Source organism: Poecile atricapillus, chromosome 3 (assembly GCF_030490865.1).
Source record: "Poecile atricapillus isolate bPoeAtr1 chromosome 3, bPoeAtr1.hap1, whole genome shotgun sequence".
Lineage (NCBI taxonomy): Eukaryota > Metazoa > Chordata > Aves > Passeriformes > Paridae > Poecile > Poecile atricapillus.
This window is the reverse complement of record NC_081251.1, coordinates 43826891-43894974: the sequence shown is the minus strand read 5'-3', so window position 1 is coordinate 43894974 and position 68084 is coordinate 43826891. Positions and strand designations below refer to the sequence as shown.

Genomic DNA, 68084 nt, shown 5'->3' with positions numbered 1-68084 from the left:
ATTTTTAATCTCTTCTGTGCTAATTCATTGACTCTTTTTCAGACTGTTATGCTCCCTTCCTCTTGTTGATCCTCTTCCTTCCTTCCTTCCTTCCTTCCTTCCTTCCTTCCTTCCTTCCTTCCTTCCTTCCTTCCTTCCTTCCTTCCTTCCTTCCTTCCTTCCTTCCTTCCCTCCTTCCCTCCTTCCCTCCTTCCCTCCTTCCCTCCTTCCCTCCCTCCCTCCCTCCCTCCCTCCCTCCCTCCCTCCCTCCCTCCCTCCCTCCCTCCCTCCCTCCCTCCCTTCCTTCCTTCCTTCCTTCCTTCCTTCCTTCCTTCCTTCCTTCCTTCCTTCCTTCCTTCCTTCCTTCCTTCCTTCCTTCCTTCCTTCCTTCCTTCCTTCCTTCCTTCCTTCCTTCCTTCCTTCCTTCCTTCCTTCCTTCCATCCATCCATCCATCCATCCATCCTTGCTTTTCCTTAGATTGCATACCGATAAGAAGCATGAATAGTTTTCATGGCACTATCTGTCATAGCCCAGAGCTTTTGCTGTTGAGGGAAGCAGTCAACCCATATTTTTATATATGAAAACAGGATTGGTTTTCCCCCACCTTCATATTTGTCTACATCAAATTTCATCTGTCATTTTATTGCCCACTCAATCTAGCAGGCTCCTTCTGCAAGTCTACATAATCATCTTTGCTGTCCAGAATAAATTATTAGCTTCATATTCTCAGCAAATCCCGCTCCTCACCCTGCTTCCATGTGTGATGGTGTTGAAAAGCACAAGTGCCAGTAAGAACTTCTTGCAGGACTCCCCTTACAATCTCACTTCACCATAAAGAATGACCATTTTCTCCCACCCTTTGGTTTCTTTCTTCTAATAAATTATTTATCTGCACATGAACTTTCCCTTTTGCCCCACAGCTCCTTTGCTTCCTTAAAAGCTTCTGGTAAAGGACCTTGCTGAAAGCCTTTTGGAAATTATAGGAGACAACATAGCCAGCTTTTTCTTATTCACTTGTTGTTGGCATTTTCAAAGAACTGAAGGTCTGAGAAGGTGATGTTCGTCTATAAAAACTATAACAATTATTCTCTAGCAAAAGGGATTGCTGTTATTCCAGCCAAGAAAATTTCCTTGGTGAAATGACAATGCAGGGAATTTGTCACTGAGGAAGCAGATATTTTCCATATGACTTATTATCCAGAACTCATTTCCAGAGGAAATCACCCACATCAAGAAGTCAGCAAGATTCCAAAGAAGGTTTGGCAGCCACAACTGAAGTTCTTCTGCTTGTTTTCTACTAGTATAGGAAGGGATATCGAAAGTCATGAGTGAGGCATTAAATTATTATCTCTGTATGAAAGATCAGGATGAAATCTAATGTCGCAGGGCATCCCGTTATTTCTGGATCCTCCTTCATTTCAGCCTCGTCTGCCAAAGAGGAGCACAGAGCTTACAGGGTGTGTTAGCAGGAGAATCGGCAGCTCCCCAGGCACGGAGCTGCAGGCTATGGAGCCAAACAGAGGAATTGCTTCCTGCTAATCACCAGGCTGCTGCACTGCTTGCTTGGCCTGCACATGAGGGTAAAGACTGAGACTAGATTATCTGCAAATGTTTTCTACTGCTTATTGATCTTCATTTTAATGCTGATGCTTGGGTTATAATGTAAGCTAGCTAAGATCTCAAAATCTTCATTTAAATGACAAAATATCCAGTTTATAATGCTCATAAAATAACTTGCAGCTCTCTAAATCCAGCCTAATGTTTGTGCTTTGCATGTTTTTCACATTAGTTTGCTCTTCCCTTTTATTCTCTTCCCTTCCAAGCAATTTGCAGCAGGATGAGATTCTCACACTGTTCAAGTTGAATCTTGTGTTATTCAGTGTATTACTGTTAGTGCCACAGCACACTGATCAGCACACTGGGAAATAATTTGGAGCTCTGCAGCCATATCAGTCTCTCGAGTTTGTTTTTTGGTTTGTTGTTGCTTTACTCCAGACCATTTGGTAAAATGTAGTATAGTAAATTGTGTTTCCACTTCTTATTTTTCCTTGTGTAATGCTTTATAACCTGTGCAAATAGTAACAAAAAAAGAGTAAAATATTAACCCCCTAGGTTCCATCTTGCTTCCTGGAAACTTCTGGACGTGATTTGTAGTGCATCTATATGTGCTTGCAGGACTAAGCAAGCACAGACAGCTCTGAGTTAGCTTTGCACTAAACCAGGTACATCGACTTCTCAGCTGGTGGACAGAAATACCATAGCACAGTAAATTAGCATGCTCAGAGGGCTATGATTTGAAAATTAACTTGGATAAATCTCTGATATGTATCTGTCCACACATGTTTACTTCAGAAAGTAAAGCTCTGAAGCAGGAAAGAAAAAGAATAGCATGGTATTTTTTCCTTATTCCCCTTTGATTTCCATATGCAGCCAATCACTATAGTATTTGAGCATGTCATCCATGCCCAGATACTCTTACAGATATAATTTTCTGGGCATGTAATAACCACAAAAGCAGTGCAGGGTTTAGTAGCATTTATTAATTTTATGTGTGCAGTAATATACAGCCTATTGGCATTATGGCAGACAGTCCACATTAATAAGCAAAATGATCTTCCCAAATTTCCAACCTTCAGGAATACAATTTAGTTGCTGCTTTCATAAATACATATGAACAGCTTCATTTTTGAGAGCAATCCCAATGAAGCTACATTTTAGCCTTTATGTCTGCAATTAGATCTGTCTGTGTTACTGGCTGAATGTGTTTAGCCAAAGCATACACTGCAAATTGTAAAGACAACACAGAAAAGACTAAAGAAAAACATTTCTCAGCTGCTATAAATAAGTGCGGGCAAACATGTCTGACAACAGATCATGAAAAGAGTAATTGAGATCATCTTTTAAAGTAATTAAGCAACAAGGAGAGTTAACTCAATTGAAAGACAACATCCCTATTAAGGGAGAACAAGATAAAGGAATATGTTGAAGTGGATGACACTTTCCAGAAAAAATAAGCCATGAAGTCCCTAAATTGAATTTCAGTTGTTATCCATTTTCTTATCTAAGCCTGTGTATGTGTGCCTGGTATGAGTATATATATTCTGAACTCCCTCCTCCCTTAATGTATCCATTCTCTCCCCCACTGGGCTGTCTCGGTAATATATTTGTACAGCTAATACACAGTCAGCAGAGGTGCTTCATGGACAGGCTGCTCAGTGAGAACAGCAGCACCTTCCTGTTCGGGGAAAAGAAGTCCCCAAGCCTTCATGTACCAATACTCACTAATTTTCATATCCTGTTGCACTTGTACCTTCCTGCTGATTTCCACAGCACAGAAATCTGCATCTGTAGTCACAACGGAGATCATTAACCCAGCAATTGCTTCTTCTCTGCTGTTCCCCATGGTTGGTCTGGTCCTGCATATGGGCAGAGTCTGGGTGAGCATCTGGAGGTGAGGAGGAGGCAGCAATCTGTGGGAATGGTCCAGGAGCCAGATGCTCTCTGGTGCCACAGAAGGCCCGGGTGAGTTTTTCTGAGGAAACAGCAGCTGTCCTGATGCCGCATCACACAGACAATGGGCTGGCTCCACAATGCTTGTATCTTTTTTCATCTGTACCTGAATGAATGAGGAAGGCACGAGTGAATTCATGTGTCAGAATTCATGTGTCAGGAAGCTGGTCACAGATGCTACTTCAGGCTAATAAGCCCGGCTAGCCAAGCACTTCCTGGCACTATGAGGGAAAAACTGATTTTGCCAGAAATAGCTGAGCAGCTCTTGCAAGGGCTTCTCTGCCTAAGCAAACTGGGGAGATAGTACCAAGTCAGGGTGTGGCGCCAGGAGGAGATGGCTGCTGCCCTGCATTCAGCACCTCTCCCCTCCTTTGCACGGCTCCATGCACAGTACCGAGACACCAGCCACAGCTCTGCCCAGACAGGATAACCCCAGCAGACTGCAAGGACGAAGCTTTTACTTGGCCTTTTCTTCCCTCCCTCCCTGCCACTCATGCTGCAGGACTTGCTCCCCACCATGCACAGGCCTGGGAGGCAGCACTGTCCTGCCACCCCCATGGTGGGAGCCTGCCTTGTCCCCTTTCAGGGACCTCTCTGCTGAAAGGGACAAAGTCAGTGCAAACAGGACGTGGTTCTGCCTCCTGTGATTTTCAGCACTAGGACCTATCCCAAATCCTTCCTCGTCCAGAGCTACCCCTAAACTCCCCTGAACTCAGCAAGAGTCTTCTTTTCCGTAATGGATTTGGAGAGGGGTCATCCAGAGGGCTACTAACTAAATTCAGTGAGATGCATGTGGAAAACAAAAGGCAGGATTGAACCGAGAAAAAGGAATGCTAATAGGTGAAGGAAATTGTGTTCTTTGCTGTGTTTTTTTTCTTTTAAATGTCATTTCCCCTACATGTAATTGTTGCACTTTGAAGAAAAAGAGCACTATCAAATGCATTCAGCTGTGGTTCAGGCACTCTGCCTTTTCTTTGACATCCAAAGCATTTACAAAATACTCACATTTTAAAAAAGTTTGCTTTCTTCTTCTGTAAGTTACTGATTTTGTTTTGCTGAAGCCTATGTACAAGGTAACTCTGAGCATTTCTTTTACTAAAACTTCACTTGAATCAAATACTTTTAACACAGAGAGTACATAAATGATGGATTCTTTATGTCTGGATATTCTTCAAATTGGCCGAATTGTATTTTGGTTTTTCTTTTAACCTTCATCAATTTTAGCTAAACGATATACCTTGAAAGTATTGCACCCCACAGCTACATGTGGTATATTCTTAGTTAATACCACCCTTCCTCATTTGCTGTCATTGTAAATTGGTCACTTTGCATTATGCAAGACAGACTAAATGAATTCTCCTGTGCTCCTTTCTTTCCATGTAATTGCAGGTGTTGACTTACTAGATTAAGGTAACCTGACTACTGACATCTAAGTAGTTGGGCATAAGAAACAACATTATTAATTATCTTCATTGACATGAAGCCCATCAGTGCCAAGGACAACTGGCAGTCAAGGTTTTCCATGTGACTTGTGCTAGGAAGCCAAAGAGGAATACCTAAGCTCAGGAGTGGCTTATTTAAATTCAGTACAAAAGCATTTTTCTCTGCCCATGACCACTTTCATTAAATGAATCCTAATCTTCAACAATGATGTGAATGCCATTATGCAAATAAGCAACTGCTTTTCAGCCTTGCAGAACGATGTCACTCACCTACACAAAGGTTTCTGAAGCTCTTTCATAGTGGCAATCGCTGAACTTCACAAATACCAATTTGTAAGTATTGCAGTCCATGATAATGATTTTTTTCTGTGAGACTGGCCACTTCTAAAGCTGTATCTTGAAGCTGAGAACTAATGAAATGTTTAATAATCTGGAATAATTCACCTCTGTGCATCAGAATGTTGTAAAAAGGCTCCCATCTGATGACGCCTGCAGCTGGCACGGTACGCTCTGTATTTATCACAGTGCTCCAGATAATATTAGTATTTAATGACTGTGCACTGATAAGCTGAAACTGGATGAATAGACTGTCTTTCATCTCATTCTGCTTAAGGTGACATGAACTTTCATTTATGTCACAACCACTTGCAGCTGTTCAGATGCACTCTAAAGACGCTGAAAGGAATACTCTATCAATCCACAACCAAATGAATGACCATAAGAATGAGTCTGTTGTCTTACTGTCGTTGGATTGCTTTAATAAAAGCATTTGTATTCCAGGAAGGAGGCAAGAATGTAATTAATCATTGACACAACTGAGTAGGCACATTGTGTAAGTGATTCATTAGGAAGCAATTTCAAGAATATTTATTTTGATGATATACATTTTATAATTCATTAGAAACATAATGAAGTGAATGCTCACTACCTATTTTTATACCTTTGAATTAAATATAACTGCATCCTTGCTATCTGTGGCTCTCTGCAAAGCTTTGTGTTTGAAGCAGAATGTAAGAACAGTGATTGTGATGGAGATAGTTAATCATATGGGGAACCTGTTCACAGGATTGGAGTCCTCTTTGTATTGATGACCATAATTCATAGAATCATTGGAATATTTAGGTTGCGAAAGACCTTTAAGATTATTGAATTCAACCATTCAGATCAGAAATAGGGAATTTGTGGTGGAATTCAGCCCCACATCTCAGTGTTACTGATAACCCCTTGGCAGGTAAGTCTGCAATTAAACTAGTGCAAGCACACGCAAGAACAGATATCTACAATGATTTTTCCATATTCCAGCTGCACTTCAATGGGTCCAGATATGGGCAGAATTCTTGATGTGCCATGTCACTCTGCTGTACCTATATGGAACTTGGTATGCTACATGATTTTTTTGTCTTTGAGTACTTCAAGGTAAAAAGTTTGGTTTGAAGAGGAGGCTTTTTGATAAATATTTGAGTGACATTTCTTAAACTTCATAAGCTTCCATGACAAGCCTGCCCACCAGGGCTCACCTTGGTTCTATTTGCTGCTAGGGCTCAGTGACTTAATGTTACCCAGACTTTCCACCTGCAATTAATCTAACACATTTTTGTAGATGCACCTTCATAACACAGTGCTACAGTGGATGAAACAAGAGGTAAATGACATTATGTCTGTCAACTGAAATTGGTGCAAATCTCAGCTAGTCCAAACTTGGTTTTAACAAGAACAGAGGCTCCCCCAGGCAAACAGATCTCTTGCATTAGCACATCTGGTCAACTGGATTTTTCGAAGTAAAGATAATAATTTATTTAAAAGATCTTTATCTATTGTTAATGACAGTGCTTGCGAAAGTAGCTTGACTGGTATGGACTGAGGCAGAAGACTTCTGGGAAAAGATGAAGGGTGAGCCAGAAGAAGGTGAAAAAGCAAAATGAGCAGTGAGAGTGTAGAGTTAAAAATAAAGGTGCAAATCTAACAACTATTGAAAACTTTATGTAACTACTGAAATATTTGACATGCAAGCTTAGGCTGGGAATTAAAGGTTTCCTTCCTTTTTCCAGCAACATCTAGTAGGAGGCTGATGACAGCTCAGAACTTCAGCAAGAGAGAGTATCAGCTACTGCTAACAGAAATAATCTCCACTCCTGAAGTCTTTAAACATTTGTGATGGAAAGTACCTGCTTTATTTGCCTGACTATAACTTCTCCACTTTCACAGTTGATATCTTCCACAGTTACATAATAAACAGCTTTTAGGTTTACACTCTATATTTTTAACTTTACATTCTCACTCCTGAGCAGACACCTTACTCGGGGGATGAACAAAACCACAGCTCTGCAGCAATGCCAACAAACATCAGCCCAGTGAAGCAGCTCGTCTCACAGAGCCATGATTCCGCCACATCCCCAACAGACTCATGGTTAAAGCACCCATCCAAGCAGCTGGAGGCTGGAACAATTCAAATCTAAAACCCCTTTTTGCCATCCAAGCACTTACTGTGTTCTATTTGCCAGCTTCTGAACACGCTAACCTTGGGCACACTCAGCGTCTGTGGGATGCATGTGAATGAGGCAGCAATGCCATGGGGCAGTGGCTTTGGCACACAGTCCAGCCTTAGTGCCAGCTTCCAGATTTGGTTTCTGTAACCTGGCATTAAACTAAGTGGAAACAATCTTGAAAAAATGCAGGTTTTTCCCATACTGAGTGCTCTGAACATTGGGGTTTCAACACATCCCTGGGTTTTGCACCCTTCTTTTTGTCCCAGAGAATTCTTAGAGCCTTCTCTTGTTCCTGCATTTGACACGAGATAAAATTTTTGCAGCGCTCTAATTTTTGAGTGTGAGAGAAGAAGGCTCTGAGCCAAACCCTGGTTCCAGCTATGGTCCACTGTGGAAAGCACCCTGAGCAGAGTGACTCTGGCCACATACAGAAACCAGAGAGGACCCTTTACAAACCTAAACCCAGAAAAGCACTCACTAAGTGAATTTAAACACCTCCTCCAGCAGCAGCCACTGCCTGGGATTTGTGTATTTTTATTACAGTTAAATCCTACACTGGGTACTTCTTTCACTTCTTATAGATGGTAGTGCTTGATATGAGCTCAGGATGGGAAGAGCCAGTTTCCAGAAGGAGAAATCTCTGTGGTCAGGCTGCTTCAAGGCACAAGGCCACTTGGACAGTGAGCTATGTCTCCTACACCCTTCCTTATGGAAAGCTGGGTGAAGAAGCTAAAGCTCTCCACCTTACCTCCAGCAGAGGGTACAGAGATATTCAATTCCAAGCCCATTATCTGAGAGCCTTTACATGTGGAAAGATTAAAAACTTAAATGTACTATTTAGCATTTTATTTTACTGATGTGTAAAAAAAAAAAAAAAGCCTTTTCCCTAAATTTAAACTATAATTTAAAACTTTTTTATCTTTACCTGGCAGGGAATGATGTTTTAAAAAAGGTTTCCAGATTTAGTTTTGCTCAGTTCTGCAGGCTGGATATGGTCTGAATATGTTATGACACAACTTGATGATGTCTTGCTTGCAAGTATTAGCAACAAAAATCAGTTCACTACAGAAATGCAAACCTGATTCTATTTACTTCATTATTCACAAATAAAGGGAGGAGGAGTTTCATTAGAACTCACCTATACATGTCTGCTAAAATCTTTTCCAAGTACACAGAGAATTTAATTCTCTTTCCAAAATGACTAAGAGCTCCTACAGAAGAGCCCTCTTACGACTACCTGGGAAGAACATTACATCCATAGTGGAAAAGAACATCGCTTCTTGAAGAGGTAATTCATCATGCCATGTGCTACCATGTCCCCATGCTTCATAAGTTATTTTTATTGACCAAGGACAATGCAGGGAAAGAAAAATGCAGTAGAGATGTATTAAACATTTAAAAAGTCTAAGAAAATAGGAAAAATCTTCCCATTAAAGAGTTATTGATAACTTCTCCTCTTAGAGGACAGCATGATATAGGGAACACCATTACTTTACTTCAGAGATAATGCAGAAGGCAGCCATCTGATGCTGTAAGTCAGTCCCTCCTTAAGCACTTGCTGAGGAAACAGAAGGGCCTGTTTTCTAGACAGTGAAATCATAGACTGAACTTTCTTTTTCCTCTCTCTGGGGGAAGTTGCCAGCACACCCAAGAAAAGGTCTGGCACCAGCTCTAAGGAGGAACTTCTGGATGCCTGCTTGGGTAATCCTGCCTTGGCTGCAGCAAGAGTACAAGAGGCATCTGGAGACAGAGCGGTGAAGAAGCCAACAGCAAGGCTTTCTGCATGTTTTAAAGAGCTGCCAGGCTTCTCATAGGATGAATCATGTTCAGGTAGAGGTGTGTCTAAGGTCCAAAAATCCAATAGCAGGTGTAAGAAGAGGGAGCTATTTACAAACAGTGAGAAGCTCACGATGCCCAATTTCATGGCTAAGCAGTGGGACTGGCCCAAAGATGCCTGTTCCAGTGTTCAGGTTCCTGTCAAGCCCAACTGGAACTAATCTTGCCCTTTCTGCTATGTGTTCCCAGCTGGCCCTTGAGGCCCCTTGGCCAGCTGCCTTCCCACCCTCTGTGCAGAGCATTTGCCACAGCTGAGCCTCTCTCTTGATCCAGGGCCACAACATCTCCTACAGCTTCTAGAGTCTGATACTGGATTTCTGATTCTTACCACAGGCTCCCTCATAAGTCTACCTTTAAGTATGACCTTTATATCTTGCTGTACTGCTGCAAAGAATAATATCGGTTATAATTTGGCTTTACATTTGCTAGATTATCTGACCTTTGAGAAACAGATTTTTTATATAAGTACAACCAGCAGTTTAAAAAGTATCAGCGTAGTCTGATGACTCAAGTGGTTAGTTCAAAGCACACTGGGCAGAGCTAGTCTCTTTGTACCACATGGCAGCTTTGCCATCTTATTGTTGCTTCCCTTGGGTCTCTCATCCAGGCTTGATTTCGAAGGCTAGATTGAGAAGGTAATCTGTAGTCTCAGTCTTACAGTACTAGATAATATTGTGGAGTTGACTGATTTAAAATCAAAAATATTATAGTGGTTCCTGTTCCTTGGTGATCTATATATCTGTGGAGGATTAAGATTTAAGTTGCTTCCAACTAAGTACAACTAAAAAGCTACTTTACAGATATGCCATCAGTATTTTCTTGCTTCTTTTATGGTGATTAGAGGAAACATATTTTAATTGATGCTTTAATTAATAATTAATAATAACAGTGGTTTATTGGAATAATGTAATCTCAGTAGATACACAGATCAAATAAAACACTTTAGGATTCTTCTTTTATTATGTATTTCCTCATCCCTTTGTTATCATTCCAGTGAAGAGTAAATATAATGGGCAAATTTATGCCTAATGCAACTGGGAGCAAATCTGAGTAAGTGCTTTCAACTCCACCCAAATATAAGGAACCAAAAGGGAAAAAAACAATTAATTAGTACTGCCTCAGTTTTGCCAGTATAGAAGTCTCTCAACTTCTAAAATTAAACTAGTGGTGAAACAGCATAAACTAGTTGTGAAAAAGAATGTCTTGAAGGTAAGTACTGGAGCTACACTGCAAACCCCTTTAAATGTTTAATTAACTACAAGAACCTTAATACATACTCTAATAGATATATAAAAATATTTTTCCCCTCAAAAATAATAAATATAAGTACTGTAACCAGATAATGAAGATTTTAATATATGTAACTCAGGATAGCTTTAAGTGCACTGGCTCATTGCTTTCCCAATTTTAAGAGAATCAATTATTCCAAAAAATGTATGCATCTTTTCCCCTGGCAAACATGGAGCTAAAAAAACCTTTGAAAATAAAGAATCCCCGCGGGGAAGCAAGTTCCCAGAAGTGCTGATCCCTTTACCATGAGCAGGACAGGTTGCTCTGTCCTTTAACTTCTGTAGAAGGTGCCGTCAGTGCCGTGCCCTGTATCGCCCTGTATGCCAGCCTGCTGTGGTACCTCAGAGCTGCCCACCGGCACACACAGGCTTCTCCACTCTTACTGCTTCAAACATGTTACTGCTTATGCTCCAGTTACTGACAAACGGCTTCTGTAGTAACAGGAGTTGCACATTTAATAGGCTGTGTTTTTTCTATCTTAACAACTTGTAAATCTGCCTCCTCCTCCTCCTCCCCCGTCAATAAACTCTCTCTGCCCGAGACACAAAGTGGTGACCAGAACAAGTGCGCAGCTAGCACACTGAAAGGCTCATGCACTGACACCTCCGTGTTCTTGGGGAGGCATTTGCTTCTTCAGAAACCAAGTAATTGAAAACCGGCTATGAATGGTGCGCCAGCCTTGTGATGAGGGCGACACTGAAGGCATCTCCCTTCTGAAGAAACACCTTGCTGGGGTGAGTAGGTGAAAGAGAAGAGGATTGCAATTTCATTTATTCCAAACCAGCAGCCGCAGACAGTTTAACCCCGGACAGCTGTGCCAGGAGGGGCAGGTTTTGCATGCCCGTCCAGCCCGACACCTGGGCTGCAGCGCGTTTTAGCGTGCCCAAGATTCAGGGCTCTGCCGTTCCTGAGGGCTGCCCGCCGCCGGCGGCCCGGCCTCCCCCTCCGACGGCTTCGGCGCTCACCGGGAATGCGGGGGCCCCGAGGAGCGGGGCAACGCCAGGGCAGCCCCGGGGGAGCTCTGAGACATCCTCGGGGAGCGGGCCCGGGTCGGGTTAACGCGGCCGCCGCAGGAGGGGCTCTGAGGGACGGGCGGCCGCTCCCGCCACTGCGGCTGCCCCGGCCGGGTCCCGCTCCCCCGGGGCTGCCTCAGAGCTCCCCCGGGGCTGCCTCAGAGCTCCCCCGGGGCTGCCCCGGCCCGGTCCCGCTCCCCCGGGGCTGCCTCAGAGCTCCCCCGGGGCTGCCCCGGCCGGGTCCCGCTCCCCCGGGGCTGCCTCAGAGCTCCCCCGGGGCTGCCTCAGAGCTCCCCCGGGGCTGCCTCAGAGCTCCCCCGGGGCTGCCCCGGCCCGGTCCCGCTCCCCCGGGGCTGCCCCGGCCCGGTCCCGCTCCCCCGGGGCTGCCTCAGAGCTCCCCCGGGGCTGCCCCGCGCCCGCAGCCCCGGGGCCGGCGGAGGCGCCTGCGCGCTGCGGCCGCTCGGTGCCGGCCCCGCTGGCGCCGCCCGCAGCTCCCGCGGCTCCTCTGCCTATTTTAGTCACAGCCGCGGCTCCGGGACCGCCGCGGGACGCGGGGCCGCCGGCGGCCACGAGCGGCAGCCCGAGTCCGTCCCGTCCGGGCGGCCGGGAAACTTTCCCGGGGCGCGGAGCAGGTAAGGGGCGCGGGCAGGGCGGGGGCCGAGCCGAACCGAGCCGGGGCGGGCAGAAGCCCCGGCGCTGCCTCCGCCCGCCCCCCGCCGGCGCTGTCCAGCCAGGCAGCGCTGGGAGCGCCGTCTGCTCTGCCCGGGCCGGGGGCGAGCGGAGCCGGGACGCCTCCGGCACCGCCGCGCTCCGGGACAGCCGCGCCGGGGCTGGAGCGGAGGTCCAGGGAGGGCTGCCCGCCCCGAGGATTCGGCGGCGTCCTGAGAGGGGGTTACAAGGGGTCACTGTCCCGGGAGGGAAGCCCTCCCTCCCTGCGTGCCCGGCGGGGGTAACCGGAGCTCCCGAGTCAGCCCTGCCTGGAAGTTGGAGAGCTCTGCCGTGTCCCCTCTAGAGAGGAGCGCGACACGCTGCCCAGCGCTTCTCCTCGCCAGGGCTCTGTCTGAAGTGGAACCCTTGGTTGTGTGTCTTGGTTGTGTGTCCCTTAGGACAGCGGGGTTTCTGGTTCTGCCCGGCTGCTGCCGGCTCATTGACAGAAGAGCTGGCTCGGGGAGTATCTATCTCTACTGTGACAAAACCACCTCGATATCCGGGGTTTTCTTCCTCCGGCTGGGGGTTTGCCTCCTAGGCTGGCATTATTTGATTCTTCTCCCTCTCCATCAACTAATGGTAAGAGACACAAACCCTGAAATTGCATTTGCAGTTGCTCCTTTTCCAAAGATAGAACGAGTGAAACAAAGCACTTCTCCAAACTACGATTTTTTTTTTGCCAAACACATTCTTCCAAACTGTAATATTTTATCACATGTTTTTCATCTGTTCTATAAATCTTTGTGTGCCTTTAGACTGTCAATCACTTTATGAGCAAATATTTTATGTAGCAGATCTCTTGTAATACTGAATCACAGACCACCTGATGGTGTTACAGAGATGTCATAGATGAAACCTGGGTTCCAGAACTAGGGCTTCTTGCTAACTTTGTTGTTTAGTGGGAATATGATTGCATACATACAAGTTAAAATGTCTTCATTGACCACAGCAAAACAAGGAATAGTTTCCACTTCTGCAGAACTGGTCCTGTTTGGGCTTTCCACAGAGTTCCATGTGGTGCCAAATAATAAAGTACCTTAAAATGACAAGTTTTAAAGAAATGCCTTGCCTTCAAAGTGGTAAGTACACTGCAAGTTCTCTAGTGAAATAGAATAAAACAGTAATTGTGGTCAGTTGTGGTGGTCTGTGTGGTCTGACACAAACTTTGCCTTCACAGGTATCTTAAAGCTTTTATGACAAAAGTTGAAAGCAGACAGTTCATTAAGGATTCAAGAAAACCATTGTTAACTGAAGCTATGTTTGATCTTTTTATTCAGTGTGTGGGTTCTTCAGTGAGGAGATTTTGTCATCTTAGTGTGTTCCCCTACTTTGCAAAAAAGAGCTCTGGTCGGTGTCTCCAGATGATGATAGGCAAGCTGTTTGTATGTGTTTGGACTCATGGCACATCTCTGTAAGCCAGTTGTACGTGCAGGTATGGTGTGGTGGACCAAGCCTCTTTTTTTGGGAAACAAAGTTCATGTCAGGTGGTTGGTTTCATGGGAACACATTCCCATTGAAAGGCACTACTGCACCATACAAACTCATTTAAGCAGAATTCTGCAGAGTTCAGCTGTAGTTCATTAACCCACTTTTAAAGCACTTGTGAAATGTGCCTTGTGGCTTCTTTCTCCACTATTAATTTAGAAGTTGAACTGGAGAGAAGCTAGAACTTGTACTTCCTTTCAAGTTTTATTCTAAAACACAATAAAACAGACCCCCTGATTTTTATTTTTTTTTGGTAATGCCATTCAATATTCAAGAGCCTTGCTCAAATTTACCCAAGTGCTGGTGATCTTGAAAAAAATGCCTGACTGCCATTCCATATTCGTGTTTCTAGGAGCAAAAGAACTTAAAAAAATGTGAGAGAGGATTATACTTCTTAATTTGGTGGGAATACCACATCTACTTATGGTTCATTAATTCTATTTAAAATTGAAAGAAATATGTAATTTTTTTCATTTCAGACACTGTCTAGATGATAAAATAGGCAGCATCTTCAACACTGGCTTTGCAACCACAGGGAGTTGCATTGTATATTTTACAGTGATAAATGAGGCATTGTTGAAGTACTGGAAATTGTGTATAGTTAGCTAGTCTTTAAATAATTAAAGACTAGATACCAGCTTCACTGCATGCAGTGCTCCTACTGAGCCTTAAACTGTTCTTTCTGTATTATTGTGGGGTTTCTTTTTCTCTCAAGGCCTCCCCCTGCCCAGCTTTTTTCCACTTCCTAAACAGATTAGTAGGAATTTAAGCAAATTGTAGGCGGAATCAGGCTTTCCCAGCTGCACCCAAACAAGCTCAATGAGTGGAAAGTCCTATGAAATGTCTCCTGTTGAAAAGCTGTGCTTTGGAGACAGCAGCTCTGCATCTGCTGCAACAGGGAGATGGAAGACAGGCCCAGCTTGGCAAGGAGAACAGTCACTGGCCTCGTGCCATTTGGTTGTGGGTTCTTCATGTGGAGACTTCAGTGTAGAGGTGGCATTGGGATGTCTCCAGGGTTGGGCAGCAACTGGCTGAAGGGGCTGCTTGGTTGAGCAAACTTAAGCATGGTAGCCTAAATTGTGCCTGACCAGAGGAGGGCTTTGGCCCTGCAAAGTCCTGCTTGGCTGGTGGTCATGTCTCAGAGCTGCCCTGAAGGCAGTGAAGCACCACTGGTGGCTGGACATGCCCCAGATGCCTGTTTAGCAGCTCTGAGCATTCCCAGAAGGATTACTGTCTGGGAAGGTATCACATCACATGGGTGATCGGTGTGGCAAGTCCAGTTTGGGAATTGCAGCCCAGGCGCGTACTGGAAGGACTAGGAAGAGTGTGGTCTGACTGCTTTTCTAAGGGCTGAGACACTTTGCCTTCCATGTGCCAGCCCCTGCTCAGAGCACTGATGCAGTGGGTGAGACAGCGATGAGACATGAACAGGGCATGGGATGCCTGCCTCAACCCGAGGGAGGGCTGATCCATCTTCTCTCTTCCCATGAGTGTGCTCCCAGTGACTCATTTGGACTCGTGGGAATGGGTCACCTGCTGCCCTTGTTGTTGCAGCTGTGATGTTGTGCAGAAGGGACACAGAGCAGCACTGCAGCCCCTCTTCATTCTGCCATGAGGATGCTCACCCAGGGAGTGGGATCCTGAGGCTTGGTTGCTCGGGTTGCACGATAAAGCATTCACATCCCTTTCTTTGAACACATCTCTTTATTTGAAAATCATTCACAGGAAGGGAGGGATGCTGGCTCCACACAGATGAAGATTTCATGTATAACATCTACAGGAGGAATAATTTCAGATATACCTGTCTTCAATGTTTTCTGCTGTCTAAAGTAGCTCTTAGTTGGTATCTGAGATAGGCTTCTGGATTTCTCTGGGAAGACCAGCTCCCAAAACTTTCTAGGTATATACAACCTTTTTATATCAAGTAACTTAAGACAAGTCTGGGAGTTGTTGCCATCATCTAGCATGATTTCCTGTAGCATAAAAAATAGAATTGTAATAAATAATTTTTTTTAAATAATGGTATACCCAGATTTATTTCAGGGACCAGACAGCATCTTAACGTCTTTATTTCTTAGAAAAGGAAATCTTTGAAGCCATCCTACTAATTACCCTTTGCTATGTGTGCTTGTGTGTCTTTGAAATCTGAATATATCTACTTTTGTAGTGACTGATATCTTGATACCACTGTGTTTTAGTTTCGGTAGTCCTTTTCTTCCTCATCTTCATTCCACCTTCCTGCAGGCTGCATTTTGTTGGTGAAACCTGGTGTTTTCCAGTATTGTAAATATCCAGCTTTCTCTAGGATATAGTCTCAAGGAGTTTAGAGGAACGTAGCTTGTGTTGTTAATTACTGTCCTTATTTGCTGCATGCATGTTCTCAGCCAGGAGTGAGTCCAGGGACAGTTTATCACCAAAACCAGCTGGTTTACCTGCCCATACTTGCCTAGAGGCACATAGCCAGAGCTCTCTGTAGGTGCAGAGCTCCTCTGTGCCCTGAGTTAGACACTGCATTGCAATTAAGAGTTTGGTTTTCTCGGTCCCTGTGGGTATCTAGCCCCACTGCAGAAGGAAAGTATCTTGGAGAAAGTGCTCAACAAAAACAGGGATTGGGAGTGACAGGCGTCACTGTGGTTTTGGCCACAGGGGGGATGCCAGAGATGTCAGGGCAGTGGAAGGAAGGGGTATCTCAATTGACATATGCCTTTACATTGCACGTGAAACTACTCCATGAAATTAAGGAGCAGTTTCTTTTTATAATCTAAATGATGTTAGACAACATTTAATTTGTGAACCTGGAGGGGGTGCTTGGAGCTCATCCCTCTGGAATGGGGGGTGTTTAGGCCAGGAGGACCCCCCTGGCTGGAGGGGCTGCCTTGCCCCTGTAGAGTTGCTGGAGTGTCGAGCCAGGCTCTGATTCCTAGCTCACGTATAAACATACACACTTTAGTGTGCTAAATTCATCATAATCTCATTTTGTGCAAAGAAGTGTTTATGCTGTAAAGGAAAGTCTTTCCTTTTGCTTCCAAACCTGTAGCAAGCAATTCACTCAGGCTGGTTAAATGATTAGCATGAACATCTCTATAGCCTGTCAACATGTACAGTGTGAAAGTGCTGAGAGCTTTCTTTCACAGTACTTGGGATAAGGCAACTGAAGAATGGACTATTGAAACTCTGAACAGCTTTACTTTTGATTTAATTAAAAAAGATCAAAGAGAGAACTTCTGGTGTCCTCAAGGCTTTTAGGGTTTCTTTTTCGCAGGAATCATTGTGATCCAGACACAGTAACTAACACTCAGAGCTTCTCAGAGTTGAAGTTAATCATCAGTGACAAAAATGGGGTAGAGTACATGGTTCTTGAGCAAATTAAAAATGTACATAATAGGTAATTCTTTGTGAACACAGAAATGTAGGGGGGAAACACCCATTTGAGGAGGGGGAAGATTGTAATGTGCACTTGCACAATACAAATTCTTTCTGTTTTGACTGGTTTAGTGTACTGTTTATATGAGAAGCAGAAGGCCAAAGCACCTCAGTGACAGGATGGTGTCCCCTCCAGGTGCTTACAAATTATAATGTTGTACTGCTGTGGAGGATGACTCTGTTGGTATCACAACTGTTTGGTTTCTTGGTTTGGGGGATTTTTTTCCCCCCCCCCACAATCTCACTTGCAGTAGATGAATGGCCTAATTAGAGCAACTCCTCCAAAGCCCTAAAGAGTTTAAATTTTGTACTTGTAGGAACTATCAAGAAAAACATGAAAGGCCTTTTCTAGCACTAAATATCTCTCAAAATTGGAACTTTTGCTATACTTAGGCCCATACCTGTTATTATCTCTGCTCTATTTACAATTGCCAACAATTTTTAGCTCCCAAATATTAGAATAATTTCTTATTTGAGAAGAGCTGCATCCTCTCTTTCTGCCTGCAGTTCCCTGGCAGCAAGCATGCCTACTCTTCATCATACTCTGAGAAGTCAGTCACATTCAGGCATAGGTTTTGTCATTATTTCTAGAAGGTTTGGTTTTGCCTGCATATCTTGTGTAGCTCAGGAGATTGCTGTGTTAGTAAGGCAGTGCTCTGGGCTAGCACTGGCCTCCCTCCTTTGCCCTTCCTCTTGCCTGGAAGGAGAGAGGCCCTCTCCAGTCTGGGAGATGCTGCAGCACAGTAAAAGTTCTCATTGTGTAGAACTAATGGAATAAGTGGGAATTTTCCACACAGTGGTTTTGGAAGACAGGTCCTATTCTGAAAAAGGAGTTACAAATGCAGAACAGTTTTCTCAGGACTTTGTTTTTGCGTATGATGACCCTATATCTGTGTCCTAGTGGTGTGCTGTTCTTTCCAAATTATTTTGGCCCATCTTGTCATGAATAGATGCTTTACAGAAACACTGTGGGCTGTAGTGTTGGCAGACTGAGAATGCAATAAGTGAATTAAAAGTTGTACATACATTCTGTGAAGTTACTATTATGTCACGTCACAAATTATTGCAATGTGTGACATTACATGATGAAAAGATGTTGGTAATGTAAATTACTGCTCCACTGTGGTTTTGTTTATGGCATGCATACAGTTTCCAGTGTAACCCCTCAGTCATGGCTCCCTTCAAAACACTGATTTTTATTATGTTCATTTAGAAATTAGGGTCTTCAGTAACACTGCTTAGAGCAAAATGTTGGCAGGAGAGTAGAATTATTAACAATAATCCAAAATCACTGTTTTCAGTGATTCTGTTTTAAACAAATAGTCAGTCAAACAAAAAACTTCTGCCACTGATTTCTGACTGTGTAATGGAAATACTGGCTGGATTCAGAACACAAAGTCTGGGAACTGCATGTTCTAGTTTTATTTTCTTTTGATTCAAAAATCTTAAACCCCTTGATCACAGAAGTACCACCTAAAACTCCTCATGATATTACCATACCTAGGTAACTTCTTTATAGCTGATGCAGTTTCCATCTCCCAGTCTCCAAGGGATAAATCCTACATCTGAGGGGAATCCTGTACCAGAGGAGAGTATTTGGATAAAGAAACAAACTGAAAAAGTTATAGTTGTAAACTACCTTATTCTTGTAATGCTGGTACAAGCATTACACTTAGACTCTTACACTGCTGGAGGATTTTGAGCTTTGTAACTTGGAGAAATGCTGTTCTCTTTAGCTGTGGTATTTTTATGGGCCAGTGACTTTTCTATCACCAGTCTCAGAGAGGGAGAGTCTTCTCCTAACTTGTTCTTCTGAGCTCTGCTGCTCAGCTGTTTGGGATTTGATGTCTTTATTTAGCACCAGTGTTATTCAGTCATAGAATTAATGTTGAGGTTTGAGTAAACTTTAAAGAAGTAATGCTGTGGTGGTTAGGAAATACGATACAAATTTTCTTTATTAATTTCTTAGACTGTAAAAGAAGCACCGCTGAAAGCCTTGATGAATGATGTTGGATGCTTCACTGCGACAGCAGTGCTTTTAAAGTATTGACTTCTGTGGCTGTTGTTAGGGGAAAAAAAACCAAACTACTTTGATAGTCTGGAGAATCTGATCATTTTGATAACAAGATAGTTCTTAGTTTCCTTGCTTTTCTACCAGGAAAAGAACCAGACAGTAAGGCTTTGAAAAGTCTCAATTCTGATTACACCTATTACACTAATATATTCTGGCCTTGCAATTTGTACTGTAATAATCTCACATTGAAGTACATATTTTTATTTTAAAGCACAGATCTGGAAAGCTGGTTTTGATTTTTTTGTTTCCAGATTTATTTTGGAGTCTCTTTCATGTTCTGTGTTTTTCTTTTAAAACTCTTAGGAATACATCACCATATGAGAGTGAATAGCATGTTTCACATTTTAGAGTGTTGAATGATAAAGTTATGTGGTCCATGGCATGAAATTCTATGATGTAGAACTTTGAATGTTGTAAAATTGCTTTGTAAATGTCCCTTGAGTCATATTTTTCAGGACTACTTACTTCATGTTCTAATAACATAACCTGTATCAAGATGCCTTTAAGCTTTGTAGTCTTCCTTATATATGACAAGGGGTTTTGCCTGTTATCCTTGGAGTAGAAAAGACCATCCTCTGTGACACTTGGGTTTCCCTTGTTGTGGTGTTTGGGATGGAGTCTGTGGCCTCCAGGAACAGAGAGCAGCTTTTCTCAACCCATTAATGAGAATGATTTGACCAAAATCCAGAGAGAGATGGAGGAGGTGAACAAGGAATAAGAGCTCACTATCTCTTCTTGTTGAAGAGCTGGGTAGGACATTTAAAAAGGCTCTCAAGGGAGCAGGATCTGGAACAACAAATCGAATTACCTTCTCAGCAGTGAGGCTGTACAAAGGCTTACCATAGGGTGTTGTGAATGCAACACACAGCTTTACATGGATTCAGTGGCAGTTCAGTGGTTGCTACAGGGATCACTGATACAGAAAATATGATCTGCAGCTGAATGAATATTGAAGTTTGGTCCTGGAATCAGAGTTACAAGGGTAATTGGATCATAATGCAGTCTGTGGTTTTAGGCAATAAAACTTTGATAAAATGTAATTGATGAAAATAATTTTATTAGTAATTCATCTTTTCTTCACTTGTCCAGATCAGATGAAGCTACAGATGACATGACCAAAGTCAAAACAGTGCATGAACTGATGAGAAACAGCACTGAGAACATTAGCTGCTTAGTTGCTGGAAATCCTAAGTGCGACTTCACTACCAAAAGAGACCCTGATGTTATGTGGTCATTGAGCAGAGTTTGCAAGAATGGAAAACCAAAGGAAAACCAAAACTAGCTGCATCTCCTAAATAAAATTTTACAAGACCCAGCTAAATCAAGAAACTATTCCAGCCATGGGAGAAAATGCAAGTTTTTGGGAAAGTTTGATATATGCACATCCTACATGTACCACCTGGAAGCAAGAGGCAGAGGGATCTATCTACCACCTAGCCAGTATTTTCTTTGTTGTGGGCTTCATGGGTGGAAGTGGATTCTTTGGCCTCCTCTACGTCTTCAGCTTGCTTGGACTGGGCTTTCTCTGCTCTTCTGTTTGGGCTTGGCTGGATGTGTGTGCTGCTGATATATTCTCCTGGAATTTTGTACTGTTCGCTATATGCTTCGTCCAGTTTGTTTATGTTACCTACCAAGTCCGGAGTGTTGCCTTTGACAGAGAATTCCAGGAACTCTACAGTGCTCTCTTCCAGCCTCTGGGAATTTCCTTGACTGTGTACAGGAAGATTGTCTTGTGCTGCGATGCAGAAGTGATTACCCTGGAGAAGGAACATTGTTACGCCATGCAGGGCAAAACACCTATTGACAAACTGTCCTTGCTTGTGTCAGGCAGGTTTGTATTGTTTTGTTCAGGTTTCCTGCAAATATCTTTATTTTCCTCTCCTTTCTGAAAATGAAAGAAAAAAACCAAAAAGCCTGATTTGTGTATTGTTTATTTTCCAGTACAATAGATTAAATATTAAGACAAGTAATATAAATATTAATAGGTTAAATACACTTGTCTAGGATAGCACTAGCATAAAAACACTAAGCACAGAATCTGTAATAGCATAAAGAAAATAATTTGAAGTCATTCTTTTTCAGGCAGCTGTACCATAGCATTTAGCAGGTTAGGCAGATAAAGGGAATAAATGTGGGTTTTTGGTGTTCAGGTTATGGCTTACTGTCCATCTGCTGCCTAGCTGATGAGCACAGCATTTGTCCTATTTTTCTTTACTAGTGTCATCTGAAGTGGGACAAAAAATTAGTCACAAAACTGAATATACTGAGATCAGCTCTGTTAAACAGAGATCTTGGCTTTGATTGAGATTGTATTCAGTTGCTTTCAAGGGAGTGGGAGAAAAGTATCTGTAAGAAAGGGCAAAAGATTTAAAAGCCTTCTTTCATTACAAGAGGATGTAGTTGAGCCTTGTCAAGACTTGCATACCTGGGTCCATGGGTACTTTATACTGTGACCCTGTGTTAGACCCTGAGGCAGTAAATCCACCTGCTTGTACTCCCTGCTTCCAGGAGATCCTTCTGGCAGCCTTGCTGATGCTTTCCTGGGTGAAAACACTAGTTTTTTGTACTGTATGCAAAGCAGGGTTCAGTACGAGACTGCCACGAGAGTAGGTCAGACACCACGAGGTGATGGACATGGACTGTACTTGACAGGACACTTGGGAGCATTTTGATCTCCTGCTGCGTGGATAGATGGAACTTGTAGGCAGCTTGACACTCAGCTGATTCAGGACTCCTTGCCATGAACAATATGGATTGTGGGCAGTTCTCCTGAATGACACCCTGGTTCAGAGTGTTCTTGGGAGCTCTCCAGGAAGTACTTCATGGAAGTTGCTTTTGGTCTCACCAAAGGAGAGGTATCCATCCTTCTAGATGCCCAGCCAGTTAGTAATCACCCAGAGCTCCTGCTGCCCTTCACCATGTGGTACAGGGCTGCCTGTGTGCCTTCAAATTTATATGTTATTTAAAAAGTAGCAAGGAAAGAAAGTTTTTCTTTGGCATCTTCAGAAGGCCACAGCACTCACACAGAGATCCCATGCCTCCAGGCTGATCTTCTGGTTCCAGACATAGTCCTGTGACCATGTAATTCCTGTTAGACGTGGAGAAGGCCTACCTAACACATGCCATGGGGCACTCCTGCTTCCCACTCCTAGTTTTTTGCCACTTTGTTCTCTCTAAAATGCATATTTGCCGAAACTAGAAATACATCCCATGGTTTTCAGGGGAAGCAAGTAAATGCTGTTGTGGGCATTGGTCTTTCACCTCTCTAGTGCATGGTGACCTTTTAATGGCAAAGTTTGTGCATTACTGCACAGACCCACCACAGAGAGAATAATGCATTTTGAATAAGGCCTAGAAAGATTTCCCTTTCAGTTGCATGATTGTCTTGTATTCTCTTTCAACTGGCCTGAGCAAGTTGGGTTCAAAGATATAATTAGGATAATGTTGGCCATTGATTGCTTTTTTGTGCTTTCAAAGCTATATTTAAATTCCTCAGATAGTATAAATAGAGCAATAGTCATTGCTGGTGTGCAGGTAGTGCTAACAAATTAACACATCTTATCTTGGTAGGATCAGAGTGACAGTTGATGGGGAGTTTCTGCATTATATTTTTCCTCTTCAATTTCTGGACTCTCCTGAATGGGATTCACTGAGGCCCACAGAAGAGGGAATTTTTCAGGTAAAAGTTAAGGGGTTTCTTTCTTGATTTAGAAATAAATTTATTCAGTTGTGGGTTTCGTTTGTGATACTATACAAACAAGTAGCATCTCATTAGTTTGGGAAATCCTCATTATCTGTTGGAGTGGTTTTGCTGTTTGTGTATACAACAAGAAAACAGGGTTTTCTTAAAGCTTATCTGGGAGGTAGGCTCTGTTTGCATTCTTTGGCTGCGCTGATATTCAGCCCTGAGAAGCCAGGTTTCCTCAGGGTGGGAAGAAGCTGGTGCTGAGGAGGTTTCCCACTGGGAGGTGAGCCAGGGGAAGCCGTGCCCGTGACACAGCTTGGCACGGGTTACAGCGTGGGACACAGTGTCAGCTGGGGCTGCCCCTGCACTCTGTGGGCCCCCCACTGCAATCACTTGACTGACACGCTGGCTCCTGTCCATGTTGGATCTGAGATCTGCTGTCACAAGGACAAATGGCATTTGTTGAGAGCTTTCTTTAGGCCTGTCTTTTCAGCTGAGGCTGCCAAGAGTGGAGCAGGGAGTACATGTGGCACTGAACCAGACATGCCATATGGGCACAGGCATATTGTCATTGAGGCTGACTATCACCTCAATGATGTGATCGCTTAGTCCATATCCAGTCACCTTTCTCACTTGTCTTTTGCATACAGCAACCTCCCAGAGATCCCTGGCTTGGTTAACAGGCTCTAATTGCAGTAGACAGGTTCTGCTGGGAGAGGGATTTGCCTTCTGAGCAAGGGCAGCAGCACCACCTTGTCACCTGGCTGTTCAATTCTCTCTTCTCTAGGTAACACTTACAGCAGAGACAGATTGTCGGTACGTGGCCTGGAGGAGAAAGAAGCTCTACCTGCTGTTCGCTAAACACCGCTTCATCTCCCGCTTGTTCTCAATTTTAATTGGGAGCGACATTGCTGAAAAACTGTATGCTCTGAACGACAGGGTGCATGTGGGGCAAGGCTTTAGGTATGACATCCGCCTGCCCAACTTCTACCACGTGGCACTGCCAGAGACCCCTCCCGTGCAGCCCTCCCACCGCTCCCACCACCTCCAGCGAGGGTCCCCCCTGCGCAAGCCCGCGGCGGGCCTTACAAACTGCGGCTCCTTCCTCGAACCCTCCTAGGAAGGAAAGTTCTGCTGCAGCCATTCCTCGAAGCGATGAAGGGAAATGGAAGGTGGCAAAGCAGAAGAGCAGAGAGACAAAAGCAGATGAAGCCAAATTTGACTGACAAGTGCCATTTATGCTAATTGGAGTAGGCTGAATTCTCTATCTCAAGCCAGCAGGTTGGCTTCTGCATTTTGACCGTCTGCGCAATATGTTTACTTATCATTGATGCTCCTGTTGATCTTCATCTCTTTTGTTTTGGAGGAGAACAAATCATAACAGTCTGAGGTCTTGCAATTGTGGTGGCCTGTGTGGGAATGTGTTGTTTTATTGTTTGTTTGGTTTTCTTAAAGCAAGCCCATGATATTTGTAGTTATATTTTCCCCCAACAATTTTGTCACAGTGAAGTATAGTCAGAATAGTCAATGAAAACAAGTAAGTTGTCTTCAAAACATAGCAACTGGCTTATAATGTTCTTTTTTATGCCATGTGAACATTCTCTCAATTTACATGAATAACGTTGCAGAAAAAAAGACTAAGGAACGATCGCATAGGGCTTGTTTCTTAAAGAAATGAAAGATTTTGAAATGCACAGCGAGATTGTTAAAAACCCAAACAAAACAAAACAACAAATTCTGTCCCATGAGTAATTGGTTTCTCTCTGACTGTCCTTAAGAGGTATTATGTGAAAACGTAAGTGTCATTGCTGGCATTAGAAAAATAAAAGAGCTGTAAGTGCTGCAAATACAGCTTAGGAAAATGGTTGTGTAGCATTTCTGATAAAATGTGATGCTATAGCACCTGGGCTTCTGCACTGTCAGTTCCCTTCATGACATGTACAATAAATAATGTTAGTCAAGCTACTGCCAAACCATTGGAGTTTGTTGTATAATATTCTTCTTAGCTGTGTTTGTTGGGAAGAGGCTAAAACAGCTGCAGCAATAAATACAATTTTTAACTGACACATTCTTGTTTAGCTTCCAGAGTCACTTTTCTGTGCCTGTGAAATTCTTGGTTGAAAAGATATTCTCTCCCTAGTTCTGTGGTGTTTTAATGACTGAAGGGAGCCTCAGATTGCACTTCAGTAGTAGAGGGTCGGTTTCAACCCTCGGGGTCACTGTGCCTTTGAATGTCTTTGCTAACTCACCTTCCTGCTGCTCTGCTTGATGCCTGCCAGTAATCAAAAAGTAAGAAGCATTACTATTTTATGAGAATGGATTGTTGCTTGATATGTCTGGAAGTAGATAATATTTTTAATATTTTAAAATTACTGGCTTGTTTGGTAGGATGACGCTTGTGTGCTTCTCTATGTGTGGGTATACCTGTAAGTTTAGATCATTTGAGTTGTTTCTGGAGGACTGAAAATGATGATACAATCTTACACTTGAAGGATAATCATGCAGTATGTATAAAAAAGCTATTAGGAGTGATGTGAAACACTACCTGTTTGGAGGACATTTCGAGTAAAGCAGATAAGATTGTACAGGTTTTGCTTTTAGCTTTATGTTGCTTCCTCAGAGAGGAAAACCAGCCAAACATAAATACCCCAGCATACAATGTGATAATCCCCAAATCATTCTCATAACCCTTCCATGCAATGTGTTCTGTATGTGCTGCTTAATGCATGAAGTCCCTGAGTCACAAGAGTCAAAAGAGAATTGGAAAAAAATGCAAGAAGTTCACTGATGACTTTTAAAGATCTGTTCAGATGATAACTATGGCACGAAGTGCCAGAGGCTAGCAGCATGTAGTAAGGGTGCACATTCTGTGTAACAGTCTATAAATATAAAAATATTTCAAATGCATAAAAGAGATGTTATTCTAGACTTAGGTGTAATATAAATAATTGATTAATGTTCTCCATGGTTTTCTTGAATATTTGGGTTTGGCCTATTTATTCAAGAAAACTTGTCTTTACTACATTCTGACCCTACTAATGAACTTGATCATCTTCACCTTAAAATAAGACCAAGGAGTCTTACCCAATTTCTATATCAAGCTTATATATGCTATTTAAGCAGTAGCATACTACTTAGAAAGATACTGGGGAATCATGGGTGCTTTGATAATTTTTTCTTCTTTGTGACTGTTTTCAAACCAGCCTTGGTTTCTGTCACACACTTTCCAAACACAAGCCTATCTCATGCTTTTCTCTGCTGGAATTGGTTACTGTCAGAAATCTCTACCAGGACATGTCTGAGTCAATATCTGAACATACTCTTAGCTAATCTTGTTTAGGTGTTGCTACTGTGCTTTCTGGGCTTTGAGTCATTTTTTTAAAAATTGTTTCTAGTTTTCCAGCATCTGTTTGAGACATGACTAGCAGAACATTTCAGCTGTAAAATTCAGCTGAATTCAATAATACAAGTACACACAAAAGGCCCAGAATCAAGAGAGAAGTTCTCTGCCTCTGTTTTTATTTTAATCTGGACAATACTTTTAAAACATACAGTGCAATACACTCTGGTATGGGATTCATAAACCAGTGTTTTGGGAGGGCTGTATAATCTACCTAAGTGAAGTCATACTGGGAATAATGTCAGAGAAATTAGGCAAGTTTTGTGTGCTCATAAACACCCAGTCATTAGAGAGTTTGGGTTGCTCAGCCTAGAGAAGATAAGGCTCCAGGGGACATTAAATTGCAGCCTTTCAATACCTAAAGGGGCCTGCAAGAAAGATGAGGACAGACTTTTTATAGCAGGGCCTCTTGTGATAGGACAAAGGGTAATGACTTTAAATTCAAGGATATATTTAGATATAAGGAGGAATTTTATTATTATGAGTGTGATGGAACACTGAAACAGGCTGTCCAGAGAGATGGCGGATGCCTGGTCCTTGGGAACTTTCAAATCAGATGGAGCTCTGGAAACTTGGTCTGCTTGAAGATATTCACACTATTCAAGGGGCTTGGGCTAGATGTCCTTTAAAGGTCCTTTCCAACCCAACCATTTTATATTACAAATGATTATTTGTAGGTTAATGAACATTTGGAGCTAGATGAAGTTCTGACTTGAGCTTTTTCCAATTTACGCCAGTGTTACTACTCAGAAATAACTGTTAGTGAGGGAACAGATTCCTTCATAACTGGTTTAAACAAGAGGATACTTGATTCCATGCAGCTGTCAATGAGTCCTTTTCTTGATCCTGCAGTGGTCCCCCTTTACTCACATTTTACATTTTTACCAGTTCCATAACCTTCTGTGGAGTTATGTCTACATTTATATGGTGCTGTAGGTAAGAGTGGCAGAATCTGTGCACGTGATGATGTGGTCATTCATCAGCTGATTTTCCTAAGTTTTTATAATTATATGGACATCATATTAGAATTGCCCTTACAGCCTGCAGAAGGGTTCAGATTTGCAGCACAAGGTAAGAAGCTGTATGGCCTAGGACAGTCCAAAACAGAGGGGGAGGAAGAGTAGAGGAAGAGAGAACTAAATTTCATACAATTTTTATCCAAGAGACATTTATTTAAAATTTGATTTCTGGCAACTTAATTAGTTAAGTGCAGCAATATGTAGTTAGAGCTTCAAAGCAAGTCTTGCCTACTTAGGGCCATGGGACTGACCTTGCAATTCTTTCATTATGTGGTATTTTCTTAGCTACTAATAATGTAAGTAGAGGTAGCAGGTTCCATCATGCAACTCCACTCAAAACTACAGAAACTATGGAATAACCAAAGAGGATGCATCCCAATGAACTGTTGTAGCTAATACACCATGCAAGGCAAATTTTAAGTGCTTAAAGGAAAAGGTTATTTTATTAGCTACCTGTGATAACAGAGGCTCGGCTTTGTGGCTGAGGAGGGCCATCCAGGATCTATGTTTTCAAGAACTACTTTCCTTGCAACAAAGCAAATTACACATACAGAGATATGACCTCCCCTAGGATTAAACTAGGGAAGCTGAATACATGCTTGGATGATATTGCACAGATTTGCTACACCACAAAAAAGACATATGCTTGTAGTAATTAAATAATATGTTGATGCTACATTTTCAGAAAAAAAAGTGCTCTACAGATTTTGCTTATTGTGAATGATAAATATAAGGCATATTTGGTCTCAATGTACATGAAAAATTAAAACACAATATTGTGTTAAATGTTAACACATGCAAGCCATGTGTTAAAGTGAAACAAATCTACAGCTCTTTATATAAAAGAAAACTATTTAAATAGAAAAGGAAAAAATTAATATCTATTTGTTGAACTCAGACATGACCAGATTAATATTTCTCTTTCTATTCCTGTAATAATTGAATGCATATTTTTCCTCCCTAGCTGTTACTGCATAACAGATTTTTTTACTATACAACAAAATAAATACCATATTAAACTGATTTGTTTATCCCTCTTGAAAATGCTTACTTTATTTACATGAATATGCATTAACATGTAATAGGTTCAGGGTTTCTAAGGAACAACATCTTTTGTTTCTGTTTGTCTAATTCATATTAACTTTCCTTTCTTGTAGATTTTTATCCCATCCGTTTCTACTTGCTGTAATTCTGCTTCTGTGGGAATCAAAAGATGTGTTGAACTTGACATGTAAATGAAGCCACCTCATGCTGATGAATCAAACCATGTAGGTGGAGCTTCATCAGCAGGAGTGTGTAGGAGAAAGGCAGCACAAGCATGTCATCACTTAGCTCTAGATTTGGGGTCATGTCCCAAACCATGGCTAGCAATGCCCTCCTAGAGAGTCACTAGAGAGTTCTGCCAGCAGAGGGTTTGGACCCAAACCATCTTTCTTCAAGCTGCAAATGTTGTTAAAACTTGCTCTGGAGTGGAAAAAAAAATAAGGTGGGACTTTCCCAAAACCTTGTGAGAGCAGAAGGATTTTATAGCAATTATTCTTCTGATGTGGATTCACAGGCAGTATTTTTTAAGTTGTCAGTTGAACTGCAGCTCCTAATTTGAGGGATTGGTGGTGTATTGTAGGGAAAGGACTGTTTCACTACCTGAGCGGGAAATGGTGATAAAAAATGGAAGACCAAGAACTAAGACATCAAAGTCATATAAATAAACAGCTGCAATAAAATAATGGTGATAAATAACTATTTCAGCAGCAAATCCTATAGTTATCATTGTATCCACAGTTATCATTGTACCCACTAGGAACTCTCCACCTAAACTTGTCTAAATCTGGGGGATATAATGATTTTTTGTGAGTAAAAGGGACATTAGGCCAAGACTCTGAGGCAGAAATCCTGTTTAATGGATAAATGTTCTAGCCACGTAATTGTACAGAAGTGGGCAGCACCATCCCTTTCTATAGAAACTGCACATCATAGGCAAGCATCAAAGCATCTCAGATCTGTGAAAGGAGGTGCGCAGGTTCCTGTCCCCAGGCAGTGATTCTGTGGGATGATCCCAAGCAGCCTGCAGGAGTCTGGGCTCAGTGGGGATGAAGCACACATATCTCTTTAATATTTCCCATGTATGGGTTTTAGGAAGAGTACAGGACAAGCTAGATACCTAATGCTGGGCTTAGACTTCCTATGCCCAACTGTAGGACATGGCTACAAGGGTGAGATACTGGCAGGTAAAATTTGTGATGAGTTTAAAACACATTAGATATGACCCTGTATCTTCCCATATGCATTCTCTTACACTGGGTAAATGATAAACAACTTAATCCATAACAGAAGTGAGGCAAGCCAGTTCACATCTGCCAGGATACCCAAGGATGGGTATCAGCAGTTCCTATAAAACAGCAGTTGTGCTGGAATTCCTTGCTATGCTTTGGTCATCTAACTCTCTCACACTGAAATCTTTAAAGCTTTTATGGAATCCAGCTGTAGTAGCTATTCTATTTTATTAAGAGATAAAATATTTTGAATACTTACTTTGAATATGAAGTAAAACTGTCCTGTTTTTATTTACAGAAATGTTGAGTATCAAATGATACTTTCAAGCAGATCTCACTAGTGAGGGGAATGAAGTGCTTCTTAAAAACAGTCATATATCCAGCACTCTGCTCTGTTTATCACTGGGTCTCTATTTTATTGTTTGATTACATCTTTTCAAAAATACAGTGTTCTTGCAGGAAATATGTTCATTATTTAAAGAGTTAATGAGTAAGTATTCATAGAAAAAAATACAAGAAATACTGATACATTAAACATTTTTACATTGGTTTTGATTTTACAAACTATTAGTATCTTTTTGTTAACTATATTGGTTGCAATTTTAGTTCTGAAAGTGTTTTTTACAGTGATCCATGTACTTCAACTACGTACAAGAGCAATAATCACATATATATGTATGCTTATTGCAGTCTGTATCCCTGCTTTTAACCCTATATAATAGGGTTTTATTGTTCTTTTTCTTTACAGAACAAAGAAGTATAATAAAAATAATTCAGAAGACTGGTCTTACTTATTCCTTGAAATTAGAAGAAAATATATATTGTTTTTTAATTCTGTGTTTGCCTTTGCTCTTAAAGATCAGGGTAGCAAGGAAGAGTTGTGGCATGCTCTAACAGAGCACACATGTTGACAGTCCTTTACAATATGCACAGTTTATTAAATTAAAAAAAGCTATCTCTTTCCATTTCAAAACTCTTCTGAGCTAATATATTTACCTTTTCTTTCCCCTCACTGTGGAGTATTTTCACTATCAAATCATGTGTGCCTTCTCTGTCACTTGTTAAAGTAATTCCTTAGACTCATGTTCAGCCTCCCCCTACTTTTGTTTCATCCTTGTTCCTCAAGTTTTTAAATTAGGTTTTTTGATTTTATTTTTCCTGTCCTGTCTGTCTGTCTGGAGATGTTAAACACTTGTTATTTGGTTCCTTTTCATATCTTTACATAAAATTCTAAATTCTAAACAATAATTTTTAAAATTCCTAGAAAATGGTTGATAACGATGCAAATATGCGACATCCTGAAGGTTCAATCCTAGCCTTTGCTTCTCAAAAATAGCCACGGTAAATATTAAAATGCACAGCTAAAAAAGGATTAATACTGCAGCAAAACATTGATTGTCAGTGTACCAACACCCAAAAGCATGAATAGATTTGTACTCTGACTATATCTGCGATTCCTTTGGTCTATATAGACAGTCACACAGACTCACACAAATTCCTAGGGATCTCTGCAGAGGGAAGGTTGGGAGCAGCAGCATTTCCTTCAGGATTAGTGCAGACATCTTTCCATGATTGTTTTGAACTTTATTTGTGCCTGGAAGTTGTCCAAAAAGGGAACAGAAAAATCACAGCCAGTTCACCCAGTGCTGCCAAATCTTCTGTAGTGGAGACCCCTAAAAAGGGGCTGTCACCCAGGGAGGGGAGCTGCTCCACATTAACAGTGAGCAATGTGTCCATAATTATTTGAGTTCCAGGCAAGCAATGTGGTCAGACTCCATATCTGGTATTCTTCTATTTGCAGAAAGAAGCAAACCCCTGGGACAGGATCCCATTATTCCCCAATGGCGTTATCAAGCTGCCCTGGCAGGGCAGTGACAAGCGTGCCATGGCTCTGCTTTAGGAAATCTGACCTTTTTTACATCAGCTCTCCTGTTTTTTGGGGGGAATCATGTGATTTAGGTAGAGCTAGAGCAAGCATAGCAGGCCCTTCTATCAAGTCCCAGAAAAATCACTTGCAAGCAGTTCATAGAAATTGTTCACTGAGCAATTTCAAATAATGAATGTACAAAATAAAGTGTCAGCAGGGAACTGCTCATGCATAATTTGGGAACAGGGATAATTGTTTGGTGTGATTGAATAAATTGTTTACTGCACACAGTTTAGATAACGTTAATGGCAAGCAATTTTACTCTGTCCTTATACCTCAGGATCATGTACCCTTTAGATAAACATCTACATTAACTATCTGTTAAACTTTGAATACTTTCATCATTTTAGAAAAAAATTGTCTCCTGGCTCTAAGCTGGCAACAATTAGTTACTATACTATTAGTCAGATACCTGGAAGCCCTGGGATGTGGTGTTTTAGATCTTGGATTCAAACAAAAAGATAGCCCTTCCTGCAGGTCTTGCACTGGAAGAATTGCCTGACTATACATCAGAAAATGTCTGTCAGAGGGCCTGAGGTTTACATGTACTGGAATGTACATATTACTGTTAAACAAATCTCCAGAATCCTAAAGAGCTGGGAGGGTATTTGTCTTTCACAATCTCTTCCAAACAAACTTCCTTCCAGTAAAACATAATTCTTGACAATGCTTTCAGGCAAAACCCATATAAATAAATTTTCTGCGGAAAATGTGTGTAGTTTTTCAGTTATAGGGCACAAAATTTCAGCCAGTGGGATAGGATTTGCTAGTGTATTTTGTCCCATTACAGACAGTTGTCAAATATACAGGATTAATTACTCTCTAAAGGAGCCCACTTACAGAGCCTATGGAGGGAATTTTAAAAAGATTAGTTTAGAGTAGATCTGAGTACGCATTTTGAAACTATAAATGGAAACATTTCATAGATCTCACCATTGTCTGAAAATAGCAGTCAGCCTGGCACATCTGGGATCCTGAATACAAAGCATTTGTTCTCTTCAGTGAAAACTTTGCCTAAAAAAGGCTGTGACATTGGGCTCTCATTTGAAAGAGGCAGAGTGCCTGCAATTTCACAAAAAGTTTCTTCCTCGTCTGCTTAATAAAGTTTCCCAATACCTGTCTAGGCTAAACTGAGAGACAGGAGATGGATATTCAGGTCTCAGCTGTGTCTCTGAACTCCTGCCTGTCCTTCTGAGGTCCAACACCTTCCTGCATTATCAGCAGGATGATATTTTCCCTGGAATCCAGAAGAACAGGCAGGCACCAAGAGGTTAGGTACACTGTTGAGGATCACAAACCTGGTTGCTGGAGATAAGGAGCAAGACTGAGCAATATGCAACATCCATGTGTCATTTTCTACTGTGTATTATTACTGTGAAAAATAACTATATAATTGGAGAAAGTATTTAAGCTATTAAGAATATAACAGTAGAAGAAAGAGAAGAAGCCTGCATCAATGAACAGCTGTAAAACCATTAGCCCTGACTCTGCTAATGAAATGTATCAATTCAACACAAATCTCAAAAAACTGATCTGTCTGTCCAAAGCCAATTCCTCATTCTGTGTAAATGCAAACAGTTTTTATTTCTTGCCTCTGTCAGATTAATTTACATTAGCAGACTTCAAAGAACCTGCAGCTTGTTGACAAAGATAGGTTAAAGCAGTCTTTATGGTGATTTAACAATAAGACATTAATTTAATTAAACCAGTCCATTCTCCTACAGTACATGAGACCTTATTTTAAGGTGATAAATTCTATTTTGTACTTTTTACTTAGAGAATGTTTGTTATCTGTAAACGTATAGGTAATGTTGTCTAATACTACCTGTAAAACTACAGCCCAATAATCTATCATATAAAATGAATGCCACTGGTTCTGCTAGAGAAAGTTTTTCTTCTGTGCCCAGGTGCACACCACAGCACAAGACTAAAGTCTGTCAGAGCCATGTCTATGTGCTCCACCTGCTTATGGTCCTCCTGGAGAGACAGGATATAGGGGCATCTCTCAGATCCTCTCCCGTTTCCCTCTTCCTGCTGACTGGTGGATACCACCACTTACCTCCATGTAGTCTTGGTTTTTACTGCCCTGCTGCAGAGGGGAAATGGCATTTAATTACAAATATACTGAAATACGAATATCCCAAGAGATTAGCTGCAATCAGGACAAAGCTCTACACTGTCACATGGCTGCAAATATTATTAGTTCGTTGCCAAGCTTTCCCAACAAACATTTTTTTCTTTTTTTTTTTTTTTTTGCATTGGGCTAAGCACACCCTGTTTACCACCACAGCTTCCCCCAAAATTAGAGAAGACCTAGAGGGTAATATAGGAGATACAAAGACTTTATAAAGACACAACGAGTAGAACAAACTGCGCTTCTCCGACACATAATGTTCAGTAACATGCTAGAAAATGCTTACCCATTAGTTTGGATTGGGATGGGAACTCTCTGACGAGCTGTTTTGTGCAGCTTTTGGAAGCTGCTTGGCTTGGCTCCAGCAAGCGTGGCTGAATACTATCAACCTCAAACACATGCTAGATGCTATCGCTCGTGACCATTCCTGTAGCCACTCAATCTTCCTACCCTTTTTCCAGCTCACTTATTCTGCATATCTCAGGAAAGAGAAGGTGTATCCATAAAAATGTCTGACTAGTCGGAGTTGGATTTGGCAGTGCCAAATCGAGTCCTTCATAAATATTTAATAATTTTTATATTTGTGAAAATCAGATCTTATATGAGGCAGTGGGATTCATAAAACCGCTGTTCACTTGGCACACATTCCTGAAGAGATCCTGATCTCTTGTCCAAGTGCAAACCCAAGAATAACTGTGACAAAGGCAGGGCTTCCTCAGGCACATGATGATATGCACATGTATAAACTGTTACTTGAAAAACAAGTTGGGATTCTGTATACTCCCCAAAAATATTTAAGAATAATGCTGACCCTATGCTCTTGGGTGCTGAAAGCCCCACTTTGTAGCTAGCTCATCAGAATGTATTGAAAGGGTTTTTCTGCCTTGGCAGTCCTCATTTATCATTGCTAGTCACGTTTGGAGGTGGGCTGGAATGCCTTTCATCGCTGAATCCTACTCGTCAGCCTCCTGGGGATGAAGGCACGCTCGGTGACTGCTTTGCCTGTCCTGTAAGACGGGTAATGCCGGCGGGGGCTGGACGGGACACGGGCAGAGCCGATGCCGGGATGCGGGGACAGAAACGTCCCGCTTTGGAAGCACGAAGTTTCTGGGAGCTGTCACACTGCCACACGAGCAAACTTGGTGGCATTTCTTAAACATCACGCTCGTGACCAAGCAACCGCAGCAGGTGCGGAGTTGAGAAGAGCAGTTTTATAAAGGCTGTTGAGGCTCCTCGACACACCATGTAGGGGCAATACCGCTTGCCACAGGTTTAGGGGAGAATTCATCTCTTCTAATTTTAACCACCCGACAGCTGGGCGCGCTGCCCGGGCGCGGGGCTCTGGCTGCGGGGCTCTGGCCGCGGGACACGGCCGCACCTCAGCGCCGTGGCTCTCTCTCCCCAGCTGCCTGAGGCGCCTCTCTGAGCGCTGCCGGGCAGCGGCCGCTGCCGGCCCGGGCGGGGTGTCCGTGGCGATGCTGGCAGGGGGCGCGGGGCCGCTCCCGCCCCTCCCGCAGCCCCGGGGCCGGCGGAGGCGCCTGCGCGCTGCGGCCGCTCGGTGCCGGCCCCGCTGGCGCCGCCCGCAGCTCCCGCGGCTCCTCTGCCTATTTTAGTCACAGCCGCGGCTCCGGGACCGCCGGCGGCCACGAGCGGCAGCCCCGGGCCATCGCCGTCCTGTCCGGCCGGCCGGGAAACTTTTCCGCGGGCGCGGGGCAGGTGAGGGGCGCTCCTCCCGCGGGTGGGGGGCGGCGGCAGGAGCCGGCGGGGCCGGGTCCCGCAGCCCCCGGGGCCGCGGTGCCGCTCCACCGGCGGCGGCAGGAGGGCCGGGAGCCAGGCTCCGCTGTGGGGCTGCCCGGTCAGAAGAACGCGCGGTGCCGTCCCTGGTCTCCCGTTCCCTTGGGACGCTCCCCGGGACCGGAGTCTCCGCCTGCGCCCTGCCCGCGGGGCGCAGGGACGGGCTGCAGCTTTCGAAGTGGCTCTTTTGGGGGAAAAGGGACCGGTTGCTCGATTCTTTTCAATTTTTAAAAAATTATTTTGACGGTAATTTTGTATAAAGGGTGGGTTTGGCGTCGGCGCGTTGCGGGCTGAAAGGCAGCAGCGGAGCGGGGCTGCGGGCTGGCAGCTGCGGTCCTGCCGGGGCTCGGGAGCGCTGGAAGCGCAGGGGAGAGCCAGCCCCAGGGCGCTCACACCCTCGGCTCCGCTCCACCCGGGGAAAGGTGTTCTCACGGGGACGATACTTTGTTGGCTGTGAAGAATGAAAATGTTGTTAAATTTTCTCATGATTAAAGTGACTGAAGAGAATAACAAATTTCTGTAGTTACTGACGCATTTAACTGAATGGGGCTTGCCGCAAGGAGCGTATTGAAATACGTGTTTTCTTAAACCACTTTCCTATTCGTTCCTACTGCATTGTAAAAGAGGAAATCGGTAACTTAAACTGTTATTAACGCAGTTATAAACTACTCCAGTAGTTTGTCTTCAGCTCACAAAAGAATTATTGCCTAAAATCTCTATGCAGCTCCTGTGCTGTACAACTATAGAGAGGTAGTTTAAAGTTCTGCAGGTATAATTAATTTATTTTTTTTTAAATTGCATTGACTGCAAAGTCATAGAAACACACATCAAGTAAAGATTTAAGCTCACTTGAATAAAGTTGACCAGTAAAGCTGTGGGATATGAATAACCTCAATAAAGTGGGTAAGGACACAAGTGGGACGCTCATCACTGTCCCGTATCAGCTTGGCTGACTGGTTCTTGTAGTAGAGTCAAATGCTTTACAATTTTCTGCTATGTCTGTCTTCTGTGAATGTTGTTCAGGTATCCATAAAATTCACACTTTTTTCAAAGTCATCTTGGTGTCTGAATATTTGTGGACTAAATCTTTTGGGAATACCTTTCAGAAGTTTGGTCTCCTGTATAAAGCTGTCATTGAGTATAGCAAAATCCTAAAATAAGCTCATCTTGTTTATTGTCTGAGAATTCGTATTTTTCTGACCTAAGACCACCATGTATTACTTTAACTTTCTATTAAGTTCATGCACAAAAAGAATTTAATAGGCTTTTTTTTTAAAATGACACTAATTTCAGTTAGGTTCAGTATCAGAGTCACTGTGTTTTTCTTTTTATATATATCCTCTTTTTTCCCTCCTATTTGAACAACAAATTGTCCTGAGTTGTCCATCATCTGAATTTTCAAGTTCTTGGTTTTGGTAAATGTGAATCCTTATGACGGATATACACTGGATATTAAAAAAAAGTTCTTTTAATGATTTGTCTTGTGCCCCAAAACACTTTCATTTCAGTGGATGCTATTTTATCCCAACTTTTCAAAATTATTTGACTATGTTGGTTGTGTTTTTTTTTTTTAAGTCCTGATACTAATGCATGTCTTTGCATTGAAGACTTAAACATATGACTAAATAGTCTTGTGCTATATTGATCCTTAGGAGACATAATTAAAGTTTTAGGGGCATAAATCTGTACTTTCAAAATTAATTTTTAGCTTTCTGAGGTCACAGAAAGTAAAAAATGATAATTGCTTGTTCTTTTGTGGAACTGCAGACTTTACCCTCCTTCTTCAGTATTATTTGTCCGCAGTAGATTCTAGGACTAAAGAATTCATCTAAAAAAATTACAGTGTTGTTGTTTTTTGACATTTTGGATATTTGTCTTTCTGGTGTTAGCTGTAGACAAACACTTTATGTCACAGCTTGTAGCTCTGCCTGTCTGCCTTTTCTCCTGATCCTCAAAGCAGTCTCCTTAGTTGAAATTCAGAGCCCGTGTCTAAGTCTGTCCTTGTGTCATTTTGCAGATAGCATCAATCTATTTCTGTCAGCTATTAAATACCACTGTGATGGAGAAATTCCCCATTTCTGCTGTTTCCAGTATATTAGGGGAGCTGTAATTATTGTTTGTAAGTAGTACGTGAAGTTCAAAGGTATTCCTATAAAGACTTTGAGATAGTAAAGCTGATAAAAACTGGAGGTGGGCAGATTTAAGTTCTTGGGTTCTAATTTAGGCAATCTAGTAGGTAAGCCTGACCTTCAAAAGCATTGAACAACTTCTTACAACTGCAGAAGCTTTAAATTGCTTGATCAACAGTTGGAGAAACTCCTTCCCATTATTTCAGTTTATGGCTGGTGATTTGTTGTGTCAGTGTCTGTGAAGAGCAAGGGGAGCAATATTTTGGCTGGGCTGTGAGGAGAATGAGATTGTCAGGTGCTGTATATTTAATTCATTGGTTCATTGGGTTTCTGGTCTTCTAATGTATGATGCTTTAGAGCTGAGTTGAAATGGGAAGGCAGCCTCTATTCCCACAGTGGAGCAGTACAAAATTCTGCTAATAAAAAATATCAAGCATCTGGAAGGCTGCTTTGACCTGTGATCAGATGCAGCTGAAATTACTTTTTGCAGCCTCTTTTGATGTTGGGTTGAAGGACTTAATGGCTGGTTCTGTATCTGTGTGTGAGTTTGGTTGTCTTTACTTGTTCTGTTGGCATTTTAAGTGGTGCCTTTACTGGCAGGTGACTGGGCAGTGAAAGGCTGGGTAGAAACTCAGGCGATTGTTTTTTTTAAAAGATCTAGAGATCCTGCTGTTCCAGTGTAAGGAGTTTATATTGTTTGGAAACAACAGGAGCACCAGATGAGCTGTGTGTAAGATGAGCACAGACATAGTTATCCAGTTAGCAATTCCCTCCTGTTTATGAGTGCGTTAAAATGCCAGTCCTGCAGTCTCGCACGGGCTCAGGCTCTGGCTCACTGTGCGAGTGCCTTTGTCAGGACAGTGAAACTGCTCTAATGGCTCTCGGTGAACTCATGTCAAAGAGCTGAAAGAAAGCAGGAGTGTGTTTGGATAGGCACAATGTTTGCTGACAGTTAAGTGTAGAGTTTATGACAAACCTCCCCATTTCAATTAGTCTTTGTGAATAACTGATGTAGGAATGAAAAGAGGAAAGTGATAGCTTAAGAAATAAGCAAATTGTGTATTTTGGATTAAATATTTAGGATTAGATAATTTTTTTCCTTGAAAATAATTTCAATCCAGATGTAGATATACTACATCTGTGCTAGTGTTTGATCCTGCAGGATGCCTCTGCACGTTCTGTAGCATACCTTAGCTGTGACAGGCTCTGGGCATAGGAGATGAACTGTAAGAGAGGGCTGAGGATTTCTTTCTTCCCACTGCTTTCAGGGTTGAGGATTTCTTTCTTCCCACTGCTTTCAGAAGAGGTCTAAAACAATGATTAATTTTGAAAACTGTCCAGTTTGCTTACGGTCTATACACAGGTTAATCATGAGAAAATAATAAAAGGGAGGGATGAAGCAACTCAAATTTATTTCACAGGCCAAGAAACACTCAATTAACAGGGATGCTTCAGAGTATATATCAAGTCTGCAGGAAATAGAGTGTATTAACTGTGACCCAAAATTGTCTACTGAGCAGATGAATTACATGGCAGTTAGTGATGACACACATCAGCGACGTTCGCTGTCTCTACAGAATTTAATTGAATGCAAATCCCGCTTCACTGTATGTTATGGAGCTTGTTTGCTCAAAGATGAACTGCATATAGCTCATTAATGAGACTCAAGCCCATGTCCATATAATTTCTACTGCTGTGGCAGACCATACATGCCTTGCTGGAATCAGGCTTCTCCTGTGTTTGACAGCAGACATGTCTAGGAGCAGTCCTGTTCCTTCAGCTGAGACCTGGTCTGGGTTGAGGATACTTTGTAGAGCTTGTAACACTGACTGCAGTTACCTGGAGAGACCAGCTTTTAATATTCTAAAGATAGTGTCTTGAAATCTTCCAGTTTCTCCCTGTAGCTTGTTTTTAATAGTAATTTTTTGTTTCCTGTTGGGATTTGCCCACAGATATTTTTTTTTCCATTTAATCGAGGCAAAAGGTATACGTGCTATATTTATTGCTGCAACAACAAAAACATCTTATGTATATTTAGATTAGAAATAGTCTTTAGCTGTCTCATTTTCTCCAGGAGTTCCACACACAGTCTTGCAAGCTTGTTCAAACTGTGTCGACCAAGTGATTTCCCTAAATGCCTGGCTGCAGACTTAGCAGTCTCTGTTTTGGTAGCTATGATTTCGGTGAAAGAGATAGCAAAGCACTACTGCACTATAGACCTAGCTTACCCTTTTAAAGCATTTATATATATATATATATATATATATATATATATATATATATATTTCCATTAATGATAATGGAAAATACATCTGGAGAAGAGAGAAAATAATCCTAAAATGCATGTGTATTTCTACTGTGTTTCAGTTTAATGCATAATGAATTTTTTTCTCCTCTCCTTGCAGGAGTCTCCAAGATGAATACTACAGCAATGAGCCCACTCACCGTTACTCCACTAGGTTTTGTTCCAGACTTCAAAAATTCCACTCTTGATCCTCTCAATGAGACTGCATGTGAAAACTGGAAAGAGATTCATCATCTTGTTTTCCATGTGGCAAACATTTGCTTTGCAGTTGGACTGGTCATTCCAACTACTTTGAATCTTCATATGATTCTTCTGCGAGGCCTGCTCACTGTAGGTAGGAGAATTGTTCTGGAGACAGAAATGTGAAATAAATGGCTGGGTTTGACCATTATGGAGCTGCTCCCTGAAGCTTGTGGTGAAATTACTGCCTTTATTAATGGCTATTGTGCTCTCATGGCAGTGGTTTTGGTTTAAGACAGGATCTGTTTCGACCTTGATATACCTTTTCTAGAAAGATTATATAACCCTTGGCTATTAAAACCTCCTGGAACTGTAATTTGTAATTTCAAACCTATGAATATGTCTGCTTGAAAACAAGTGGACATCATTTACATAAGATGTAACTGGATGTTTAAAATCCACTTATTTCCAATCAGTTATGTCTGATTATTGAGACCTTTATTTTAGATTTCAAGTAAGTAGTGGGACTGTGTACTTGCACAGGTGCACTGTCTTAGTGTGTCTGAGGTAGGTGAGGTTTTCCTTGAGAAGCTTGCTGTGAGCCCATGTGTTCTTTTAGTGTGGGTTCAAACATGTGGCACTTGTGGGTCACCAGCATTATTTTCATTGCTGATTTAGAAGTGCAGCTTTTCGATGGGGAGTGTATTCTGTGTTCTGATATCAGTCGTGTTTCCTCTACCACTGTAGGAATCTTGTGACACCAGAGTCTGACTTGAGAGGAAAACCTAAATTTGGCATGCTTGAGACTGAGCAAATGTGGTTTGATTTGTAACATTGCAGTCCCACAGCTACTTCAAAGCCTCTGTACCTTGTGTGGGACAAGATCCTTGTGATCAAAGGAGGAATAATGACTCATTGCAGTGTAAGAAGGATGAATCCAGCCCAACAAGAGCATGCTTAAGTATTTTTAAATGAGTGCTTATTGGCATTATAGTATGGGTCAATTTTATGATAGAACTGTTTGAATTTACAGTGGTCTTGTATTTTAGATTTTATAGTTATTATAGGGTAACTTCATAAAACAGACTTCACTTGTGGCCAAGGGTCTGAGCATTGCAAGGCCTTTTATCTTGGCTTTAAATGCAAAAGGAGGTCTGTACTTGCCAAGCTTGCCATTTTGATCTGTAGTATTTTGAGCAGATAGGGAACCAGAGTTTTGCAGGCTGGAGTAGCAGCAGGAAGATGATTTACTCAGTGGGCAGCGCGAGTAGTGAGGCCAAGGGACCTGTTCTCTTTGCTTTGACCCTGCTGCTCTGCAATATTACTGCTCTTCGATACATCCAGACATCGTATCCTGCTGTGCCTTGCAGTCTAACTAATAAGCTGATCCAGACTCACTATATTTTGATTTTTCTAATCCATATGTAAGTGCTGCCTCATCAGTTAAGAACCCAGACAGACCAGATAGTACCAAGTTCATTAAGCTGATGTCATCTTCAGGGAGAAAAGGGGTTAGAACACTCATTTAGCACTGTCTCCTTTTTGTCTTTGCAGCAAACTTAAGGGGAACTACATCTGTGACCTCTCCAGCCATCTCTGTTGGATGGTAGGCTCACAGATATCTGTGAGAGACTCACTAATACGTAATCCATCATTTGATAAATACTGTCTTTGTAGGCTGGAAATGGAATCCCTAATCATACTTGATGCCTTATCTTTTAAAGCAAGTGTCATTATTCAAAGTAAGACAACTAAAAAAAAAAGAGTAAGCATTGGGAAATTTTGTCTTTGATGTTACACAGGAGTATTCGGGTTCCCAATGTGACCTTGTCACATCAGCAATAATAATTTCTTTTCATTTTCAAAAGTATCTGCATATGACTTTAGGAAGTTTTTATTCAACTCTTCCTTGCTAATTAGATGTGAACATTCATATCTAGGCCTTTTTTTTGTTTAATTAATGCAATGCAAATTTTTGTGAGCTGCCTAATTTCCCCCCATCTCTTTTCTACTTCGTTTCAGTAACAAATCCTCATGGACTGCACCTTTCTGCTTACCCCATCCTGATGTGAATTATTGTCATTCCAGTATTGCAGTCCCATGTAATAGGGCTGCAGTCTGTCAGCCTGCCCTCAGTGCCTGTTTGCAGCATTGCAGTGATAAGCTATTGTTGCATACCTTCATCCAGAGAACTTAACTCTATTAAAGTTTGTAGAATATATTGCTTTTCAGTGTAGTTATACTCAGTGGATACATTCTTGGTAGTTTTCTAGAAGTGTTTATTATTTGGTGGAATTTAACTTCCTTCTTTTTTTTTTTTTTTTTAACAGGATGTGCATTATTCATCATTTGGGCTACACTCTATCGTTGTGCCTTGGACATAATGATCTGGAATTCTGTGTTTTTGGTTGTCAACCTTTTGCATTTCATATACCTAGTGTATAAAAGAAGACCGGTATGTATAACAGCTAAATCTCAAAAGCAGCCTAGTTACATGCAAGAAAAGGAAGTTTTGCCCATGATTGGTGAGAAGTATCAATGGGTTAGTACGCATTTTGAGTAGAATACCTTTGGGTTTGGCCCAAAATCATAGTGGAAGTGTGCAAACAGCTTGTACCAAAAAAACCCAGAGAAAACAAAACCTAACTGGAAATAAGCTCTTCACCAATTCAACACCACCTGTGCAAGAAAGCAGCTAAGAAATCAGCTGGCAAGGCAGCATAAAACTTGACTTCTGTCTTGCCTAGGAAGTAGCTTATAACTAATTAGACTGTTGCTAGACAACTCTATATGTGTAGTAAATATTTCTAGTTCAAACTGCTCTTGAAGAATCACCTTACTACTTAAAGGGTAACTGCCTCTTTAGTCAGTATTACTGATGCTGTTTCTTCAGCCTGTTCAATCCATTCATGTCACCACTGAGATGCAGCACATGATGAAACTGCATTGTATTTCTGCTGGGTGGCCATGCTGTCCAGCACACACACACATAGCAGTTGTGATAACAGAGAGCTAGTGAGGCCTGACTCCACCTACTCTATAGGTGTCCACAGTTAAACATCCCATGCAGGTACTCTGGTTTCTAATATGGGATCAACTCATCTGCAGTTTTTTCACTCCAGCCAAATTACCATGTTTTGTTTCCCTTCAAATCACCCCCTCCCACCACTACCAATTAAATTATTACCTTTAATAAATTATTACTTATTTTTTACCTTTTAAATTATTAGCTTTTTAATAAATCTTGAGGCTTCTAATCGTCTGTCAGGTGGCTCAGGAAATGGCCACCAAAGTCAGAAATTATTGCAAAAGGCAGGAGTGCTCAACTGATAGAAACCCATTTCCCTGGGAAACCAAGCCTTTAAATTTACCTGTATTTTAAAAGTGAATAAACATAGGTAATGGTCCTTGAGTTTGTACCCATCCAACCCTCTCCAAAAATCTAAACAGAAGGTTATTGGTGAGTGAAAAGTGTAAATCAATACTGAATGAAGAAAGAAAATGTTGTAATTACAGTTGTCTACTAAAATCTGTGCTGGCATAGATTGGGGTACTTTGTACATTATGGATTTTATCCTTTTGAAGAGGCAGCTATTTTCACTAAATCCTCTAGTAAATTTGTTAGCAGAATTATTTGTAGGAGTTAGGTTAAGTGGTAGAAGTGATTGAAGTACTCTGTAGGTGGATACAAAAAGAAGGAATTGTGTAAGAATATGAAACTTGACTGATAAACTCAGTCACCAAAGTTGGTAAAAAATTCCATCTAAGAGAGGGAGGCCTGGAGCACCTGCCTTTAACTTTGAATTCTCTTTCTGTAGCCCTTGCCCACTGTCAGTGTAACCAGCACAGAGCCGAGGAGCTTGGCACTCCCATAAACTCTGCAGTGTTGTGGAGTACTACACTCTGGCTGGCAACCACAGCCTTATAAAAGGAGGCTAAAGGTTAAATTGCATCTGTCTACAACTGGTTGATAAATTGAGTACATGTGTTAAAAAAGGAAGAGGCTCTACCTACAGCAGTGTTCCTCCAATAGGGAACACTGATTCACCCAAAGATTACCATCAACTGTGCTATCTGACCTGTGCAGCTTAAAAGCTTAGCCAAAAATTAGATCTGTTAGGCTAGCAAGGTAGCGCTGTTTCTTTGCACATTAAGGCTTAATTTCAATTGTCTTCTTTCCACTGAGAAAATACAGTATTTATGAACATTGCATGAAAATTGTTATTTAATTGCTGTAATACATAATATTTTCAGTAATCATTAAAAAAAATATGAATCTTTGTTACAAACCATGATCAACGAGCATACTTGAAGTGATGCCTGATAGTCTTTTAGATAGATGTCTTTTGAGCCATCTGACAATTTTTTATTAACCCCAAGGCTGTTTTAAGTGTTTTTCCTACAGGAGGACAAAGAATAGGGAAAAAAATTTAAGACTCTTAGGAGCTAATTTTTGAATGAAATTTTCTCTCTGCAGCTATTGTATTGCCCATCTCAATCAGTTTTGGTAATTCTCACAAACGATCTTTCCTAGGAAAGAAAGGAATGGCAGAATAATTACAAGTTAGTCATATTACAAAATGAATAATTGATATGTTCAGTTGTTAAATATTTATTTTATTAAATGAAGCATGCAAAATCACAGTGAGTTTCTTTTCTTACCAGAAGATTATTTCAGTGGTTTTGATTCCTTGGAACTTTACAAATTTGGCTTTTTTCAGTCAGAGTGGAAGCTGAGTCTAATCAGTCTGACTCGGAGTTCTGGCAGCATCCCAGATTATTTCAACCCCTGCTGAACAAAACATTACACCTACCCATATGGCTTGTTTGGAATATGACCCACAAGCATGACTGGAGGAGCAGTCAGCTGTGCTTGGGAAGGGGGAAAGGTCTGTTATAAAGGAGCCCATCTAAAGCACAGCTACAGCCTGCAATCTGATCAGTCTTTAAGAAAGTGGCTACACCTGCCTTCGCCTCAAAGTACTGCACACTAGAGGAAGATCATGAGATGTGAACCATGTGCTAGTTGAGTGGTTGGATTAACACTCCAGGGCCAAAATATGCCCTCATGTCTGTGTGCCTGGGTTTGGGTTTCAGGAGTCTTGGGAGATAGGTAAATTCTTTTTTTTTCAGATGAAAATGTATTTCTTTAAGTTGCAGTGGTCATGTATAGAAAGAGGTGCAAATTAAATTGGTACAGCTGTTAGAAATGAAAGAGTTCCTAGAGAACATGATTAGTAAAACAGTCATCTAGTTTTGTGGGTATATGGAATGTATTTTTAAATCAAACAGCTCAGGACAATCCATAACATAATTCAAGAGAAATTGTATGTTTGTTTTTAGTCCTTGTTTTGTCTGTGTAGATGCCCTCTGAGGGATTAAAGATTGTGGCATAAGGAGCATACAGGAAATTCAAAACCTGGATTTCACATGAGTGCAGTTACCTGTGGAATATTTAACTAGCAATTGATTCAGTGTGAAACCAGTGTAACTTTAGGTCAGGTGATGCACTAGACATAGTAAGTCCACAAGTCCTGACGTCACACAGCCGCAAGATCTGATGTCACTGCAAGGGCAATCCTGATAGTCTTGGAATAAGGGGTGATGACTGAGAGAAGTGTGTGAGGAGCAGACGATGCAAACGCCACTCCTTTCTTCAGAAAGGAGAACCCAGGGACCTGCAGCCTGGTCAGCCTCATCTTGATGTCTGAAAAGAAGGAATAGATAGTCCTGGAAAACATTTCTATGCACATGAAGCACAAGATGGTAATGAAGAGTGGTCAGCAAGGATTTACCAAGAGGAAGTCATGCTTAACCAAACTGATAATAGATGGATAAGAAACGGATTGAATGGCCACCTCCAGAGGGTAATGGCCAAAGATTCAGAGTCCTGGTGGACGTCAGTGACAAGTGATGTCCTTTTTGGGTTTGTATTGGGACTGATGCTATTTTCTGTCTTCATTAATGATGCAGACAAAGGGATTGAGTGTACCCTCAACAAGTTTACAGATGACACCAAGCTGAGTTGTCTGACACTCCTGAAGGATGGGATTCCATCCAGAGGGACTCGGACAAGCTTGAGAAGTGGGCCAATGGAAATCTCATTAAATGTAACATGACCAAGTGCAAGGTGCTGCACCTGGGTTGGGGCAACCCCCACTATCAACACAGGCTGAGGGATGGACAGATTGAGAGCAGCCCTACAGAGAAGGACTTGGGTGTGGATGAGAGGCTGGACATGACCTGGCAATGTGCACTCACAGCCACAGAAATCCAATTCTATCCTGAGCTGCATCAAAAGCAGTGTAGCCAGCAGGATGAGGGAAGTGACTGCTCTGATGAGATCCCACCTGGAATGCTCTGGGGTAGAGAGAGCACTCTCTCTTGAGAGAGTCTTGAGAACAGAGAAGAGTTGCTCTGTGAGGAAAGGCTGGGAGAATTTGGGTTTTTCAGCCTGGAAAAGAGAAGGCTTTGGGGTGGCCAGATTACAGGCTTCCAATACTGGAAGGAAAAGTACAAGAATGGAGAGGGACATTTTACAAGGGCATGTAGTGACAGGATAAGGGGGCATGGTTTCAAACTGAGAGTAGGTTTAGGTTAGATATTAGGAAGAAATTCTTTACTGTGAAGGGGGTGAAGCACTGGAATAGGTTTCCCAGAGAAGCTGCACATGCACAATCCCTAGAAATGTTCATGGCTGAAGCTCTGATGCAACCTGGTCTCATAGAAGATGTCCCTGCCCATGGCAGAGGGGGTGGAACTGGGTGATCTTTAAGGTCCCTTTCAACCCAAGCCATTCTATGATAACCTTCCATGATGAAATGATTGGCCGGATAGCTGAGAATGGTGAATATCCTCAACCTTAATTTCTGTAGGGTTTTTATCACTGTCTTGTATAAAATCCTGATAGAGAATCTGTTGAAGTGTGGCCTGGATGATGACACCATGGATTGAAATCTGGCTGAATGGCAGGGCTCTGAGTGTGGTAATCAGAGGTAAGAAGTCCAGCTGGAGCTGTGCACTACACATTCGCTAGTGTGTGGTGTGTAACCTTGGGGCCAGTGCTAGTCCAGTGCTGTTTGACATCTTCATTTGTGATCTGAGTGGTGGGGCACATGTGAACCCTGATGACACAAAATTGTGAGGAGTGGCTGATAGGCCAGGAGGTTGGGAAACCATCTGGAGGGGCCTCAGCAGGCTGGAGAAATGGACCAACAGGAACCTCATGGAATTGAACAGAAAGTGTTGTGGAGTACTGCACCAGGGGAGGAATAACCCCATGCATCAGCACATGCCACCAACTGACCAGCTGGAAGGCAGCTTTGTAGAAAAGGACCTGCAGGTCCTGGAGGAAGAGTTGAACAGAAACTTGCCTCTTTGTCTTCTTTTCTGCCATTCTTTCTTGGTTGTTTTTCCTTATTCTCTCTTCTATGTATATATATATATATATTTTTTTTTTTTTGTTATCTGATGCTTATGGTTCTAATTTGTCTTCCTCATGGCAAATATGCAAGCTTTATTCAGGCTGCCTCTGCTTTCAGGAAGGCTGTAATATTGTCTCATCCCCTGCTTCCTTCATTCAGGGAAGGCTTCCAGGCTTAGGATTTCAGCCAACATCCTTTCCCTCATTGCTGCTGCCTGAGTTTGGGTGGGCTCTTAGATGTGGGATGTTCAGCTGGCAATGTTTTTTGGTTTTTTTTTTTCCCTCCCTCATCACATGTGGTTTCAATATAATTGGTTTGTTTTTCAGGACTTGCTTTTCTACTGCAAGTAAGCCAAGAAGCTCAGGGATGAGAGGGGCTCCCAGGAGAGCCACAGCTAGCCACAGTGATGCACGCATGCAGTGTGAAAGACAACCGCTTTTTTTTTTCTTTTCCTATATAATTCTTGCCCAAGTACTATTCACTGTTTCATCAACAGACATCTCAGAAGACTTCTTGTGTGAGATATAATGTGCCACTTGGATGGAACAGCATTCTAAAGCACCAGTGTGCCATTCTGGCTAATTTTAGATAAGGTTTTGGTCATGCTGTCATAGGCAGTGTTTGTGGATAGACATCACAAATTTACCACTTATTTCCTTGCTTAAGTATCATGAAGCCAAAGATGTCCCTCTGGCATGTGTGCAGTCTTACCTGTTTTTAACTAATGCGTCTGTGTTTATCGATGTCTCATGTTTTTCCAATCTAGATCAAGATAGAGAAGGAGCTTAGCAGCCTCTACAAGAGAATGTTTGAACCTCTCCATGTGCCTCCAGAGCTCTTCCAAAGACTAACTGGGCAATTCTGCAACATTCAGACTTTGAAGACGGGTCAAGCCTATGCAGCAGAAGATAAAACATCAGTTGATGATAGGCTAAGCATCCTGCTGAAGGGGAAGTAGGTTCTATAAAAACCTGGGGATATTCATATGCTTTGTGTCATGGTTGAAAAAATTACAAAATTGTTGAGGTTGCAATTGTTTGTAGTATGCTATGGTCTGTAGTCAAATAGTCTATACTTAAAGACTATTTTATGACACCATTTTCAGGTGACAGTGATATCTCTTACTGGGAGCAGATTGTGTATCCACTTACATGTGCAGCTGCATGGATTTTAGTGGGAATTATGTTTATGTAAGACCAAAGGCAGTGCCTTGCAAAATAAGCAAGATATTTGTTTGAGTCTTAGATACCCTAGTTGTCTCCTCAGTCCATTCTCAGGTTTAAAGGTTAAAAAATATGGTTTATGAGGGAAGAAGTATCTCTCCAGTCAGCTTTAAAACAGCAGGCCTTTGGAACTGATTCATTGCACTTGTACCTACAAGTAGAGAAGGGCAGATGTACTGCCCAGAGGCAGACAGAATCCAGGTGAGAAAGGGTAAAATATATGCCCACGGCCAAGCTGTAATCTTGAAACTCATGCTAAACTGGCCAATATTTTAACCAGTTTCTGTTGACAGCAACAGAGATGTCAGGCTTCATAGGTTTTCTTACTCATTACCACAAAGCTACTTATCCAAGGGAATCCTGATTCTGGTCTGGCTGTGTAACACGACCTTTCTCCTACTGAATAACAGTGTTTGGTGGATACATGCCATGCTCATCAATTCTCTATTTGTCTGGCAGGCTGTTCTGCTTGGAATCAGGCAGAAAACAGGGTAGCTCTGGGAGTTATGCTCCAGAAGATGCACATATTTATTCCTGTTATCTACTGCTTTACCACTGACAATAGTCCTACCTAAATTTTGATTGAATTAATCAGCCTCCACGATTTTAAAATGTTGTTTCATACATTTTTATTTCCAGAATGAAGGTGTCTTATCGAGGGCATTTTCTGCATAATATTTACCCCTGTGCCTTTATAGATTCTCCTGAATTTCGATCGACACAGATGAACCGGGGTGAGAAATTCCAGGTACACGTTGTTTTAAATGCCATTGGATATGAGCTGCTGAGACCATTATAAAAATATAGTACAAATTTGATCAATGGTGAACTATTTGACTTGCATAATTTTGTTATCCTTCTAGTATCAGTGTTCGAAGATGGACCAGATCAAGAATAACTTTTAAATGCTGAAAAACAGTATTATAATGGTGTGTATTGGGCAGTCTGGCTTTTGCTATTCTGTTCTCTTTTACTGTTTCCAAGTTTCTTTTGTGTTAAGAGTTTGCTCAGGACAAATAATTTAAGAGGCAGTTTTGATGGAAAAAGATGATTTGAACAGGTCTCATCACTGGTTCAAAAAGAGAAAAGGGAAAAAGAACTACTGTAATAATGAAAGTCTAGAAGTTCAGGCACTAGTAATTAGAAATTGGTATTTATAAAAGTGTATTAATACTTCTGTCATTTTGCAATTTCTTTAAAGCAAGATAAGCTGAAAATTATCTCGGTATTTTGAATAAAAATATTCATATGGGGAACAATAAGGGTATATTTCTCTACCAGTGTAATTATGCTGGTATGCTAAATATATTTTATTATAGTTGTGGAGTGGGTGGGATACTTTTAGAGAAGGGTGTTTTTCCCCATAGAAATGGCTATTTTGCTCCTTGATGTTCTTTAGCAAGGTATGTGTAATAATGACTGGACTGTGACTGATAGATCCACACTGATACTGTGGCAGAAGGGGAGGGAGGCAGAGCAGTGCAGACTCTAAAATCAGTGATTGATGTCATATGTTCCAGTCAAACATTGGGCTTAGAGCCAGGGGGAGAGACTTGTCCAGATGCATTCACTTTGCAGCAGTGAGGCCTCCCACAGCCTGGCTGCCCTCTTGGCACAGCCCCTTTCCCCTGGAAGCAACTGGATAGGAATCAGTCCCTCTCAAGGGAAAAGGGTCATGCCTCAGCTTCTGCCTGCCTTAGAAGTTATTTAATCTGGAGCGGTGTACATCCTTTATTCGTGTGTTCTGCTTGTTACTGCCATGTGAATGCCGACAGCCTCCCTCTTTCAACAGCGCACGGATTCAGTCTTAAGGACCCCATCTGCTGGCAATGCTGGCGAATTCTTCCTCAGCCTCTCTGGGCTTATGTTACAGTCTGTGGAGTTAAAAATCCATGGATATATGACATTTTTCCATAGTTTCTACGACTTAATGGATTTTTAATTTTTTTTTTCCAGGATGTAATGTTATCTTGTAAAAGCAGAGAGCACCTGATTTTGATTTATTCATAGATGCCTGACTCCCCCTTGAAAAACCTGCCCCTGGGTATGACCAGTGTGGGTTTTGGTGTGGCATTGCCCTCTGCTGGAACCAGGGGGATGAACTTGGCAAGTCCATCCTCTCCCATGAGAGGGGCAAGTCCCTTGCAACTACCCAAAACTGGATTTTCAATAACTGAGCAAACAATCTTGGCTCAACCCAACACAAGGTTGTACTTGTGGGATCAGCAGGGCTGACAGTTAAGAGGAAGATGGATTTTTTTTTATATATATTTTTTTTAATATCACTAAAATCTTGATATTTTAGAGATTGTAAAAATCTCTAAAGACCTTTAGGTAGTAGACCTTTGGGTGATACCTGTTGTTCCTATTTGGTGACAGTGATGTAAAATAAAACCAAGCTATATATAGGCCTACTGCAAGTACTTACATCACCTTAGGACTGACTTCACATATAAATTTCCTCTTATATAAATGTGTTACAGTTTGGGAACTCATGAGGGACTTTCCCCTGTTTATTGTCCCCCAGTTTTTCTTAAAACAAACTGGCTACACGTATCAGTTAAAAATGCAATGATAATAAATAGCTGAGAATTTTTACATTTGTAAACATCACATTCATAACAAAGGGTTACCAAAAAGCTTTATGGCTTTAAGAGTTATTTTAACTGGAGTCACAAAAAAAATGATATCACTTTTTTTAAAGCTTATTTAAGTGTACTCATCTTAAAACATTTTTAAATGTGCTAATTCTGAGCATGCATTTTTTTTCAGGTCACCATTATTGCAGATGATAACTGCAAGTTCCTGTGCTGGTCCAGGGAAAGGCTGACTTACTTTCTGGAGTCTGAGCCATTTCTTTATGAGATCTTTAAGTACCTTATTGGCAAAGATATTACAAATAAACTTTATTCATTGAATGACCCAACCTTAAATGACAAGGTAAGCAACTTTAAGTTTTGTTTGGGAGTTTTCCTCCGACATACAAATAAATGTGTTTTTACTTTAATTTTAAATGCTCTTAAAGTACCATATTTTAACCTGCTCGCCATCAGCTGCTGAATGCACACTTGGGGCCTTTTAGTGTCAAGGTATGAGTCAGTGCAAGATTTCTGTCAGCAGCAATATTTGTTAAAGTTAGCACAGTAATGCACAAGAAAGATGAGTAACTGAGATTCAGAACTAATCAGCTTGTGAGAAAATTTCTAGCTAACTATTAGACATGTGGCCAGTGGTTAAAAAGATGTTTCTCACTGGATATCCTTTCTCACTAACAAATTAATGCCTTTGTAGAAAAAAAGCTTCACAGTTTTTTTCTTAAAAAAAAATTTCTTACTGGGGGCAAACAGTTATGTAGTACTGATTGCTGGGAAGAATAATATCAGTGTGTCTTTGAGGGTTGCAAATGCAAGAAAAAAGTAAACATTATGTTTACTTATGTAACATATCAACATATCAAACATTATGTTGATATGTGGCAGTTAGTGTAATGAATCCACTGAATGCATATGAAATACATATAAAACATAAATAAATATAATTACATATTAAACATTAAGTGGTCTGAATATAACTCATTTATTGCCTGTAGATGGAGTTTTAGGTGTCCTGGTAAGTGGTCTGGGTATAGTCATGGGTATATGAACTATGTTGGTTTAGTTTCACTTTGTCTCTTTATTCCTTGTCACAATTTCAAAGAATTAAAAAATCCAACAGATTTTGCCCCTCCTTTGACTTAACATCTGCACACTTTAACTTCAGTTTGTACCAAGTCTTTGTTTTTAGTTGCAGTAGTCACATAAATTTAAGATTATTGTAGCTGGTTTTTATAGTATGTTTTGAAACTGTATGTTGTAAAAATTGAGTGAGCATTTGGGAAATTTGTAGTATCTTTTTATTATTCCTAAAATAAAAATCCTGTTGCATGAGCTCTTCCTGCATAACTTGGCATGAGAACTGTCAAATAAATTCTTGATTTTCCCATTGCCAGCACTCTGTGTGCATATCACCTCTCACAAGCTTCACTTTCATATATAAATATTATCGGTGTCTTTGATGACTTTTAATGGGTGTCAGTGTCATCAGAAAATGTTGTGGTTGACTTCCGTACATAGAGGACTACAAAAATTAATAGAGTATTGATTATTCATATTCAAGATGGTAGTAAGAAGGTAAAACTATCAATTTTTTTGTTGGAAAACAGAAAAGTAATAATTTATTTTATAAGAAAACTTGTGATTTTCTTCTACCTAAGTGGGCTTTCATTAGTGTTGGGAAAATAGTCATTCCTTTCTGCATGAAATAGGTACTAGTTCCTGCCTTTTGAAATTCAGTGGAGTTATCCATTATAGTCCTGTCATTGATTGCTACCTTTCACATATACCTAAAATAGCATTTTGACTTGCAGTAATGCCTAACAAGGTACAATGTATGTCTTCATATAAGTGTTATAGTATAAAGGCTTCTCAGGAAGGCTACTTTTTTTTTTCAAAGCAAAGTGAAAGCTCCTCAGACCATTTGACAGGGAGAAGATAATGTTCACCTGATGCATTTACTCTGCAGTAAAACCAAAACCCAATGGGCAGGAATGACATTCACCACTTTTCTAACAGGATGGAATGAAAAGCCAGGAAAATGAACATGTTTCTGTTAAGGTATAAATTGCCTCTATATATAGCATGTTGTTTTGTTTAGCAAGGAGGACCAGCTTCATCATAAAGACTACATTTAATTACAGAGCATCATGTTTAAATAATGAATTACCGAATAATAAACCCCAAGTTTTCTATAAGAAAATACATGAAAATTTCAGTACAAAAGCGATTTGAAATTGAATAATTAATGTGCAGTTTCATACTTGTCAATGTTCCAATTCCAGTATATTACTGGCATTTTCTATTGTCATTTAAATTGATTTACACTGCATAGAATCTTCTTCTATAACAATTTTCTTGTGTAATCATGGCTGAGACCAGAGCATCTATTACAAGGGAAGTAGTAATTTTCCATTTTTATTTTAATTTGCTTGATATCTTTTTTTAAAGTTTTTTTTTTCTTTTTTAGGCTTCAAAGAAGATTGATCGACAGCCCAGCCTTTGCTCTCAGCTCTCCGTGATGCAGATGAGGAACAGCATGGCCAGTACCAGTGACAGCGAGGATGGCTTGCAGATGTTTCTTCGTGGGACTTCCTCTGCATCCTCTCTTCGTGAGTACTCAGAATAGTTTGTTCCAGTTTTGAACACTGCTCTGGCTGAGCATTAGAGACTACTGCAGAACTCCTGTTGTCCTCTGTGGGAGCAGACTATAGCTTTTTGGGTGCTGCTGTATCAGATAAATTAAGGGACCTAATTATAGGGCAGTCATTAGATGCATGAGGCTTTGTGTTCTAAATGAAGGTACTTCATGCACATACTGGAAAAAAACCCCAGCACTTGTAGAAGTAATCTTTGGCATGATGTTTATGTTTAGACATAATGTGGAATGTTTATAGTAATGGGGCAAAACTGAAGGTACAGTAGCATGTCCTTTGGTCTGACATGGGTGCTTGTAGAAATTAAAAACCAAACCAAAACGTTTTCCCTCAGCAACTTGTTCTATTTTTCCTCCTGAGATAGTTTGTATTGGCAGGGTCTGGAGGAATGTGGTATACAACCAATATTTTGATGTCACCTGGAAAATCTCCAAGTATCCTGTCAGGCTCTCCTCTGCTGTGCTTTGTATGACAGGAGTAGTAGAGAACGGATGAAGTGAGAGAAGAAATCATGTCTGACCTTTTTGCTTCTATTCTTTTAATTTATTCCTCTATGAAAACATTCTAAACTATTCTTTCTAGGCTTTTGCTGTTTGTTTTTAGTTCATCTGAATCTAAACATCAACATTAGCCTGAATTCTGAAAGCAGTGTTTGAATAAAAAAGCCCCAGAGGATGCTCTATTTTTGCATTAACAGCATAAGCTGTTAGTTTAACAGCATTTAAAAGGATCATAGAGGATTATTTATTTCAATTTTGGAAATATTATTTTTAGTAATTAGGATTCAAATATATGAGAAAAAAAACACTGCCAATTATTTGTTATGGTTAAAGTCTCTGCTAAGAAGAGGAAATGTTTTCAAATATTTGCTTCTTTCTGTTTAATTATCTGTTTTCCATTGTGTTCCTCACAGTTTTCATCCAGTAACACCTTCAGACCTGGAGAGCTTATCTGGTTTTACTCCTTAAAATTGCTATAGTCTGCATGCCCAGATATATGGAAGCAAAAGCCCTGCTGGTGCTTCATCCTACTAGAACATCAAGGGTGACACCTGGGATATAGTTTGATGAAAATTCCAGTATTGTTTTCTTTTTCTCCTCCATTCCCTGCAAGGACAGTACCATTGATGTAGTAAGAGACCTCTAGACACCATCAGGTCCAGCCTCATGTCCAAAGCAAGATCAGCTAGAGCAGGGCCATGTCCAGTCAAGCTTTGAACATTTCCAAGCTGGAAGATTTTCCAGCCTCCCTGGGCAACCTGCTCCAGGGACTTACCACCCTCACGGTGAAAAAATTTCCCTTTTTGCAACTCATGCTTGTTTTCCTTCTTTCTTTAGCACATGCCTCTGAGAAGAGTCTGGCTCTCTCTTCTGTGTTGCCTTCCATTAGGTAGCCAAAGACAAGAGTCAGATCCCCTGAGGGCCTTCTGTTCCTAGGGCTGAATACACCCAGCTCCTGCAGCCTCTCCATCACTGCTCCAGCATCCTCTGGCCATCTGGGCTGCACTCCACTGCTCTCGCTCCATGTCTTTAAAACTGGACGCAGCACTCCAGATCCTGTCTCACAGTTGCCAGAGAGAGGGGATTAATCTCTTTCATTGACCTGCTGGCTATGCTTATGCTTATATGGCTCAACACATGCTGCTAATGTGGCCCAATATATGGATGGCACACTTCACTGCGGGAGCACTCTGCTGACTCGCGTTCTATTTTGTGTCCACCAGGACACCCAGGTTTGTTTTTGCAAAGCTGCTTTCCAACCAGCTGGGGCCTAGGCTGTAATGCTCTGTAGGTGTGTCATGTCCCAGGTTCAGTGATTTGCCTTTCATGAGCTTGTAGTTTTGTTTGTCAGTTCTTCTCTCTTTTTCCAATGGCCTGTCCAGACTCCCTGCCCTACTCTTTGGCCTGTCAGCGGTTTCCCTCACTACCTGGCTCTTGTCTGTGGGCTTGGAAGGAGTGCATTCCATCCCATCAACCTGGTCATTCATATCTTGAATATTATAGGCCTTGGCATTGGCCCTCAAGAACACTGCTGGTAACTAAGTACCTGACAACTGGATTCTGTACTGCTGTTCACCACTCTGAACTTGGCAGTACAGCAGATTTTCCACTGAAGCTGTAGTCCATCTATTCAGTCTGTTTCTTACCCGTTTGTCTGGAAGGACTCAGTGGCAGACTGTGGAGGGCTGTGCTACCACCCATATAAGCAACATCCACTGTACTCCATTCATACACAGAGCCCATCATCTCACCACCAAAGGTGGTCAGAGTTGTTGGATGCAATCAGCATCTATAATGGCTTTCCCAGTCACCTTCCCATCCCTTATGTGCTTGGACATGGCTTTCAGGAAGACAAACTCCATAATCTTCCTGGGATATGAATTTAGACTTCTAGACCTGTAGCTCCCTGGGTGTTCCAGCCTCCCCTTCATTAAAATGAGTGTGATGTTGGCATTTTCATTTGTCTCCCCTGACTGCAATCATCTTTCCAAGATGATAGAGGGGGCCTTGCAATTGTATCAGCCAATGCTTGGCACCTTTGGATGCAGCCCATGGGGTTCCACAATCTTGTGTTCACCCTGTCAACTTAAGTTGTTCCTAGCTCAGTCCAGGTTTCCTGTCAGTCAAACATCACTCTGTCTCTACCACTGGATGTAGAGCCCTAGCAGGCCTCAGACAAACCTCTAAAGTAAAAAAAAAACAAAAAAGTTACTGAATATCTCAGACTTTTTCATGTTCCTGTGTCTTGTGCATCACTGAACTCTGTCCTCGCAGTTACCCTGGTCTTTCTTTTGTTGCTGATTTATTTCTATATGTCTTTCTTGCTGCTCTTCACTAGATCCAGGTCTTGCTGAGGTTTGGCTTCCCTCATTTCATTGCTACATGCTTGGGCCATTGTTCTGTATTCCCTCCAAGGAGCTCACTCCCACTTAGACTTTGTGTGTGCCTGCTTGAGATCTGTCAGAACTTTCTTGTTCATCTATGCCAGCCTTCTACCATACTTGCTCAGCTTTCTGTGCACTGGAATGGACTGTCCTTGTATTTTGAAGAAGATATTCTCGAAGATCAACCATCTTGGCTCCCTTTGCAGGCTATGTCCCATTAGTTCCTGCCAAGTAAAACCCTGAGCAAGCCGCAGCCCCCTGTCCTGTAAGGCTGTAATTCTACTGTTGGTCTTGCACACCACTCAGTGTCTTGAACTCCACCCGTTCCTGGACACTGCAGCCAAGATTACCAGCAGCCTTCAGCTCCCTGATGAATTCTTCCTTGTTCATCAGTGACAGGTCCAGCAGAGCGCCTTCCCTAGTTGACTCGTCCATCACTTGCGCGAAGAAATTGCCTGCTGCGTTCCAGAAATCTCCTGGACTGCTTGCTCCCAGCCCTGTTGCCTTTCCACCAGATACAGGGGTGGTTAAAATTCCCCATGACAACCAAGGCCTGTGATCCACTTGCTGAAGGACTGCTGCCTTCTACTTGCTCTTGTTGATCAGGCAGCCTGTAGCAGATTCCTGCCACGAAGTCTCCTGTGTTGGTCTGTTCTCTGATCTTTACCTTTGAACTCTCGAGTGGCTTTTCACCTGTTCTACACACAGCAGAGTTCCATGAAATTGAAGCCACTCTTTTGCATAGAGAGCCTTTGGGTGAATTTGCACACTCAGAAAAAAATTGTAAAACTGTGTTTGTGCGATTAGTTAGAATTCAAATGTCTCTTTCAGGCTTAACAGCAAAACTCTAACACCAGTATTTCAGCTTTGGGAGAAAGTAATTGAAATGCATGACAACTTCACCTGTAATTATATAAATCCCCATGATGCATTTGTGCTTAGCACATACTTGATAAATACACTTTTCTCTGTTGTACTTTTCCTTGGTTGTGTACCTCTTTTTTTGGTATACAGGGTGTGCTTTCCCCAAGACAGAAGGGTTTATGAGTCTTTTATGTTCTGAAATTCCTCAGCCCAGCTGAGGCAGCAGCCTCCCAAGTCCAATACTTTCCCTTACTTTTGGGAAGGCAGAGGGATTGCCCCTACACCAGTGCAACACACAACATGGGAAGTATTGTTATTTATTTCTTTGTGTTTTGATTTTGAAATTTCTGACTTCTGAAAAAGGTTTGTTCATCTCCTTGAACTGTAATGCTACAATCTTTATTTTTGCCAAGATAGCTTGTTAATTATTCCTGGGTACTGTCATTGCCAGTGATGGGGCTGCTGCCACTTAAAGATTGTTATTTAGTGTGGATTGTGGCCATGCATGCACTTTTTTTGAGATCACAGGGAAAACGGAAAAAAAATATCTGCCATTTATGTTGCCACTGCTGTGTTTCCAAAAATCTTCTGCTGGGTGCTTCAATGCAACAGTCAGGGCATTTTTTTGTCTGTTTTTTTCAAAATTTAGTTTAAGGCACATTCTGAGGTTTACAGTTCCAGTGCTGATCCCTGGATCTTCCTTCTACAGGCACACATTTGTTTATTTAGAATAAACAAACACAATCAAAAATCCCCAAAAGATTTTGTGAGAAACATATGGAAATGACAATTTTATTTTATTTTTATTAGAATAAAAAAATGAATGAAGGGAACTTACATGTGTGGGAACTCTACAGGAATACTGTTTTGTCATTGCTAGGTGATTGTTGTGTGGACAAAAGCCTCCTAGTCCAATTATAATTTTTGACTCCCATAATGCAAATTAGTTTTCTTGTCCTAATTTCCACATTCTTGAAAAAATGAGCATTTATATTTTTTATAAACCCATCTTTTAAAATTACACTTGTACCAGTGCTATAAATGATATGCTTTGACTCATTTTCTCAAGAAATTAATATTAATCCTTTTTCAAAGTGTTCAGTAAAAAAAGGGTTAAAATTACTAACTAGTAGCTCCCAAACTACAATTACTAACAAAAGTATGTTTTGAATTTAATTAATTAAGAAACCAAACTAACTGTTTGCTTTTATATTAAGGAAATAACCAACAAGAGTTCTATAATGCTTACGGAGTGAGTCGTTTGCAGCATGATGTTTTCTGTTGATAACATCACATTAACTCAGCAGGCATCCTCAAAAAGGTATTGAAGCGGGGTTTGTTTATCATGTGACACTTGTGCGTGACATCCATGGTCCATCTGTATGTAATTCATTAGGAAGTGAAATAGAGGTATCTCTCTTTCCAAAATTTGAGTTAAGCAAAAAGAGTTCAACCTGATCACAAGCCTAGTTTCACCTGAATTTCAGTCCTTCAAATAATATTTTGTTATTGGTTTCTATTCTGTAATTTTATTGCTTGACAGCCATTCACATATTTATTAGAGATACAATCTCCTTTTCTGTGGTACTCGTTTTTTAGGTATCTCAGATTTGCTGGTCTATGCATCTGTATTTGTTAACTTCTAAGCTGAGCAGGAATGTAAAAAGGTTTTGGTTGGGTAATGTTTTTAGTAGTATTATCAAATTATATGCTCCCCACTTGTGGTTAAAAGCAGGACTGGATTTCATAGGAATGTATTATGTATTTGGGTTTAGGCCCTCAAGAAAGGGCAACAAAATGTAGTGAAAGGAAAGTCTGACTCAGTCACTTGAACATCTGTCTGACACTGGATAATGGCATCAGTAAAAAAATTTTGTATTTGGAGCAAATAAGAGCATGTCTTTGGAACAAACAGGCTGAGCAAATTAGACCTTACATTGGATCCTGTTGTACAAACTTCCGGTTGCTCACTTCTGTTTTCTGGAGAGAATTAAGTAGTTTTAAACAGAAGAAAACCATTTTAAAAATAACAAACTACACTAAAACAAAGATCTACAAAAAAAAAGAAGCTGGAACCATAACTCAACATTTTCAGGCACCCTTTTACCTTTGTGTGTCTCCCAGAAAAACAAATTTTATATCCAAATATATCCACAGACTTTGGGTGGGGTACATTAGCCAGTTAATTGATCTAGTTATCCCCTTCGCTTAGGCCATAAAACACATCTGTGTGGACATAAATATTTAACAATTTTGGTATCTAAAAGTGTGTCTGAGTAACCCTGTATTATGGCAGTTTAAGTATTTTTGAATCTCAAAAGAAAATACTAATACATTTTTAACATAAAACGTTCTGAAATGCCAATTCCAAACAGTGTCTTTGTGAATGTGGCTTAAAAAATGCAGTGTTATCGTAACTTGCTGGTGTTGCCTGTGTCTGTATACTGTTCTCTGTGTGTAACAGTGCAAACGAGTGTTTCCTCATAATTTGGATTCCTTAGCACAGCACTTTATATCTGATGATCTTATTTTAAAATAAGAGTGTGTTATGGCTACCAGTATTTTCTTCAAGAATATTTAAATTTTTAGCTTGTATGCAAACCGTCTGTTAGCATGACCTTTATTTCTTGCTGTTTTCAATTCAAATGCAAAGATTTCCATAATATTTTTGTCATCATATACTAGATGTTTGCAACCTCATACTGTTGCAGTGGTCTAACTCTAGAAGAGGGTACTGAGAGAAATACATGTCCACGTGTAGATTTGATTTCTGAGTAAACAATGGAAAGTAGACTTGTTCAGCTGATGTAAAAGGAATTTTCTGGTTTGACCCTCATACTGAAAATTTAACTGCAATAGAGGTAGTTTGCAGCGGTAACTTGTACAAAAACTTAATTTAATATCTTGACAGTGATAGCTGTGGTGTGCTCTGCTCTGGCAGACAAGTTGCTGCCTTTCTAAAAGGTAGTTTTATTGCAGTGAAATCACTGTCAGTCAAAAGTTATGTGGCCTTTGCCTGTAAATATTGTTTTCTCTGTGGTTGTTTATGGGGGTATAAATCTTGTAAAAGTTTCACATTATCGTGCTGCGTAAAACTCGGGAAGATGCGTCAGAGGAGATTTAGGTTGGCTATTAGGATAAGGCTCTTCATCCAGGGGGTGGTTGGGTAGGCTCCCCAGGGAAGTGGTCACAGTGCCAGGCTTGGCAGAGTTCAAGAGTGTTGTGTCTAAGTGTCTGGACAATGCTCTGAGGCACATGGTGTGGCTCTTGGGGTGTCCTGTGCAGGGCCAGGAGCTGGGCTTGATCCTGATGAGTCCCTTCCAACTCAGCATGTTCTATGGCTTAAATATGATGTTAAAGGCAGCTGTGGCTTTGATGCTGTGCCCATCCAAGGTTTGCCCAGTGCACTGAGGAACCTTCCCCGCAGCCAGGCAGCTGTGCAGATGTCCACACCTTTTGTACTTGGGGCAGCCACTTGTGTTGCTGTAATTGGAGATGAGTCAGAGGGTGAGTGCAATGGTGAGAAAATAATCTCCAGGGAGCAAGCAGTGGGCACCCTGAGCTGTCAGGGTTTGCACTGAACTTGGGGAGAGTGCTGTGTCTGTGGTTAGCAACAGGCACTGCTGGTTCATAGCAGCGTGACTGTTCCATGTCTAGAATTTCCTGGTGCCCATGGCCAGATAGCAAAGAAAACTTCACTTAGAAATCATCTCATGAAGCAACTAGGGCAGGATCATCAGCCTGTGTCCACTTTGTCACAAACAGGTCTATGTAGCAGGTGTACATTGTTAAATTAACTGGTGATTTCTCTGTACCTGTGACAGGCCCAGGCCGGACATCTCCTTACCTGAGAACTTCAGCCAAGATGAAGCCGATAGAAGAAAGTGTTGAAGATGATGTCTTTGAAGCACCGTCTGCTGACAAGCTTGAACTCCAGCGGCTGCCTTAAACAGTTGTGTCCTCAGGTGTATCAGAGCTTGCACTGAGATCCAGTGCAAAAGGAAGGAGCTGAATTTGGGAGGAATTGGAAAGCTAAGCCCACCGCTCCACGTTTGAATTTACTGCAGCATATGCCAGTGGCTTCTAGATGGAAATGTCATGTTTTATTTTACTTCTAAATAAAATAAATAAAAACTTGTGTGGGTTTTTTGTTGCTTCTTTTTGGTTTCTTTATTTCTACTTTGACTTTTGCCATTATAAACTTAGTATTGTTTTGCTGAATAGTTGGAAATTTCTAGACTTGGTGGAAAATATCCCCGGTTTGATTTACCTACCTTCCCTTAAAGTCTGGTCTTAGTGTTTTAGGTGGGAGATTTTGAAACTGTTTCCAAAGCCATGTTGCTGTAACCAACCATCATCCTTCTGACAGTCTGGTGTGAAAAACAGTCCTCTGCTTCAATTTATTTTTTTTTTAAGGTATTTGCCTTTAGTGTTTCCCAGTCACACTGCTTGACTCCACAATTGTAGTAATGACTTAAATTTTAGTTTTTCTTGGCCAAAGATTTAAATTTAATGCTGCCTTTTCAACCTTAACTTTTTCTTCTGTAGGCAACTGTATTATACTAAGCTTCATGATTTTTCCTTGGCCTTATCCATGGAGAAACTGAGCTGTTCTGAATTAACCTTCCACCAAAGAGCCACACAAAAGACACTTGATGTAGGAAATTCTGTTCAAACCCCAAAACTAGGGTAGCTGCAAGCTTAGTAAAGCCCAGTCTCACAAAGGGAGACATTGGGAAGCTTTTATAAGAGGCATTTGTAGTAGTCCCACTTGTGATATGCGGTGACATCTACATGGTAGCTGTACTACTTAGCTCTGACAATTCTTGAAAATCATGGAACAAGTAGTATATATTAACTAAATAGAACAGAAAATAGCTATTCCTCCATTTATAAAGTTGCACAAAACTGAAACACAGAATATTGGAATTTGGTGTCAACTGTCTAGCAACTAGAAAGTGTCATAGTCTGGGGGTTTTTTTGTTTATGTCATTCCATATTATTTCTGTAAGTAATTAAGGAAAAGCATCATGTAATCATTCAGATTTAAAGGAAGGCTTGTGTACAGGGGTAGAAGATGTGCTGTAAACACATGGTTCACTCATTTTGAGGTAATACTAATTTCAATTAGCAAATCAAATATAAAACATCTATTTTTAAATCAGAACATCATGTTCTGTTGGTCATAACTGTAACTAAGTAGAAGATATGAACTATACTAGCCGATTGTTGGCTTTGCTGACCTGAATGCCTGTGGGGGAAAAAATGAAAGGTACTTCACCAAATTTTTGGTTTGTTTGTTTTTTGGGGGGATTTATTGTTGTTGGGTATTTTTTGAGAATTTTGTGATTTCAATGAGTTTGTATATATAAGAATGCAATGCTTGAGTACCACATGTGTCAGGGAGACTGAACTAAAAGATATCAATTCACTCTATCAACAATTGTCTTAGAGATACACTCAAGGCCAGAGACTCCTATTCTCAGAACAAAGCAATTTGTTTTGAATTTTGTGGAATGAACTTCACGTGGAGCTGACGAGCTGTAACTCTCAGGCACAGGAGCCTGTGTGCTCCTACCCCAGGAGGTAAATCTGCTTTGGAGAAACTGGCCAGAGCTGGAAAAAATTAATTTGAGCATTTAGAGAGGATTCAGAAAATCAGCTGTAGCCCAGCACTCGGGAAGTCAGGTGTGTAGTGGCAGAGCTGGCGAACAGATAGACCTCAATTAATGTGAAGAAACATGAAAGCCATGATTCATGTGATGTTTCTACAGGCTGAAAAACAGCTCTCTGGTTCTAGTCCATGAAGGACATTTCAGTAAATGGCAAGTGTAGAAAAGGTTAATTCAACAACCAAAACTCTTTTAATAATATGAATGTATTAGATAACTCGTGTTCTGAAACAGTCATTTTACAAACAAGACAAATGTATTTAAATTCAAAAAATATAATCTGTTGAACTGGTATGCAAATACTAAATGTCTTCTTTTTTTCCTATACTATTTCCCTTCAAGAAATGAGGACAATAGGATTATAATCTCTTTATGGAAAACAAGCTACTTTACTTGATATATGCATTAGTATGCAAAACAAAGATCTAACAAAAGAAGTGATTTAGTTTAAAAATATAGCAATACTGGTACAATTAAAAGGCAAGGGCTTGATTCTTCAGTAAATTTTTGGCTTCTAGGTAGAGCCTAATTGCAAAAGTACAGACTTGGCAAGTATCTTTGTAAGTGGAAGGCAGCAATTTTTCGAGCTACATTGTGCATGACAGGCTATTGCATACACATTAACAAATCGTTTGGATGGAGTTTTGGGAAGTCAAATTGTAAAGACACATTTTAACCTTATTACAGGAATTACAGCAACAGTTACTTTAATTATTCTCCCAGAAATGCTGTAGCAAGTGCTTCTGAGTAAAATGCTGGCTTTGCATCTCTGATGCCACGTTGGTCACAGCTGCTCCTGCTCAAAGGGGAATGCGTTTTTCAGTACTTAGGGGATTAATAAGAGAAGACAAACCATCCTAGTTAATTAGCCCTGACATGTAAACTTCCTGAGAGCATGCTGATGATAATATGAAAGTCATTAGAGGGTGCAGAGATGCAATACAAAGCAAAAGTTGTGGGATCACTTGGTATTGATTGCAATATGGTCTCTGTACTGTTTTTTTTTTCAGTAGGAGAGCAATATCAAGTGGCTCAGCAACACTGCAAAAGTTGATGGGCTCTTTTTTGGACCATTTAACGGAACAAAATGCTTTTCAGTTGATAAAGTTATTATGACTACAGGTAAAACAAAGAATTTTCAGTGAGCTTAAATATTAGCTGGATTTCAGTTCACAAGAATATTTACGTAGCATTTAATGCACAAAAAATAAGTTAAAAATCTAAGTTACAGCAGTGCCATGTCATGCCTGTGTGTTTGCTAAATACCTCTGGAAGCCTTGAGAGCTTTTTATTCCCTAGAGAACTCTTTAAGACCCCTAAGTCAGAGATAAAGTAGATATTAGGGCTTTGCACAGGGATGAGTGCAAGTAATACTACAACCTCCAGTATTACACCTACTGTAGCTGAATACTGTTCAGTCACTGCAATTTACCGTGCTTGAATTACTCCTTAGCTTTCTCCTGGGAGATTAATATCTGTTACAGCCACATCCTGATTTCCTGTGCAAAGTGCTTTGGGATAACAACTCCCTGTCATCCTTCACAGCAGAGAACAGATCAAAGGCAGTGCCTCTTAACATGCATCCACTTGTATGCTATTCCTTCAACACTCTTGTGTTCACTGTCACTCAGTGCTCCATCCTGTTCCAAAAACTAAGGAATTTAATAATAGTATAGATATTGTCTGCCAAAATACTGTGAAGAAACATGAATCTTCTAAGCTTTTAAATGCCTGTTTCCCTGCAGTTTTTTGGGGCTTTTTTCAAAATAATTTCCCTGATCACACCACCCTCCAGAGTTTTACTTTGTACATTTTTTATCTTTCAGTGTACTTGGGCTTCTCTCCAAATCTTTATGAAAAGCTTTTTCTATAAAAATTTTTGTGGCCAGAAATTTCTAGGGTTTCATAACCCATGTCTGCAAGTACTTTGTTAAGCTTTCAGGGACACTCTATGAGGACTACAACTTAGAAAACCAAACGGGCATCTATGTTTTTCTCTGCATTTCCTCATTGTTTTGTTTTTCAAAAGCTGCCATAGGTCCACGAAGAGACAAGAGAGGAAGGAAACCTTTTCAAAAGGCTGAAAATTTCATCTTCCAGTCAAGTCCACAAGCTGGTTCCTTAGGCTACTTCTCTATGCAGGTGTGCTTAGGAAAGCTGGTGGTGACACTGTTCTTTGGCTGGGTTGCTAGCTTAAGTCTTAGAAAGGGCAGGTAACATACCTGCTCCAGGCTAAACTGGGCTTGTCCTGATCTCTAAGGGCTTTGGGATGAATCTGGAGCATGGGGCATGCAGTCACTTTCAGGGGAGAGAGACAGAAATCTGCTCAGAGGCAGTACTTCACAGACATCTTTTTAAATATAAGTAAATGTTAAGATCACAGCATTACTGCCTTGTACATTTTCCCATCACACCTCCACCATTTCCCTTTCCTGGAGCACATCATTGGCCTGTGCAAAGCTCAGGACTGAGCTCTGAGGTGGACTGGGGAAACAGGATTCTGTCTCAGCACTGGGACTGTGAACCAGTGACAACGGGGAAACCCAGGTGCCTGCTTCATCTGGCTGGGTGTGAGAAAAGAGGAGTGAGAGTTAGCAGGGTAAAAACAGCATACAGGTGTGTGAGAGACAATCTCTGTTTTCTGGGAGTTGAGATCGTTCTCTGTGGTTGGGAAAATCCACTGAAATGCATTTCTGGGATGTGCTTAAGCTGCTGTAGGTGGTTGTTATCTGCCAGCTGAGGAGAGGTAAGTGGACTTGAGTGTAGGGCAAAGAGTCTGTATGCTCCCTGCACCTTGTACCTCCACAGGGGTTTGTTCTTCTGAGAATTAAAGCAGTTTTAGTCTTGTGTTCCAGTTGCTATTTCATCTTTGTAAGCATATAGAAGAATGACACAATTTTGTACAAAATACGAAGGTTCTTGTGGTGAGGATGCAAAACTGGAATTGCTCTTCTGGAAATCTTGTAGAGAAATGAAGCTCATACAAGAATTGTGGGGATTATTTGGCTTCCTCTGTCTTTCCTGATGCCTTCCTTATTTCCTTCTTTGAACACATCTAGACATAGAGACAGTTATCAAAGGAAACTTAATTTTGTTCATTTGTAGCTTTTATGTGCTCACCATTAAACTCTACAATTAGCAACAGGAAAAAAAAAATACTTGTACTGACATAAATTATCATTGTATTTGGAGGACTAAGTGCCTGACAGATTACTGCTTCTTTGACTTAGAGTGTATTGAATAGAAAATAGTTTTTTATGTGCACAGGGTATGTTGTAAAACATCCTACAGAATGTGAAAGTTTAAATACAAATCCGTACTTAAATGTCAAAGGGGAAATCATAGTACTTATATAGAAAAAGAAAACACAGGTAGAGTTTGTTAAAAAGTTCTGGGTCTGTTTTGGAGGAAAAAAGATTCCTCTCCTGGTGTGTCTTGGACATCCTTTGATTGCTTTAATCTAGTACTATGAGCTGTAGTACTATTTGAAGAGAGTGGGACAAGTAAAAGGCCAAGAAAAAACACTTTTACTGTGTGATTCCTGGAGAAATTTGGATTCTTAACACTGCAGCAAATGTATGCTCCCTCTGCTGCCTTTTCCTAGAAAAGGAGATCTGAAGTTTTGAAGGTGGAAAAGCAACAGACAAATAAAGACCCCTAAAATTACCTGTGATAGCAAATCTGTAACAAAATGAGTGGGGGGTGTTTTCATGTTTTGTTTTAGTGGGATGGGAACCGTAGTTTTCTTTGCAGGACGAACAACGTTTTGGGTTCAGCATGTTTGGCTTGTATCCTAAATGGCACATGAACACACAGGTGGTATCTATCCATGGGTTATTACCACAGAATTCTTCTGTGACATTCAATTAAATCAAGCAGTTGAAACTAATTACAGTTTGTCCACAAGTTGTTTTCATTGCATTCAGCTCAAACCAGCTTCTTTTTACATTGACTATCTTAATGGATGGAGCCTGCTTTTAAATTGTATCTGCGCTCATCACAAACCTCTCAGAAAACTAATTGCTTTCTGAATGTTGCCTTAAAAATGGAAGCAGCAAAGAGAACTGAATTGGTACCTTTTCTCCGCTGCAGTTACCTTGTCAGGGTCAGGGAAGGTGAAGTTGGGAGGCTGTGTTGTGGCCAAGCCTGTCCCTGAACTGCTTCTAGAGAGCACTCAGCCAGCTCAAGTGTTTCTTCCAGCACAGCCCGATGGCATGAACGCAGATGAGCTCTGATTGACTGTCGGTCACTGAAACAGGAATTAGCTGTGCGAGAGAGCACCCTGGAATTTGTGCTGTTTTGCTTATCAGAGGAGAAATCTTTAAAATTGCTCATGTTGGAAGACAGGAATGCAGACAAACAGCAGCCTCTGCTGGGGAGAAACTTCCCGTGCTGTTTGCAAATGCTGTCAATATCAGCGGGGAAGCCAAAAGCAAAAAAAAAAACAAAAAACCAAACCACTTAATTGGAAAGACATGGATTTGGCAGAGACTGTGCTAGTGTATGCAAGCTTCAGGCTTGGGGATGAGCCAGATGAGCTTAGAGTATGTCTTCTGGTGCCAAAGTAAGCAATGGAAGCAACATTGCTCTAGGCTGGGGTGCTCAAGTATAGCTGTGATCACAGACTTTTGAGGGAAACTACTATGGTGAACAGAATTGTGCTGATACGTGGCAGA

The 68084-nt window shown here is 41.2% G+C and overlaps 2 protein-coding genes across 2 annotated transcripts; both read left to right on the top strand.

Moving 5' to 3' along the window:
• Positions 1 to 12037: 12037 nt before the first annotated feature.
• On the top strand, positions 12038 to 30405 carry POPDC3 (popeye domain containing 3). Its single transcript, XM_058834594.1, is given in 5 exon segments — positions 12038 to 12189; positions 20337 to 21078; positions 22818 to 22926; positions 23720 to 23953; positions 23955 to 30405. Coding segments are annotated over 4 exon segments (1038 nt in total). The 5' UTR covers positions 12038 to 12189; positions 20337 to 20587; the 3' UTR covers positions 24159 to 30405.
• A 4838-nt stretch (positions 30406 to 35243) lies between these two features.
• On the top strand, positions 35244 to 61874 carry BVES (blood vessel epicardial substance). The gene is made up of 8 exons (XM_058834593.1): positions 35244 to 35401; positions 40014 to 40247; positions 42424 to 42548; positions 48284 to 48471; positions 49380 to 49488; positions 51513 to 51680; positions 53802 to 53943; positions 61561 to 61874. Exons 2-8 carry the CDS (start codon positions 40025 to 40027, stop codon positions 61683 to 61685), a joined length of 1080 nt encoding a protein of 359 aa, XP_058690576.1. The 5' UTR covers positions 35244 to 35401; positions 40014 to 40024; the 3' UTR covers positions 61686 to 61874.
• The last annotated feature ends 6210 nt before the right edge of the window (positions 61875 to 68084 follow it).

Coding starts and splice junctions, on each gene's coding strand:
- BVES (XM_058834593.1), top strand. CDS start 40,025: ATGAATACTACAGCAATGAGCCCACTCACCGTTACTCCACTAGGTTTT. Junction 40,248..42,423: donor GCGAGGCCTGCTCACTGTAG/GTAGGAGAATTG, acceptor TTTTTTTAACAG/GATGTGCATTATTCATCATT. Junction 49,489..51,512: donor ACCGGGGTGAGAAATTCCAG/GTACACGTTGTT, acceptor ATTTTTTTTCAG/GTCACCATTATTGCAGATGA.